The following is a 66,180-nucleotide window of genomic DNA, read 5'->3' as shown; positions in this document are numbered from 1 at the left end:
GTTACTGCCCCCCCGCCCCTGCATTTGCAAGCTCCTTAATAAAACCTTTGTGAGACAAGAATACGATATTTCTGTAGCAGTTTGTTCAGGTTGATCAGACCTTAAAGTGAAGTGTTACCAATACATTTAAGTTTATTCTGATTTAATAGAAGGCAATAGGTCTATAATTTCATAAAACACTTTGAATTTCCTCCTAACACTATACAGATTTTTGCTCAGCCCAACTCAGGATACAAACTCATTTGACCAATGTCTTCTTGAAACAGGCTTCTCTCGTTTCCAGTTCACTAACATGCGTTTCTTGGCAACTGTGCTGTCTGACAACATATAACCTCGCTTGAAGTAGAAAATACTTCGTATGTTAAATTTTCCGCATAATCCGGGAAGTGATTCAGCAGCTCTGACTGAGGTTTGGCAGCCTGATGCACGGGAAGCGGCAGCAGAGAACAAGTGTGGCGCAGTTCAGTAATCGGCAGTCTGGGGGAGTGAGCCAGAGAGAGGACTGCAGCTCGGGACAGGGGGGATACGAACGCAGGTGGAAGGTGCAACACCAGTAAAAAGGTCTTCGGGATTCTAATGGAATTTCCTACGGTTCTATATGTATTAACATGGTTATACACTCACCTAAAGGATTATTAGGAACACCTGTTCAATTTCTCATTAATGCAATTATCTAATCAACCAATCACATGGCAGTTGCTTCAATGCATTTAGGGGTGTGGTCCTGGTCAAGACAATCTCCTGAACTCCAAACTGAATGTCAGAATGGGAAAGAAAGGTGATTTAAGCAATTTTGAGCGTGGCATGGTTGTTGGTGCCAGACGGTCTGAGTATTTCACAATCTGCTCAGTTACTGGGATTTTCACGCACAACCATTTCTAGGGTTTACAAAGAATGGTGTGCAAAGGGAAAAACATCCAGTATGCGGCAGTCCTGTGGGCGAAAATGCCTTGTTGATGCTAGAGGTCAGAGGAGAATGGGCCGACTGATTCAAGCTGATAGAAGAGCAACTTTGACTGAAATAACCACTCGTTACAACCGAGGTATGCAGCAAAGCATTTGTGAAGCCACAACACACACAACCTTGAGGCGGATGGGCTACAACAGCAGAAGACCCCATCGGGTACCACTCATCTCCACTACAAATAGGAAAAAGAGGCTACAATTTGCACAAGCTCACCAAAATTGGACAGTTGAAGACTGGAAAAATGTTGCCTGGTCTGATGAGTCTCGATTTCTGTTGAGACATTCAAATGGTAGAGTCAGAATTTGGCGTAAACAGAATGAGAACATGGATCCATCATGCCTTGTTACCACTGTGCAGGCTGGTGGTGGTGGTGTAATGGTGTGGGGGATGTTTTCTTGGCACACTTTAGGCCCCTTAGTGCCAATTGGGCATCGTTTAAATGCCACGGCCTACCTGAGCATTGTTTCTGACCATGTCCATCCCTTTATGACCACCATGTACCCATCCTCTGATGGCTACTTCCAGCAGGATAATGCACCATGTCACAAAGCTCGAATCATTTCAAATTGGTTTCTTGAACATGACAATGAGTTCACTGTACTAAAATGGCCCCCACAGTCACCAGATCTCAACCCAATAGAGCATCTTTGGGATGTGGTGGAACGGGAGCTTCGTGCCCTGGATGTGCATCCCACAAATCTCCATCAACTGCAAGATGCTATCCTATCAATATGGGCCAACATTTCTAAAGAATGCTTTCAGCACCTTGTTGAATCAATGCCACGTAGAATTAAGACAGTTCTGAAGGCGAAAGGGGGTCAAACACTGTATTAGTATGGTGTTCCTAATAATCCTTTAGGTGAGTGTATATAGATAGAGATGTGTGTTGTGGGGGGATAATCATCTCTGTCTGACAGAATGTCCCCACAATGTGACTAAAACCTATTATTGTGGGGACATTTTTTGGTCCCCACAAGGGGAAGCTCAATTTTATAAAAATCTGTGAATACAATCAAAAAACTAAAAATGCCAAAAGTCTTGCATTTTGTTTAGTGACTTATGGTTAAGGTTAGGGCTGGGTTGGGGTTAAGGTTGTCCTTGCTGGGATTAGGGTTTTAAGGTTTTTCCCCATAGAAATAAATGGACGGTACCCACAAACATATGAATATAAACGTGTGTGTGTGGATTATGTTTATGTTTATATTACATTGTGGGGACCAAATGTAAACCTGTTATTTTGATGCTGTGAGGGCCATTTTCAGGTCCCCACAAAGATCAGTGAAAGCAATCAAAAGACTAGAAATGCCAAAGTCTCGTATTTTGTTGGTTACTTATGGTTAAGGTTAGGGCTGGGTGGGGATTAAGGTCGTTATGTTGGGATTAGAGTTCTCCCCATAGAAATAAATGGAGAGTCCCCACAAACATTTAATTTCAAGCCTCTCTGTGTGTGTGTGTGTGTGTGGCCAAGTTGCAGCACTGTGGTATTTGTCGTAAAATATAATTCAAGTAGTTTTATAAAGTAATATATGAAGTGTAGCACTGTTGCACAATTAAAGGATTTTGAGCAATCAGAATGTGGGTAACATGTAAGAATCATTTGTCTTATGAACTTTGATTTTGTTCCAACTCACATGAATTGTGCAAGACGCAATGATGCTTATGTGTGGGTAATTAAGCCTTGTTCATGGTCTCTGGTACTCGAACCCACAGTGTGCATTTGGAAGGCGAATCTGCTCTGGACATACAGCCTCACCCTGAGCCTGTTTGCCTGCGGAACAAGTCTGTCCTACATTCTGCTGGTCTGTGCAGAGCTGGGCTTGGCAATTCTGCCTTGTTACCATGGAGACAGCTCTCACCCTCCCCACAAAGTCTCAAGTTTTTTTTTTCCTGGAGTGTTGGCAGAAATGAATGTCTGAGCTCCACTTTACAACTGTAATAACACTGTGGATAATGAAGACGATCAAGGCAATATTATATAGTTTTACACGTTCTACAGCTTCTAGTACAGTGATTGTAGCAATGCATGCTGATAGCTTGACAGCTCATAATAATTCATAATCTTGATTTTCCAGTGATCCAAATAAGTTATTGCCCCAATCCTTTCTTTTCCAAAGCTAAAGATTCTACCCCAATAATACAGGCAAGAGCGAATGCTTTGGCAGCGCTGATCCTGACTTTGAGTTTAAATCCTGAGGACGAAACATATTTCAGTCATCTGCTTTGAATCTACTGGAAATTACGCTGGATGGATTTTTAATGACGCCCCCCCACCACATGCTGTACTGAAAAGCGCTGGCCCAGGGTACGGTTCTGATTAAAGCTTATTAAGGAAGCTGCCAGCAGTTTTCACAAACCGATTGGCTGTCAGCCCTGCCAAGTTTAAAACTAGATTCCAACGTGCATGTGTATTCTATTTACAAGTTAGATGGATGAGATTCTGCAATTCACAATTCGGTCTTCTCGAATTACACATGAAGCTGCAGGTTGTTTGGCCTGACGTTGTAAAGGTTCTATCTGTTACAAATTCCTCTAATTCATGCGTCTAACTATATGCAGTAAGAAAATTCTGGCCTACACAGGAGATAAATACACAAATATTAATCAACAACATCACAATTCGAAATCAAGAAGTCCATACAGTTATGCATTAATATTTATTGCAGGTTTAGTCGACAAAGCTATAATCAAATAACTTTTTGCTTTGTATGTTTTTGTTTTGCAGAAGGGATGGTTATAGAATCTGTACAATGAGTTTTTTTCCATATGTGTAGGTAGATCACACTTTAAGGAACAATGAAGTTTTGTATTTTCCCCTTGTGTTTCTATACATATCAATTAAAATAGTTATGGTTTTGAAATTTTCGTTCCTGTGACAGGCCACTCTGGCTCTCACCCTCATGGTTTGCCCCAAAGTGCTGAGGAAGTCAAACTGACTCTTGACTCGTTGTGGAAAGAATCCTCTTTAATCTGGAGTCCTCTGCTGCCGTGTCTGGAGGAATAGCCGAAAGACCACTTGAATTACTGGGAGGGAGCTTGGCTTTTTGTTTTTGATTATGTTGCTGGTTCACGGCATGAGTAAAGCCCAGCGGGTTGTTTCACACAACCACAGAGAGGAGAGAGACTCTCTGGCTTCATGGGTTTTTTTCCCACGGCTCAAATGTTTACCGCTGCGGACTGCTGTGACTCAGAGGATGCGTGCGATCCCGTTATCCGCGTATGACACTAGGCAAAACGGTCGTCCATTCACCGAGCTGCAGCCCCCCCCCAAGAAAGAAAAACATGCATTCAGCCCGGAATACACCCACGCAGCCTAAAAGTGCTGCAATTACTTATGGGGAAAAGTGAAATCGTTTAGATTAATAGAGACCGATGTGGCCAATGATGTGGTGGGAGAGACGTGAAGATTTAAATAATCTGTTTCCGCATTTCAGACCTCAGTCACAGATATTATGCCACTACGTGCACTGAACCATTTAAGAGTGTTTTCAGTAATTTAATGACTGAAATTAAACGGAGACAAGGATGAAAGTGACAGTTGGAGGGTGAAATGAAAAGTTCATTTGATTGAAAACAGAAATTACAAGAACAAATGACAAAGCGTATTACTGCACCACCCTCTAAAAAACTGTATCTTTAACAGTAATTGCATTTTAAATTGAGCAACTTAATGAAACATTAACTGACCTCAAACCATTCGCTAATTTATTCGAGTTTTGTAAACCCTGTAGGTCTAAACAATATATATAATGTTATTGCACGTGAAAAGTGCCATTTAACAGATTTGTGTTTGTTTGTTTTACTGTTCTTCTAAGTTCTTCATTAAAATCCTATAGAGGACAAAATATAGGAAACGAAGTCCTTCTGGGTTGAACTTAAAAGACAAAATATTTAAAAGACAAACTAACTGGCACAAGAGGCGGGAGCTTGATTGAAGGTATTTAGCCTTGTGGCCTTGATGTGACACACACCCCACGTTAGATCGGAAGGTCAAATAAACACCAAGCGCGCTGAAAGATGTTTAGCTTCATCAGCGTACTGGGTTTCACGCACTGTTTTAAACATACGTGTGACAAGGTTCCCGTGCGAACTGTGAAAATGACACCACAGCTCAGTTTGAACTGGTCTAGTTAGATTAAAAGCAAATCTGTCCACTGTCCGAAAGAGAGAGAGAAAAAAGAGTCTGAACTCCTGTTGGACTCCTGGTCTGATGAGCTGTAGGCGGTGATGTCTCAGGATGATCGTGTATGTGCAAAATAAAATTTAAAAAAAGGTTTTATGGTTTTTGACATGGAGTCCTGCGGCGATCCGGACTGAATTGTTGGGCGGTGCAGGTCAGCCGCCGAAGCCGGTTCCGAGGGGAACCGAATGGAATGCGATGCATTTCCCTTTGCAAGCACGCTGCCAGCCCGACTCCAGCCGCTAACACGTGACTCACTTTCCCGAATGAACGGAAAAATGGCAATCTGTAATTAGCCAAATAAGGGAAAATATTAACAGATCTCAGTGCTTTGAAAAAAGCATGACATTTCCAAAGCGGATTTGTAGGAGAGTGTCAGTGGTCTTAGAACCTGTCTGGCGTGTATTTAATAAAGCGCAGTAAAACATGGACAATACTGTTCGGAAGATTCAGATATAGATGATTATTGCGACAAGGCTGCAAACTGACTGCCTAACCCGGGAGGTGTTTGAATACATCATTACCGTACAGAACGCTGTTCCTCTTTGTCAAATATTTTTTGAATTTCGTTTACCATTATAATTTCGCTAATATAAGTAACATACATTATTAGTCATTTTTTATTTTATAATATAATTTTATAAACATTTATTTTCACTTGCATCACATAGTCAACTTCCGGTAGCCTACCGAAGTGAAAAATAGAATATTGACTCAAGCCACTAGGTGGCGATATAAAGTGACTAGTCGCTGGAAGGTTCGTTTGTGTAGGTTACTGGAAGACTGTTGTCATTGTAACCTTAAGCACTGCCCATACTGAGCCTTCATGAGAAGTAGTCTGTCCTCCACAAAATAATTACAAAATATTATAGTTACAAAAAATGTATCACATTTTCATTCAGAGGTAGGCTACATCTTCTGTTTCTTTGCCAGGAAAAACCTCTGTTTCCCAGCGAAAATTATTTGGTTGAACTACCAGCTTTAGTTTCTAGCTTGACACAAATGGAAGTGAACAAAGAGATTTAACATAATAAAGCAAGTGAATAAATTCACGTTTGCATATTTGAAAGATTTATAGCGAATAATCATGTTGACCAGTGACAAATAAGATAATTCTTCATGCGCAAGCGCAAATTTAATTTAGCTACTCTGGCAGCTTTTGCAGGCAACGTAACCCCTGCTAAGCTACTGTGTTGTGCATTAATTTGTACACCAGGCCAAGTCTGAATCCTTGGATGCAATGTGCAATTTTCGAAGCCAAAACGGGGAATCACCGTTTGCCGGCGGAACACGTGAGGAATCAGTCTGCATGCATAATTAACGGGAGGTGGCGGTGACAGGAGTAGCGTGCTGTATCCTTAGTTCAGCACGTGCACCATCTTCTGATTTGCTCCACAATGTCACATTTGAAAATGTGACAATGCCCACGCTCTCCTTTTCTGAAAACAAGAATGGGACCGATGGCCGAATGACTTAAATGACTGGTGATTTCGTGGGAGGTTACCCCTTAATTAACTGCCATGGACTGCGCTCCATTACAAGATCACCCCTGGAGGAGAGTAGAAAGGTAATATTCCATCGCAAGGCGCGTTAAAGATGCGTTGTGCTTTATGGTGCACTGACCGTTGCATAAAATGCTGTGGTACTCTTGTCATCCTGTTTTATTATCGACACGACGCCGATAACAGACCATGATTAGATATGGCAATACTAGTGCTGTCGTGTTTAAAGCAAGACAAAGGGGTGCTTCACACTCCCGAATATAAAACCGTAGTAACAATGTAAGCGTTCGCAACGGAAAGCTTTCTCTGTATTTAAGTGTTTGAGCCATTATTGGCATGGCTCGGGTTACAGACAATTTAAATTTTTAGATTTTAGTTCGCTATAAATGCAAACCTTTCATAATGCTACAATTTATCATTTTATTTTTGCCGATACATGTTATTGAATTCAGTTGATTGTATTTATTAAATATTTATCACTGTTTCGTCATATGTATTTGATATGTTGGTAATGTTTATAATTCAACACTTACATTTGATTTTACATAATAAACGTTTTATTCCTGTTACTATGGTTTTCTTCGCATGTCACGTGACACCACAAGGTGGACGTATTTCAATGATTTTAGGCCAATAATTCGCCATTATTGATAGGGCGCGTAAAACATAATATGAAAATACGAATTCGGTTTACTGTGGATTAAAAACTCCACCAGCATACCCCGGTGTGGCTATTTAAGCGTTTGATCCAGTGTATTACTGGGCTCGTGACACGATGTCTGTGTCAGCGCCGAGGTGGTTAGTTCAATCTAAATGACTTAAGTCATTTTTCTACATCTAATAATCACAGCTATCCCAAGAAATTTAGAGGGAAAAACACATTAAAATAGGTCAAATTCAGTATCATCACTATCATTTATTTTACTTTGCAATGTTTAATGTTCAGAGTGAGTCGGTACATCACTATCATGTATTTACTTTGTGATGTTTAAAGTGGGTTTAGTGCGTGTTGGGTTCTCATTGTTTTGTAATTGCCAAACTACAGCGATTTGTTGTATTATTCCTCATTCAAAGTCTTAAGTACAAGTACAGAGCCCTAGTCGAACATTGAATTACCGCTATTTATAGTTACGCTGAGCTACCCATTAGTGTCATTTTCGGATTAACTGTATAGATGTCAACTCCGTCATCTCTCCAGGTAAACTCCCTGGGATAGCTAGTGTGTTGACAACATGCTGCTCGTGCTGGAATCTCTTATTCTCCTGGATAGAAATCCACCAAATTTCGAGGTTTTTTTAAATTTATTATTTCGGTCAGGTGGTGCGGCGCGGCGGGACAGGGCGTGGCGCGGGGCGGGGCAGGGGGGGGGGGGTACACGAAGCCTGTCCCATGGCGCAAAGGGCAGGGGGTGCAGCCAGGGCAGATACAGAGCGTGGGCGGGATTTGTGCCCACAGCTGCCACAGTCAGGTCGCGGTGCTGCCCTCTTGTGAGGAAATGAGGAAATGTCAGAGCTAATTATGTAATTTGTGGAGAACTATAAGGAGAAGGTGACCTGCTACTAATTAGCCAATTTGTGTCGCATTTTCACCTTTTTTTCTGCACGTGGTTTTGCTGCAAGTAGAAACTGCAGTGCTACAGTTAGGAGGAGTGATTCGCTGGCTTTTATTGAGAGGAGACTGATAGTGTATTTGTTTTGTTTTATTACTTAAGGGAATCAAAACTGTTGTTATTTGGTACTGGCAGGTAAGTGTACGTGTGAAAACTGGCTTTAGATAGTGCTTCAGATTCAACTTATTTCTTTACACGCTTTGCCAAATGTAGCCCACATATTAAGTCTCCCATACATATAAAAATCCAGTACAATTTTTTTTTTTGATTTAACCAAAAATATTGGTGAAATTAACCCACAATTTTCACCAAGAAGCCTACAAAAAGCCCTAATAATGTAGGTACCATAGCAAAGCTTGAGAAGAAAAAAAAAGCGATTCACAGCGAAATCCCGCAACCAGTGGGGGAGATCCACCATGGAAATGAAGGTGTGGGCAACCAGTGGTGGAGATCCACCATGGAAATGAAGGTGTGGGCAACCAGTGGTGGAGATCCACCATGGAAATGAAGGTGTGGGCAACCAGTGGTGGAGATCCACCATGGAAATGAAGGTGTGGGCAACCAGTGGGGGAGATCCACCATGGAAATGAAGGTGTGGGCAACCAGTGGTGGAGATCCACCATGTAAATGAAGGTGTGGGCAACCAGTGGTGGAGATCCACCATGGAAATGAAGGTGTGGGCAACCAGTGGGGGAGATCCACCATGGAAATGAAGGTGTGGGCCCCACTTCTCAAAAAATAGTGAGTTGAGATTTTTGTCATTTTTTTTGGCATCAAAATAAAACATTCTTACTTATGAAATCTAACCTGGACTAAAATTAAATTTTTACCTGCCAGTACCTGTTAGTGACCTGCTGTCCAAATCAGGATGGGAAGGGTGTGGTTTCAGACAGTCAGGCAGGTCTTTTTTGTAAGTAGAGGGTTACACACGCACACACACACGCACACACACACACACACAATGTCTAACATGGAATGTGCCTACTCAGGAATATCTGAGCTAAAAGCCATAAATCATTGAAAGAAACACAGATTAATGACATAAATAGCCGCACTGCCTTTGGGGGGTTCAGGAAACTCCATAAGGTGTTTTTCTTTAACAGTTAAATCTTTCTCTTTGGTGTGTGTTCCTGTATAGTGAAGCTTTTGGATTGAGTCCAGATAAGACATTCAGTCCCCTGTTAACTTACAACCACTTATTCAATGTATAACGTACAGTATCAGTTTTGAACAAATAGCAATATATTTTCCCGCTGAAGGTTCTTTTCATAAGCTTGGCTGGAGACATAGACCTGATATAAACATTTGTTCTCAGGATGAAAAACAGCTGTATATTATTGTTGCGGGGGGGGGGAGTATGGTTTCTTATTTGCCAGAATATTCTCAGTTTACCATGATGAAAATGTGTTTATGTCTTAAAAGAAGTTTTGTTTTGCATAGTCTGTTTTGTGTAGCCGACCAAACATTGAAATGAGGTCCATGATGCCATATAACCAAGACCCAGAATTCTCACACTTTGACTGGAAACAGGGTATTTCTTTAATCTGTTGATATGTTGTAGTATTACTGGCTATGCATGAAGAATTTTAATAATCTGTTGCTGTGTTTCCTCCCTTGCTACTGACCCAGGAACGCTTTGCTTGTACTTGCTCACAAAGGTCAAAGACTGGATGACATTAAGCTGAATTTAAATCGGTTGTTAGCGACAGCCGCATTTCGGTCAGGTTTTCCTCCAGTCAGGCTTCAGAAATCCAGAAATCATATTATTGTGAAACTTGGTTTGTATGATGATCATTGCTGCCTTGGTGCTCTCCGGGGGGGTGGGTCCATGTATACAGTGCAGGTAGCAATATCATTTCACGTCATATGGTTCTAATAAGCAGTCTGGTGAAAACCAAATACCGATGTTCAGGATTTCACGAAATGCGGTACACTAATAGAAAACAGAAAGTAGCCTTAATCTAGAAAGAATGAACTTGGTTTAACAGGTATTTTGGAGAACCTCAAAGGTCTGGGGAAAGAGGCTTCAGCAAGATTGCTTTGTACCCTGAGTGCAGGTGTATGCCAGCGGATGCCAAATCTGCCCATGCAGATCCTTTATCTGGTTGATTACATCCATCCATCCATTGTCCAACCCGCTTATCCTACTGGGTCGCGGGGGGTCCGGAGCCTATCCCGGAAGCAACGGGCACGAGGCAGGGAACAACCCTGGACGGGGGGCCAGCCCATCGCAGGGCGGTTGATTACATTTAGAACCTTAATTCCACTATACTGCAGAATCCCATCATCAACTGGCAGAGGAGCCAGTCGTCAATTGTCCTGCTATTCGGCAGATGTTGAGAGAGGCCTCATTACGCTCATGCCAACTTGAGCATCTTAGCTTTCAAAAATCTATCTTCAAATGGAACTTTCATGAATCAGTGTCTCTAGAAATTTGACCAAGGAGAGAGATGCCCAGGTCCAGGTTTGGAGACGTGTGTGATATGAAATGCATGATGCTTTTTGAGCTGAAAGTGGAAGAGCAACATAGAAGCTCAGCAATCCTGAAGGTCTTGCTCCTTGGTGAACCTCCTGTCCATTATTAAATAAGTTATTTTTCCAGCTGGGAAACCTTTCTGTAGAAGGTTCCTCTTGTCCCATGCTACTGTCCAGTGTATCCATCCCTTCTTTTGTCCCAAAATGATCTTTTTCCCAGTTAAAAGAGCTGCAATTAGAAGAGTAAAGACTCACTTAGGGAAAGTGCTATTTTCCTTTGTATCTCGGTAGCAAGCATCTCCAAGTAAAACGGAATGGGCGGTCCAGGAGAAGCGTGGAAGACTATTCATCAGGGTGTAAGGCTAGAGATGAAGAACATTCCCCCCGGTGAGGTTATATGTCAGCAAAAGCCCAGGACCACAGAGTCAGCTGTGATCTGTCCACTTTTCCGCTATGTTCTGCGTTTCTGGGAATTGCTGTCTCTGGGTGTGCCCCAAAGCCAGTGACCTTGAATGAGGAAATGGCCATCTCACTAACGACTGAAAGTTAATTAGCAAAGGAGGTCATTATTTACTGCACTTTATAACACCAGCTTACATTTTACCCCCTTTCCCGATGTAATTGATTTGAATTCTTTGATAAGGGCTGTATAACGGTGGTGTTTCCGGTTGCGGTAGGGTGTCTGAGCATCAGTGTTGGGCATTTCAGGTCCAGAAGCTACAAATCCAGAGCAAGATTGTGTTTCTATCAGTTGAGCATGAAGAGTCACAGTCACAGCTGGTTAGTAGAAAGGAAATCTTGGTCTGGATTTGTAGCTTCTGGACCTGAAATGCCCAACACTGCACAATGCTTATGTCATGGAATGCAATGTATGACCAGAGACTGATGAGGCCACCTCTATCTCTCCTCTAGGGACTACATGGGGGAACGCTCCAACCTGTCCAGGAGTACAGGCCATTTGACAGGTGAGAAATTAAAAGCTATCCCTGCTCAGAAGTCCCCAAATCCTTTTTTCCCCCAGAATATAAATCCCAGGAGACATCCACTTCGTGTTTAGTATATGGTCGAGGCGTCCCTAATCAGTCTGGGTCGCCATTTTGTATTGTGCGTGCCCTTTGTGTCACCTCCGTGTTGGCAGTCATGATCACATATCGCTGTTTTTAATCACGTTTGACGAGCTTTTGGTGTACAGTTTAAGAGCTGCGAGATATTTAATCGCTGCCAGTGCAGCTATGATTGCGTCTTCTGGGACTGCCTCCGAAAAAGAATATATATAAAAAATCGGCTCCGTCATTTTATCTCGCTTGAGGTTTTTTCCTGGCATTCGGAGGCGGGGGGCGTCTGCCATTTGGCCCCAGGCAGCCCCAGCACCTCTTTCCTTCCTCCTTCTCAGAGATGGGCAGAAAAGGGGTTGATTTGCGTGCGGATCCATGCTGAGGTGTAACACAGCTCGTAAATCCGACCATGCGGCAATAAAACTCCCTGATCAATACGCGGGCACGGCTCACGCGGAGGGTCTGACAGTGACTATAATCACCACCTCTCGGCAGCCTCTGCCGCTCTGCCCAGCTTATCTGAACTCCCATAGTGCTTTTTATTATTATTAATGTTTCTATTACCTACGTGTTTGCTTTGCTGACACTGCCATTTAGGCTAACGTTCGTTGGTCCACATTTTAAATATTTATCCAGCTGGATGTTTCCAGCAGCGGTGTGGCGAGACCTGTCCTGTTCATTTAATTACTGCGTTACCTGCTCCGTACACGAGAGTTCAGTAGTAATAATAATTATCTTCATTATTTTGTTTAGCCAGCCGACATTCCACCCAGGGTGCTCCCCTGCCTTGTCTCTTGTGCTTTCTAAGATAAGCTCCAGCCTCTCTCTAACCCTGAACTGGATAAACGTTTATACACCATGAATGGACACTTCCTGTTTAACAGGAAACAACCCCAGAGCTTTAGCCGACGTTTTGTGAAGGTCTTCTCAAAATTGGCCGAGAACGTTCCTACTGTATTATTGATGGAATGTTATTTCCACTGTTTACATTTAAACAAAGGTCCGGTAAACATCAGTACCAAAACATCATGACCTGAAAATCATTTTAACACAATTAATGTAGAAAAAATTGTTTTATAATAAAATGATATTTTATAAAAGTGCTATATGGGTGCACTGCCAATGTACCATTCAGCCTCGAACCCATGACCCTGGAGGGGTAAAGTGACAGTGTTACCCGCTGTTCTATCCCACGCCTTTCATTTGCTTTTATATTATTATTGTTCTGGGAACATCAGGAAAACTTGATACTTTGAATATACACATTCCTTAATTGTCACATTTTATAAACATTCCTAAAATGAAACATTGTTAGCAGGGTTAGCTGATATTTTTACATTGCATTCTCTTAAGGTGATGATACACAATGTTGCCAGGCAATTGCCATCCAGGTGAGACAAAGGGCAACTCATCTGGATAATCGTGAAATGTCGCCCACTGCTGATTTAAAGTTTTTCAAATAGAAATGTGTTGCCCAATGTCAATGAGAAAGTGTCTGAACAAGACTGGAAAGCAATTGTCCAGCAACGTTACTCAAAAAGCTGCCCTGTGTATCATCACCTTTACAGTTTTGTATTTGATATTTCATGAAAGCAGTTCAGGTTATGAATCAATCCCAAAGGTACAACAGTAGGTACATCCTAAGATTTGAGCTAGTGATGGGTCCTTCACTTATTCCTAGCCCCTTTAATTTGCTAGCTGTTCTAAATGGCTGTCCTTAACTACTATAACCACCAACTTCCGCTCTGTCATTTTTTCATATTAATGATGTTCATCATAATGCTGTCAAATTGGCATCACGGTAATTTTGTTTTGCAGACTTTTCGAGCGACGAGACGGAAAAGGGCCCCCCGCTGCAATCTCACACCCTCAGGGATTTTGAGCAGGTACGTCACCCCTCTGTTTTTCGCATGCTTACTTATTTGAAAGCTCCACACATGACCACAATGATGTGGTTTTGTCACATAGAGGTCTGGACAGGATCAGCAAACCCCACAGTATGTTTGGGAGCTCTCAGTATGGCAGGGTTCGGGCTCTGGGACAGACTGATCCAGGGCTGGCCCAAGGCAAAAGCGAACCGAGGGGTGGTGTCAGGCCCAGTGGCCACCAGCCCCCCCCCCCCCATCTGATCAGCATGACAAAGTGGGAAGGAAGATGACAAATGACAACTAGGTTAATCAAATTTTGCTTAGGGCCCTAAAAATGTTTGGGCCAAGCCTGGACCCGCCACTGGTATTTCTTTTGCCTGTTATGGCTCATCCATTGTGATCTATGCCTAGTTGATTTGCATTGTTCCACGTGTCTAGCTACCATGACCCACAGATTCTGACATATAGGAATGGTCTGGAGAGGCGAGCGATTCTATTCTTTTTCTGGAAGTATGGCTTAAGATGGAATGCAGTCTGAGATTGGAGGTGGAGGTGGGGTATTCGTATCTGGCCGAGGTTGCCAAGCCCACCTGCGAGAAGATTCCAAACTCACAGGAAGTCATGAATCACGGCCAGTCATAATTTAGCAGGACCATTCTGCTTCTCTTGGGACACAGTTTCTGTAATCCTCTGAAGTGTTCCTGGCCCCTTACAACTAGAAAGAGGGTGACGGATTGTCCTGCAAGACACTGGATCCCTTAATGTGCACCCAAGTACTGAGAAAACATCTTTCATGTAGAAGGATGAAAGGATTGTGAGAAAATATTTGTTCTTTTAATTCACAAAATATTATCTCTTTCTTTTATGTACTTTATATTTTAATTGAATTGTTTTGTTTAAATACCCTTTATGTTAATCTTAGCAGCTGTTTACCTTAATTTTTTTCCACTGGAACAAGTTTTTGCTGTGGAAAGGCTTTGATAATATTAAAGCATATTCAGAAATGTTGAGCATCTGCTGGTACACAAGAATCAGTGTATGATCTTTGAATTTGAGGGCAGAATCTGGCATCGCTTATTACTCTTTAATTTGTTTGCTGTGCGATGGCAAGTCATTTTCAGTCTAAATAATAATTTAGCATGTTGATGTCAGTGACTACTTGGAATTTTGTAATTAAAGAATGGAAAGCAATTTTTTCCTTACCAGAGAGGAGTTGTTGGCTGTATATGAAACAAGACAGTCACATGACAAGCAAAAGTGTGAGTTGGACCTAACCTAGACCCGGCAATTATTTTCCTGTGGAGCCAAATTTGAGCTTTACCATGTCAACACGGGATACTTTTAATGATTATTTTCATGTGTCACTAAAGCAACAATAATAGAATTAAATTTTTCCCTTTTTTGAAAATGGATTGGAAAAAATCAATAGAACCAGTGCATTTTTTATATATAACTTGTATTTTCATAATTCAAAGAAAGAATTGTGTACAATTTTTAATATTTTTATGTTAATGTTTATATGGGTCAGCCGTAGGGGCGTCAGAAGCATTTTTTTTTCTCTGTTAAACACTGTAGACAGGGCAGGGCCACAAACCTCAAACTCCATTTAGTCCCCTGATTAATGAAATTTCTGTATGTGTTGTAATGTTTTACATGATGAATTTGTTTACTTTTTACCTAGAAATGCAATCTGCCAAATAACATTCATCATTCATTTCCGTTTTAAGATTTTAGTATCTAAAAATGGGAAAGATCATAATAGACTTAAAAATAGAAAGCATATGGTAATTTAGAAATTTTAGTATTTGATTTTCCTCCAATTAAGTAATTTACTATAATCTTGGTTAATAAAGGATTGTGATAAATTTCAGAAATTAATCGATTTTTGGGTTTAGATCCAATGTAACGTATGGTTTAGCGTAGTTAATTTTCTGCTACACAAATATAAATGGTTCTGTAGGACCAATTTGAAGACACGGTTGCCTGCAAGGCAGGACTGGATATCCAGAGACAACGTGGCATATGGGAGCGCTGTCAGCCGCGGGGGGGGGGGCGGCTAACAGCATCATAGAACCATCGCGCAGTCTTGTACGCCCTTGCCATATTACCGAAGACTGTGCCTGCTCACGGATAACACGCTAACCACTAGCATGTGTCTGCCATGCAGTCTGGCCTGAATTATTTTCCATTTTCTTTCATTTTGGCTAAATTTGCTTTGATTGGGTTATTACTTTCTGACCTGACAGGGATCCTCTGCGGTTTATGTAAATTGCAATCATTTCCAATACGTACTAGTGCACAGAAAGCCTCGTCTGACGCGATATCAGTCACACCCAGTACTCTTGTCCAAGATCTGTAGCCCTAGTGTTTAGCTAGGAGCGCACTAGCGCCACCACCTGGTTGATGATAAATAGCATAAATACGCCTTATTTGGATTGACAACAGGACAGAAGATGGAGTGGTTTAAAGATCAGACCCGTTTTTGAATGAGGTTTATTTTTAAAAAGGATGTCACTGGATTGAGCTTAATTGTTATGGAGGCGTCGATGACGCAGTGACCGTTTGACAGAGGCACAATCAAGATGGACCGAGGGGACGATGTCTGTGTTCTTGGACAGAGTCCATAAGTGAAGTCTGGTGGGCGACTTCTCATCTGGCTTAAGGAAAGACGGCTACATGACAGCCTCTGTCTTTACACGGATTCCCCCCCGCTCCGCATGCAGGTCTAACAAATGTGTTTCAGATCGGTTTAATCCCAGCCCCAGCCACTTGGGAATGCTTACGTTTCTCAGAGGGCAGATGTGAATTTTTATGACATATCTGCGGGCAAACACTGTTGTTCTCCATCTGTCCACGGGGTTGAACGGGAACAATTACAAACAACCAAGAATATGTTTTTTTTGTTCCCCCTTTATTTCATTGCCCGACTAAATTGTACAATTACAATGAAGTCAAGATTTTTACTGTGGTTATAAGTCCATAAAGCAAACACGTTTAATTGGTTTTGCATCGTTGTCCAAATACCTCTTAAAAAGTAGAATAAAAACGGAGAGGAAACATAAAAATTAGTAGTTTTAATGAGACATCCGTGTCGAACATAGTCATTAGAAGTACCTGATACTGAATGCTGCCTTAATGAGTCTATGTACTGTGTTGTGTATGTATTTGATTTAATTTGCAAGGGATTTCCAGCAGATGAATAACGTATGGTTCGATTAGCGCTGGCGTGTATTGACTCAGGCTGTATGCTGTCTCATGATCGCCGTGTGTTTTATCGGCTGGCCTTTTCATGCGTGAATACGCCGTAAAATTCATAGTAGCATATGCCCATCGAGAATGCAAGAAACTGGCGTACGTAATTAATATCCTCTACTCAATAACCTCAATGTTCAGTGTGACAAATATAAAATGCTGACTCATCTAACGAGTCACTTCTGAAAAGGTGATTTATCGTAAGGACGTTAATACTGGTAGGCCTACGGGAGGTATGGCTTACTGATGCTGAAATACATGGGCTTCAACGGCTTTATGAAATACACTTTGTAAAGAAAGCAGTATTTCGGGCATATTTGTAACAATATTTATATCACCATGGATATCTTCCTCTAAAACAGAATGGGACACCATGACAAAAAGGGCTAGAATCACTTATTTAATTGCGAAGTGACAAAGTTGCCATTGCACTTAAACAGCCTGCTCCTGTTTCCAATTATTAAGTAACTGCAAAGTCATAACGATGTTTACTTTGTTACAGTAACCATATGGGTAATTATTTTATTCAGTTAAGGCAGGACACATCTGCTTTGAATCCACTTTTAGTTACCCTTATGCTCTGACTCATGACTCTGCTCGTGAAAATGTCCGCTTATTAAAGATGACTGATGCAGATATTTTATTGGAATCTTAGAAAAAAAAAATGGCAGGCCATGTTTAAGGGGAATTTAAACCGCACTGCGCTGCAGTTTAGAGTACATTATTTTAGAAGCCCCAACGGAGTTTAAAACAGATATTATTAATGAAAATGTTTCTCTGGTGGTGGTAGCGGTAACTGTGCAGCTGTGATTTATGTCATTTTATTTTTATTATTTTTTTGTAATTGTAATAGTGTTGTAACTGGAGTTATTGTAATTTTAAAATAATTTAAGTTGTTTTGGGTGACATAGTAGCTGATTGTCTTGTGCTGTTGTCTAACCCCTGAACGTCATGCCATCTGACACTGGTTTTAGTTGCATGTGGACGTTCTCCCACAATCCAGTATTGGATCGCTTTAGTGTTTGGGTTCAATTGGCGATTGCGTGTAGTTGTTAGTACCCTGAAATTGATTGGCGCTTTGCCTTACGATCTCTCAAATGGGTTTGTAATAATGAAGACCGAAGTGAATAAGTGCTTATTAAAACATAATTAAATTAGTTAGGTTAGTTTTTTATGCATTTTGATTTTTTTTTTATTTAAGTACAATTGGGGCAGTGCAGCGTTACACAAAAAATGGATTGGCATGTGCATAATGATCTAAGACAAGAGCTGGTAGCTGTTTTTTTAATTGCTGGATAATACAAGCACATTTAATGTGTCTGGTTGCACTGCTTTTCTTATGGCATCTAGCAATAGTCGTATATTGTTGCGTTGTGTCTGGTACATTGTAAAAATGCTTTTGCGGCTATGTGAAATATTACAGTTCAACCATCAAAGTCCTAAACTTCTGTCGAGAATTTTATGATGCTGAAGCTTGAGTCAATTCACAAAATGAGTGAATCCTAACTATCTGGTTTAGCTGTGGTGTTTTGTAAATAATGGTCTTGCCATAGAAAATTAAGGAGAACAAGAAGCGGGTGAAGGGTCTGTATCATGTAGCAAGATTTCTTGTTTACTGGATTTATAACTTTTCAGATTTAAGATAGTCTGGCCTGAATGTAAGTAAGCAAAGATAAAGTTAGTTTAAACTGGGGTACCTTATATCCCACAAGTTATCTGGCTAAGCAAGAAATCTTGCTTCATGATGCTGTCCCTAGGTTGGATGTAATGTGATATAAGGTCAGTAAATACAACCCGCAGAAGCTTGATTTCTCGAGGTAGAAACTAGTTGCATATTAGCTTTGACTGATGCTGAAAACAGTTTCTGTTTTTATTGCGCTACTCTACCATCATGTGCTCCAATTAAAATAGTCACATTCCCAAAGAACTTCTGCCATCTTTGTCCTAACCTTCTTAAAGTCTTAATGTTCATCCTTGACTAGCATGTGCTGCTAAATGTTCTGGAGGTGTTTCTCTCCGCTTTTCTCTTCCATTCAGTGTCTTCACGTGAGCTCTATTGTCAGTCATTAGCAAATATGAGGATTCATAAACTTTCTGCACAAAAGCTTGAGAGTTACTGGTCACTGGATTGGTTTTATGTATAATATTAGATTACATAACTGTGCTTTACTTATCAATGGTATTTGAATGTCACAGCTGCTTTCTTTGTGATTTATGTAACAGCATAACTTCAGAGATGATGGAGGAAAGCTCTTCAGAGAATAAATCCCATGCTTCTGAAGGCTTTATTTAACCTTAAATGCCATAATGGAAAGCCTGAACAAAATGAGGACTGTGGTAAAACCTGTAAAGTTATACTGAGTTGTATGAGTGTAAGGCTTCAAGCCACTTTAATTTCTGGTCCCAAGATCCTGCTTTTTTGTTGTTAATACTAAGTCAAAGCTATGGAGATTTAAAGCCTATAAATTAATCTTACGATTTCGGGTGTTTTGTCGCCACCTTGAGGATATACGCCACTAAAAAAAAAAAAATCAAATCGAAAAAAATAATAATAATGTTGTGGCAAACTGAGAGACTACGAAGTCCTAAAACTTTAAATATACTATATAACATCACATTTTAATACCTAATTGTGGTTAGTTGTGTGAAATTCTCATGTATTTTACATTCTATTGCAGGGGTGGGCAATCTTATCCCCAATGGGCTGGTGTGTATGCAGGTTTTTGGGATAACCTTTAGGTCTGCTGTTCAAACCCAAGTGTGAGGACTCTTCAGCCAATCAGTTCTCTAATTAGTAATCTAATTAGGGAGTTGCAGCGAAATTCTGAATACACAGCAGCCCTTTCTGGATAAACTTGGCCACCCATGTTCTATTGAATAGCCTTCTAAAGTATTTTAATTATTTTAATACATTTAATTTTATATAACTAAAATTGCTTGCATCCTTATACAGCTTGACTTGTATGCTACAAATTAAAAAAATTACAATGTTGCTACAATTTTGGTATCATCGATGGAGGAAAAGGTCAACAATCACATCACAGCTTTTGTAGAGGCCTTCATTTGTGGTGTATTTTGCATTTGTCTTATAAGAACTGTTTATAAATATGTCCTATCAATGGCTTTTCTCCTTTACTATCTTTCATAGATGACATTCATGCTTTAATTGATATTTTAACTTCAGAGTTAAATCAATTTTTCCTCTAGAATATTTGACAGTGAAGGGTGCTGACTGCAGAGTCAGCTGATAATGTTGCATTCTTGATCTTCAGTGACGTTAGGGAGAATATGAAGCAAATTAGCCCAGTTAATTAAATTGGTAACACTTGATGGGGCACAAATACTTAGTAATAACTCAGTTACTACTGAAGTACAAATCATGAACAAATATAGTTTCTACTTAAGATGAAAGATGTTATGATTTATTAATGATGAACAAACATGAGATCAGTTTTTCAGCATTCATTTTTGTTCCCTCGGTAGTTCAAAAAGGTTTACAGAATTAAGAAATATAGTAACAAATATAGTAACTGCTTGTTATGAAATATGCATCATGATTCATTAATAATGAAGAAATATGAGATCAGTATTTAACTTGTTATTAATGACTTCAGTAGTTCACAATGATTTACAGAATTAACATATGGTAACAAATATAGTAACTATAAGAGATTAAAACATGCATCATGATTCATTAATGATGAATTAGCATGAATAGTATGTAACTAAGACTTAGTTTGTGGGTAATTAATACATAACAGCATAATACAATATTATCTGTGCCCTGTCAAGTAAAGTGTTACCATTAAGTTAAAGCCAAATATTCTTCATTGATAGATGCTGTAGGGTCCCGTTCTGTAAGCATGTTTCAGTTTTATGCATATAAATGCAAACTAAGCTACATGCCTTTTAGAAGATGTAGAGTCACGCATGATTTATGTAGGTTTCCTCCTGCCAGTGTAAAGGGAGTGTATTTTATGTAAAGTGAATGTAGACGAGAAATTGCATACAGAAGGCTGCCCAAATAAGGAGCTCTAGCTTGTATCACATCAGTTTAACGTCATTTGAATGTTGTACTTGGCCCTCAATTAGTTGGTCTAGGTAGCAATCCATCAGCACTGGGTCGGCCACAGTACTGGTGCATATTGTTTCATATGAAAATCATTATGCATCTCCCTATAGTCAAAGTCTCTACACTTATTTGTGCAGCATTTCATGAGGTCACTTCCTGTGTATGAGGTAACTTCCTTTCCACGGACCAGCAGCATCCCGTGATGCCCTCACTGCCACAGATGGTGCCTTTATTGCTAATGTTCATCTCTGGGGGCAGACAAAGTCTAAGTATGGCGCCTGTGTGGTCACTGGTTTACTGATATTTTGTCCCCCTCCCCACCCGTTTCTCGGCCTCTAATCCTGGTCAGGGCTGCTGCACCCCCATGCTTGCACTTAATGCAACCCTCTCTGTGCTCAGGTATTGAACAGATGGCAGTTATGGATGACTGTGACCCTGGCCTGACCTGAATCGTTGGCCCTGATTGCATGTACTCTGCACTTTCATCTGTAAACGGATACATCTATACAGAAACATATGTTGGGTGTTGCAAGTGCACAGTGAGTGCAGTTTGGTATCCATGGCTGGGGTTCTCTCAGCCCCTAGGGGGGTCTGTGATAATGTGACATGTGACTTCCACCCCATGGGAGGTTTGCTTGAGTTTTTTTTTTTTTTTTTTGGGGGGGGGGGGGTATTTTTGAAGAGGAAAGTGAGCCTTTGTACAGGTGGGATGATGCAATCTCCCATTGTGGGGTAGTAATTCAGTCCCTTGAAGCCATTGAGTGCATCACTGTTTAATAATTCATAAAAAGATGGAAACAGCAGGAAGTACGGAATGGGATTGCTCAAACTCTTCGCGGTTTGTGTTTTTTTTTTTTTTTTGGGGGGGGGCATCCAAGGGATTTGACTATCTCCCAATGGCGTGATGTCCTATCTGCTTCATGACCATGGTTGACGGTCATTTCTGCATATGCAGAAGTCTTTTTGTTTTTCTTCCCATGCCCCTATTGGACCAGCGCGAGCCCATCAGGAGAAGCCGGTCCTGTAGGGGATACGGAAGCAGACGTGCGGCTAAAAGCCGGGAAAGACAGTGTACGTCCGGACTGGCCTTCAGGTTGGGTGTCCCACAGTGAGGATAGTATCGATCGGGACATGGCTGCAGATGCATTAGCCTGGCTGGCTGGCCGACCCTATCCCTGGGGGGGCTGGATGTCACAGAATCAACGAGAATGTAAAAGATCTGGTGATGAGAACACTGTTAAACACTGTACTGATGGCTTTGAAAGTGAAATGTTTCTCTCATTCTTACAGTAGAGATCCTATGGCGAATCTATATCATGTGCGTTTCTTCAGTTTTATGTTTTGTGTTATTGCATCTTTCAGTGTGATTTTAATTGTGGAAGGCATGCGGTCAACATTCAGCTACCAAATGTAATTCTTTTTTCTATTTGAGCTTTGTAGCTTTTGTGGTTATATCTCCACGTGAGCCGGGTGAGTGGGGGTAGCTCTGATGATAAGCTCTCCTGTGCCGTTTGACCTGAGCGCAGATGCTGGCAGACGCTGTGGAAAAGTGGCCCGTCAGGCAGCTGGGCTGCGCAGTGCCATACTCTCACGCCATTGGCTGCCCGCGCACCACCCATCTGGAAGAATCTCATGTCGAGAGAAAGGGTGGATAGGCGACTGCCGAGCTGAAGAGAGGCAGATAGGGTACGAGAAAAAGTGTTAAGGGGCAAAATAATCAGGGTTTCCTCCTTCATTCATCACATGTGAAGTATCTTTAGACGGCTGCTGTTTTGTGTTGGTGAGATGGGTCTGGGAAATTCCCCGTTTTAGTGCCAGTAGTCTGCGCTCTGAAGGGGGTATTTGTACGCCTCTGTGGGGAAGTGGAAGATACACAGCACTGGCAGGACTGTAATCCATATGCCGTTTATGTATTTGATACCGCAGTTTATTGCCTTTAATCAACTACCGGTATCTAAGACGTCCCTTTTCACGCCAGTTGGAAAAGAAAATAAGCACCTTGAAAGAAAAGGAGGAGGAAAGACTTATATAAGGGGGAGGATAAATATGGGATGATTATCTAGATATGAAAAAGACAGATCAGCAATTCACTTGTCATAGCAGTTGGTTTCATAGTAGAATGCGCCCCTGCCCTTGCATTTCAGCTATACACTCGCCAGGTAATCATTGTATATTCTTCATAAATTTTTTTGCCAGTCTGTTTATAAATCGGGTGCTTGAGTAACTTTGCTTGTTTAAATGGCTCGGTGTTTGATATTGGATGCTTCAACCAAATGGAAGGAAATAATTGTGCTGTGATTAACACGTCCAGTAACGGGAACTAAAAATCTCTGGGAAATGTGCGTTTCATCGGAAGCATGGTCAGTCTGTATCAGAGTGATTTTTTTTTTTTTTTATGAGTCTGGGGACTCTGAGCGGCTCTGGAAAGCGGACATTCGCAGGTTTTCTGAGGATGTGCCGCAGAGCCTGGCTGCTTAACTCGGACCTCAGGTGCCAAAGCTGATCAAACCTCAGGCAGCGGCCCGTCTGGGGACCTGGCTGCGGTCTCAGCTGTACAGTAACACTTAGTCCGGGGCTCAGCTGCTCCGGCGTAGCTGAAGGCCTCTTGGGGAACATTACCCTCGCTGCTGTTGTCTTCTAAACCGAGCATCTCAGACCAAAGATTCACCACAGGAGCTCCACCCACCTTTGTGAAGAGCTTCCACTGATACAAAGACGAGAGCAGTACCGAATCGGGAGATGATGAAGAATACTACTTGGGATCGATGTCCAGTGCTGATTTGTACAGCCCTCAGTTGGGGGTCACTCAATGCCAGCACAATTATCAGAGAGTCGCCGGTGGCTATGGAAGTCCAGCAGCTGCTTGTCATCGCCCAAATGTCTGGGTATGTAGCCATGAGGACTGGTCCCTCCTACATGTATTGGGAACATAAAGCATCAGACTGGTTCATTAAAAGTCCCCAGCGGTCACAGGATGTAAACAATGATGATGATGCTGGAGGCAAACGAAGATCCACATTGATCTACATACTGTTGCTCACCGTGTGTCTTTCAGCAATGTGACTGTGTTTCACAGTCCCTGGGGCCCAGGCCAGAAAGCCTGGCTAAAGATAGCCTGGCTAAAGAAAGCCTGGCTAAAGAAAGGCTGGCTAAAGAGCCTTCTGGTTGTGTTTCTTCCGTCTCCTTAGTGCACAACCAGCCCTGTTTGTACACTCAAATGTCCTGGCCAGTGTCCCACCTAGTTTCTCCTAACAACTTTAGATCTTATGGCCCTATTTTGAGTTGTACATGGTAGGCTACACTTTCTTTAAATGAAATAATGCTTTATTCACCATTTGTAGAAGTACGAGCGCATTGGAATTCTGTAGTTTTCACACATACTATCTTGATATCTTGAAACACGCACACAGGTGACAGCAAAGCTTGGAGTGGGAGAGCAGGGTTAGGGTCAGTTATTTTCTGGCCCCCCTGTGACTTTTTGCGGGGTTAGGGGTCTTTCTGAAAGGCCCGATGATCCAATGGCAGGCGCAGAGGCGTGATGTGCTGAGCCTCACACTGCCCCCTAGTGTTTTCCTAGTGTATGTCCAGACCGTGGGTATAAGCTACTCCTAGCAAACCGCACACAGGTCTAGTTTAGCTCTGTTTCTAAAATTGCCTGCACTAACGGCGGAAATCCGTGGTACTGGTTCTATTCTGGTCTTGGTGCATTTTTATCCTTATTTGTGGCGCTTTTGTTTTTCATTCTGCTCAGTTAAATTACTGACAGCTTTCTTCCAGAACCTTAACTACACTCATGCCGGACATTAACCGACATTAACATACCACTTAGCGTATTGGTGTCTGCGGTATGGAGTCTTCCCTAATGCTCCAGATAAATGGCTTCCCCCTTTTTTTAAAATAAATACATTTACCTTGATAAATGTGGGTCCTGCTTAAATACAATGCAAATGAAATTTGAGTGATTTGTTTGAGTTGACGGCCTAGTGGGGGGATGATCGCCGATTGGTTCTACTGCACCCTGCATGTGGCTCTGGTACTGTTCTTGGAGGAAGGGGTGTGTGTGTTTGAGGGACGTGAGACACTGTAGATCCTTTAGGGGAATCTCTCCCTCTTGCATCTTTCCTGGACAGAAAAGTTTAGGAAGCGGTGGCTGTGATTCTGGGCTCTGGGAAGGGAAGAGACTAGTGGAAAAGAGAGAAGAGCAGATCAGGAGAGATTGGGAGAGTGAGAGAGAGAGAGAGAGAGAGAGAGAGAGAAGTGGTTCCAAGCAGGTTCTTGCTTGCAGTGACCACTCAGTGGCTCTGAGCACACAACTCCCCCACCCCCCCCCCCACCCCCCGGCCCAGGGGTGTGATCGCCTTACATGCCTCCTGCTCCCTGTGCTTTTTGTCCCACTGGTCAGGGATTCCACGGATACCTTTCCCGAATGAGAAAAGCGCTGTGGCCTCCCTCCCCAGGCCCAAAGCGAACCATGGAGACTGCAGAGGCAGAGCTCTGACCCAGGAGGGCCCCCTCCAGGCCTCTCCGCCACGCGTGCCCGGACAGAGCCATGCGTGCGTCTGCGATGAGTTCTCCGCAGTGTCGGAGAGCTTCGTTAGCCTAGCGTTGTTAGCATAGCGTTGTAGTGCTTTAGCGTTGTTGTTGTTGTTGTTGTTTTTTTTTTTTTTTGTTGGCTTTCGCGGGGCTTTGCTATAGGATCCCGGGGCGACGTCACCCCCACAGCCGATGGACCTACGATGTCTAACGGTTACCGTACCCTGTCACAGCACCTTAACGACCTGAAGAAGGAGAACTTCAGCCTGAAGCTTCGCATCTACTTCCTGGAAGAACATGTGCAGCAGAAGCACGAGGAGAGTGGCGAGGACGTCTACAGGCGGGTGAGTGAGTGGCGGACGTGTGGGGTCCAGATGGCATGAGCAGGGAAAAGGCGGCAGGTACCTCTGTGTGTTTGTGTGTTTTTATTATTATACGATAATACAGTACAACAATGCATCATGGTAACAACTAATGCAACATAGATACGTATATACATCTAACATGAAATAACATAAAACTGACAAGACATGTTCAGGCAGGTGTCTACTGCAAACTTAGGTGGTACAGGAAATTGTAAATATTTATAAAATTAAATGGGAAATCAAATTCATGTTAAAGGATCTCTCATTAAGTGTTCGGTGTACGTTTGCTGAAGATATTCCAGTTTAGTAGAAGGTTTGATCTAAACAGTCAGAAGTTTTTCATTTGCTGAAGACATTCCACCTTAATCGATGGCTGGATTTAGTGACTAGATATTTTTTGTTTGGTCCAAAGTGTCTTTTTTACTTTTGGGACACGTGGTCAAATTGCATGTTGTGCTGCTGCTATTTGATTTTTAGGAGAACGACACATAAGACACAAATGGCACGATAATATCCCTAAATAATATGAAATAAATACGAGGTATGCAGGTAATGTCTGACTTGGTAGGGGGATGGATCAATAGGAGATCATAAGTATGTTTTATTTCAGAGCTGCTCCTGCTGTCTTTGCGGACAATTAAATTCTTGCCTCCAACGGACAATAGCTGGAGACGTTAATAGCATTTTAAATAAAAATAAACTTGAAATACTGAATTTAGCAAGTTGTATGCGCTTTGATCATTCTTTCTGTACTGTACTGTTCCGTTCTGCCACTTCATTAGACTGAATTGCTGGGTTTCACGTTTCTTATACGGTACATTAATCCCTTAACCTTAATAATTAAGATTTTATTACATACTTCAGAAGAAGATGCACTGTCCCTGCTAAAGGTCAAATCAGTCCTGGTTTTTAATTGCAGGCGATAGTGACGTTTTGCCTGCCATAATACACGGCAGATAGTCCCTGTCCATCTCCACAGAGCGCGATCTCTCCATCCCAGTTGGATGATTAATGGATCAGCTTCGGAAACGTAAACCTGGCCGGCAAGGAGCCAGACAGATCGCAGTGCTTACAGCTGTTTTACGGCATCTCATTAAAGCAGGTGCCTTTTCTGAACCCCTCTGATCGCTAGCAGCGATGATGCCCTGCTATTTTTACTTTATTGGATTCAGCTCTCTGTGATACAGGGTTACTGTATTAAAATGTGTTGAAGAGCGATTTCATCCGATATTTAGACAGGGAGTAGCATAAAATAATTTATGTAGGCCTATGTAAATTGGAGTTTCATCATATCTCAGAAATAATCCAATATATCAAAGCCCAGATAGAACTTTAATTTATCACAAGAAGATATTAATTAGAGAAAAGAAAAATCTTTTAAAATGTATTCTTTAAAATGTTTTTAAAATCCACCTCTATTTGGTACTGCTGGCAAAATAATTTAGCAAAAGAAAAATGTTTCTGCAAACATAACCATCGATATTTTCAGTTATAATTTCTTTTAATATGTTCGAGCTGGACTAACTTGAACGTGTTCCTGTGAACACTGAGATAGATGCAAAGGCTATTTCACAGGACTTGTGTCTGTCTTTAAAATCCCACGGCGTATAGGACCCCTGTAATGGAACTTTACCTGGAAATGCATTTATCCATTTGGGATATTTTTCGACCTAATTAGATCCTAATTCTCTGTGTTGTTTTTCCTGACCTGAGCCAATGTGGAGCCCCCCCGCATCCAGCGCTACAGTGTTAAATAAGTCTCTGTTGCTGGGTCATTTGGGGGGGGGGTTGGTTGTGTACAGGGTACTGTCTGTACTTGCTCTATTTTTAGGTTAAGTCACGTGCTAGGGGTTCGCCACCTAAAATTTATGAACGTTTAGCACAGCAATTCCTGAAGTCTACACAGAGACATCGGGTGACTAGCACTGGATATATCTCTGAATTTCCCCCAAGCTACGTGGTAAAGACTCGGATTTGTCGTTGTCGTGTATCACCGAGGAGGAAAATAATGCAAAGTCTGCACCTCAGCTGTAACGGGATTCCGAACCAGTATTTAATCCCTGATAAATGGGTAAAAAATATCCATGATGGAGGACAGCAAGCGAAAGAGAGACGATGGGACCTTGCCGGCACCAGGCGGGAACATGAGTCTCAATACCGTCTTTAGAAGAAAGAAAGAAATGCTTCCCTCTGCGGCACACAAACAGCTGTCTGAGCTCGGTCAGTTAGGGGTCCCCCCATCCCTGAAATGTCTGCTTGCACAGGTAAACAACTAAACACAGTCCGTCCCTCCCCCCCACTATGTTCCTGCTGTCTAAATATAAAAGTGATGATTTGAGTGAAATAGACGCTGTGTTGGTTTTATGTGACACCAGTGCCTCCACAGCCAGACTAATCTGGGGGGGGCGGGGGTCACAGATCCCCACTATACTCACCCTACATGTATATTACTGCTAGCGGAACCCATACAGAATATATTGACTGTAAATAACATCTTCCTTCCATCTATTGGAACAAAAAGCAACAAAAATATTCCCTGACAAAATGGGCGACTTAAATATGCATATTCTTCAGCATTTCTTGAACGTATATTTATCATTTAATACTTTCTTGAGGAGTTATGCAATAGTATCTTTTTTGTACTGTAATGTGATGGATTGTTTTTTTATATATATTAATCAAGCTTTATCTGTTTTGTCCCATAATAGTATGTCCAGGGAATCACTCTTTTAAATAATATTCTGCACTTTATAAGAATGAACAAAACTGGAGTAACTCATTAATCATTAAATGCCGGCATGAAATCTTTAAACGCCACATGGTTTTATGAAATCCTGTGCCTTCAGTAGAACAATGGAGTGTTCAACCACCCTTATATTAACTAATAGTCCTCTCTCTCTCTCAATTCCAGAACATCGAGCTAAAAGTGGAAGTGGAGAGTCTTAAACGAGAGCTACAGGAGAAACAGCAACATCTCGACAAGGCTTTGTGAGTCCAACCCCATTTATAAGTCAGTCAGGGTCATATTTTCAAGGGAAATGAGCTGTTGGCGTTTGATTGAATATTTGGCACTGGTTTGACAGACAGTGAAATGTACCCCTTCGTGGGGGTAAATTTAGCAGGGTTCACCCGATAATCACTGCTGGTGTCCCTGCAGTTCCAGTCGCTGGATAAGCATCTTTATCTGGCCCTGCGCGCTCATGCTGTTCGTTCAGTAGAAGCTCAGCAGTTTGGGTAAATTGAGTGTTATTAATGGCATTACTGTAAGTTGGTAGCGTGACGGTTCAAGTTGGCCGGTAATTGGTATGGATTTCTGCTGGCCTGATCCTGAGATTCCCAGCCCTCCTGTTCTGTGGAACAGCTCCTGGGGGGGGAGCTCATTGTCAGCATTTGAAACCCTGGCAAGCTCTCAGAGAGAAACACTTTCAACCGGTGAACTGGGGGGTCTTCGAGTTACGGTGCTTAGAGAACACAGCTGTCCATGTTCGGTATGACAAAGAATCCTGACCTTTCCACCCTGGTTACCTTGGATATTTATTGGGGCGATTTTGGGTTAAGTCTCTCTCTCAAGGGTACGACAGAACTTCTCAACTTGGGATTTGAATCCAAAGCCTTGTGGTGACAACTCACAATACATGTGCAGCTTATTAGTTAAGTTCTCCCCAAACGAGCTTGATGGGCCGAATGGCCTCCTCTCGTTTGTAAATTTCTTATGTTCGTATTAAGTTGTCTGATACCACTGCTCCGGCTGTGATCAGACTGAACCTGCCTCTCTGCAAGGATCTCAAGACACCAACTGCTGCTACAGTCCGCTGTCACGCTGGATCTCCTCTTATCCCTCACCATGTTACTTCCAGAAATATTCATTTTTAAATAGCCCTTTGGCCCTTTTCCATAACCACTCATCCCAGATTGCGACATGCCTGACTTGGGACACCGGGGGGCGCCGGCGGGGGTCATTCCCCCCATACCGAGGATCATTTAATGAGAGAAATACACGCATCCAGAGTGCCCCCCCCTCTGACACTATCAGGCTGCCTCAATCAAACACAATGACAAGAGGTTGGGGTCTCTGAGACACGCCGGTCCCCACGAGCTTGTCATGTCATGGCCGACTGGAGACCTTGTGACCACATTTATAAGCCAGGCCATCCCAGTTTGGCTGACTCTGTGTGCGCCTAACGCGTCTGGCTCTGGGTCTGTTTAGAAACCGTAGAGTGGCAAGTAACAGCTGCTGAGCTAAAGGCGGTTTGTCCCGGCCCTCTTGGAAAGGTCCCGGCCCTCAGCTATGCAGCGGCCAGGGTTGGGGGGGCAGTGTCACATGGGCAGATAGGTTAGTTCCCAGGCTGCCCGAAATGGGGACTACGGAGCCTCTGGTCCAGACTGGCTCTATATTAATCAAATCTTGCCGGAATTGGGTCGCTGGAAAAGTGACGACTGATCCCGGCCCTCATGAGTCGGGCCTAAGCGGGTCTGCTGAGTGACTCCTCTGACAGACAGCCTGGTCCACAATCATCACCTCCTGGGATTCTCCCCAAGGGCACAGAACCTATACATCCGTATATATTTTTCTTATTTCAGTCCTGGCTGGATTTATTTATTATAGATCCAAATAAAATGGAGTCTAAATAAAAAGTCCTGTCCAGCTTTAAGAAGAGTGAAGTTCACCCGCTGTTTTGGATACAGTGATTATGGGCCCTTTTTATGTTTACTAGTACAAGTACTTTTAACACACAGTTCTATGGCTATAAGTAGTTACAACTATAGATGCGGTGATACTTATATCTGTCTGGTATAGGATGTCAGCTGGAGACGATGTAGCACTGGGGGCCTCAATGACTTCATCTGCCTCGTACCCAACAATGCAGGGAGGTGGGCAGGGGCTGTGAGTTAATTCTGGGGGGTCTAGTACCACAGATCCAAGGGTGTATGTATTGCGGGGGACGGGATTTCACTAATAAATAAAAAGGAGTGTTCAGGGAAGGTGGTGAGGGAGGAGGGTGTCAGTCAGCCTGTCGGAGTACCACTGCAGTTCAGTCCATTAAAGGACATTGGGTCTGATAAGATCTGCATGCAGAACTATATATGATGCATTGTCTCCTATTCATTACACCATATTCACTCATACCCTCAATTTAAGTATGGAATATCAGCCCCAAACCACTGTTACATAACACATCCTCGTGACTTTTTTACAGCTTGAATTTGACCTCTTTGTGGGCGTGGCTTGACACCGGGTCATCATCTTGTCTCTGTGTCCTGATAGGATAAAAGCAGAAAGTCTGACCAATCACAATGAGGCAGAGATGCAGCGTCGCTGTGAGGAGAGGCAGCAGGAGATGGACCGCATGCAGGAGATCCTGGAGACCAAGATCCAGCTCCTCCAGGATGTGACGGTACGAACAATTTGTACGTTCCTGTTTCTGTCACGTGATTGGCCACCCCAGCCAATGATGATGCTCTAATGCTGGAGGACTGGCCAATAGCAGGATGTCTAATGCTACCTTAGGAGGCCAAACTGGCTCATGGCGAAATGGCAAGGATGACTGCGGTCATGGAATCTGGGTCCCACTGGGACCCAGCCCTGGAGAAGATAGTCAAGGAGACCATCATGAAGAAGACACAGGAGATATCCCATCCTTTGGCTGCCAGCCACGGGTAAAACCACCAAGCACCTGGTTATGAATGGTATAATCCACCCCCTTATTAATTTGAGAAATCTTCTCCGTAACACTGACCTTCAGTTGTAAATAGAATCACCTTTGAGTAGAATCAGCATGGTAGATGGTAACATGAGTGTAATGAGTGAACTCCAGGGCCGTAAGTTGCAGATCTCTCCCTCCTTCAGCTTCCTCATTCCAAGCCACAAATTGCGGCTCATAGTTTGCTCATGAAATTCACATGTGGTGTCCATCCAGTCATTAAGAAGCAGAAGCGTTTCACTAAAGCATCGATGGCTGACGTAGATCCGAGCCAATCCCTCCTCCATGTCCGCAGTGCGGCAGCTGAGATGAGCGCAGTCCTGCGTGATAACGAGGAGCGGATCGCCGAGCTGACGGACGAGGGGGCGCTCTTGCGCGGTACGGTGGCGGACCTGGAGAACCAGGTGCAGGAGCTCTCCACCTCACTGCAGCAGAAGGAGCAGGACGCCAAGGTGAGCGCGGCCCTTCTGCACCCGCTTCTGAGCAGCTAAGCTCGTCATGATTGGGTGTCCTTACAGCAAACCTAGAAGCGACTTTCAAACATCCTATCAATGACGTCACGGCAACGGGTGGAATGCTGTATCTGTACCCCTAAGCCAAATCACCATGGCAATATCTCTGCCGTGTAAACAGGTGGGAAAATGGCTGAGCATGTGAGCGCCAGGAGTTTGTGGGAGTGCCCTTGTGACCAAGATCTTGACTTTTGGGGGATGGGATGAGGTGTTACTGTTCATTAAGGACGGTTAACGTGAAGCTGATCAGCAAATGTTAAAATTCTGAATATATGGGTCAGATTTCACACTCTATAGGTTATTTTGTCTGCTAATGTCAAGCCGCTGAAAGGTGAAAACCACTGCAAGCTTATCACCTTTCACGCTCATTCTGCATCTTTGCAGCTTTTTTGAATGACCTGTAAGGGGGTGTCTGTTTACTTCTCACTGTTGAAAGGGGATCTCGAGACCAGGTTCATGCAGTATATTTCCACAGCTCTTAGGCATTCTGGACATACTGTAGTTTCCAGGTGCTATAAACAGACAAGCACACATGTCCAGTTGAGGCATGGTAATCCCTAATCCTTGCTGGGATGTCCTTCAGAGATATTTGTGTCGGGGTTGCGGGGGCTTGGTCCTGACAAGCAGCCTATCATGTGTAGCATAGTTGCCAGAGCAGAAGGGTGGGGTCACACTCCACTGACAGCTCACGCTCCTCCATTTCAGCTTCTTCCAGACGCACCGTCAGCTCAGAGCATCTGACAGGCCGTCCCACTGTCTCCACACTAAGTCCTTAGGTGTTTGGTTCATTAAATAAACCCAAAATTAAAGTGAAAAAGTTGAAGAACATTGCAAATTCAGTCATTTGCATTAAAAAATGCATTGATATTTCCAGATTTTACTGTAGCGGTGAACATTATAATTTCCATTAAATGTGTACATTTCTCCAAGCATATTTAAACATAAACACTCTTTCTTAAGAAAGAGTGGTGGACAGTGTGGTATTTCTGCAGACTGTCACTACTCAGTACTGTCACTCTCATAGGTGCTTATTAGATATTAGATATTAGAAGCTTTATTTGTCATTGCATAAAATACGTAGTATTAAACACAACGAAATTTAGAGTTGCCACTCTTAGTCAGTGTTTTAAAACCAATATAGTTAAGAATTAACAAATCTGCCCCAAGGCAGCCTACCCACACTCACTCATACACTCCCCCCAAACCTATTCACTCCTCTCACCCAAAACATTAGTCCCCACCTTCCAACCAAAACCTGGTTACGGCAACATTGCATGCTGAGTAAATCCTCTCTTGATATCCCATCCCCTACAGTTCTTCCAGGACGAGCTGGGCCGGGAAAAGCTGCACATCCAGCAGGAAATGCAGGTATGCTCTCCGTCAGGGAACGGGCGGCTTGCCAGGCAGCTGAACTTAGGGCACTCGTGATCAGACTGTGCCACCTTGTGGTGATTTGTGGAAGTGAAGGGCTCGAGTGTCTCCTGTCAGAGAGCAGAGCCATCACAACATTATTCTGCCTGCTTACTCCAACATGCTGAGAGACACATCACTTATGTTCAGCACAATAAATATACAAATTGCTCTGTATGGTCATGTAATAACACTGACATATTGTAGTAATATGTTATCAGTGGACTACTATTGTTACAAATGGGCCCACAATATATAATTAATAATGTTTTTCTGTGTTTATTTTGGGGAAATTAAGTGATTTTGTGCTGTGGAGGATATATAATCTGAAAATCCATCATTTAAAACTAATCACATAACATTTTGGTGATGAAAACATCGATCACATTTACTTCAAAATGACTTACAGTGGAAATATTTGACACTGCATAAGCATGCCGTTCATAGATCAAAAGTGTAATTGCAATTTCTTGCTCCCCAGTCACTCTAAATACATTATATTACATCTAATACCGACCAGACTTCCCAGTTCCTGAATGCTCAGCCCAGTCTGCAAATGCTCGTTTGAACGCATTTCCTCTCTTTTGAAAAACGGCGAATTTGTCTCCGGGTCCGTTCACATTCCCTACTTTGGTTTTGATGCGTTCAGACCGTATGTGTCTTTCCGAGGCAGCTGTCTCTTAAGTCGGTGTTTTAATTTTTTGCTTTTCTCTTGCAAATGAGTCCAGTACAGTGATGCAAATGTTTCACGAGATTCAGATTTCACACACGACTGGTTCGGCTGCAGGTCTCCACCCAAAGAAGTCAGAATTATGTGGTCTTAAGGTGTTTGTACTGTGCAGACAAAAAGAGATTATATAACTGGATAAATGTCAAAGTCTTTATGTATTAGCCCTGTTTTGTCCAGATTACCAATCATGAGCATTTGTGTAATTTGTGTTGGCTATCTGTTAGTTTTCTCTGAAATTATCAGACTATCCATCCATCTATTTTCTGTAACCACTCATCCTGTTCAGGGTACGTGCGCAACGCAGGGAACAACCCAGGATGAGGCGCCAACCCCTCACAGAAAACTAGCTGACTAGTTGTTGTGATTTTTTTCATTATTTTAAAGCGAAGAAGATAATCCGTTTAACCAACATTTGTAACTGGTCTAGATTTTATTCCTTATTCTTGGAAGATTATTGACATTCAGCTGAGTTCATTTTCACCCTATCATGAATATAACTAAACACTGTTATAGCAACCGAAAGTTGACCGTTAAATGTCATCCTCAATGCCGCATTGATTTTATAGCTGTTTATGTGCCTTGGGATCCTTTCATATGTATGTGTGTGTGTGTGTGTGTCCATGTCTGTTTGTAACTGGGTTGTATTTTGACAGAGCTTTGAATATAGATGGATCAAATGCTGCTGACCTTAAAGACTTATTACTAGGTCAGAGACAAGGGTTAGTAAGAGACTCAACATGGATTATCAATAAAGTCTAAAAATGATATAACAAATCTTGCCAACCGTATTTGCTCAAAGGTACTTGAAAGGAGACCTCCCACCTGATGCACCTCAGTACTTTCTGTTCCTATTGGCTTTCCAGCAGTCATGCAGGGCTGTTTAATTACAGGGCAGTACTGGCTAGTAGTAAATCTGTCATCTCTTCCACAATAAATCATACAGAAAATGCCACATACCTGCTTGAAGGCTTAACCTTTTAGCTTAAATGAGTCCTGCTTGCTGTAGCAGCTGCGGTTTCTGTGGGTGTCAAACTGATGCGATTAAATTTTATTGCATTAAGAAATAAAAGCATTGAAAGACACGTTAACTTGGCATTAAGCTGTTTATTTTACGTTAAAGCACAAAGGTTGAGGGTGGAAAAGGCTCCCTGTCCAATTCGTCTGTCCCCTCGGTGACTGAATCTCGCTGTTTCTGGCGTCTTTGGAGGGCAGAAAAACAAACAGTGCTGTGCATGTATTGGTAATTCACACTGATTAGAATGGATAGGTTTTTAATTGTGGCCCCCATTACGGGGGACGGGCCTTTTCTCATGTGGCCCCTCAAGCAGCTGCGAGTGAAAGATTTGGACAGAGCATGGAGGGGTCTTATAAATCACCCCTAACTTTGGAAAAACAATGAAATCTCAGCATAATCAGTGTAAACAAATAGGCCACCTCATGGTCAGATAGTGGAAGTCAGGGTGGGGTTAGCTGTGGAGAAAATGACTTTGTGAAAAGGCCAGAGTACAGGCCGCTCTGAATCAATGTGCCCTGGGACATATACACACACACACATATATATATATATATACACACACACACACACACATTATGACCATGGAGGCCCTAATATATTTCACATTCTGAGCCCCGTGAATGTTGTCACCAAGCCACTGCATTCAAGACCAATCCACCAAAAGTAATATACTACCAGTGATGTGTGCACCACAGCACAATTGAATTAATGAGATTTCCTTTGTTCTCGCTTGTTAGGAGCTGAGATGGCTCCTCTGTCCCTCGCCCACCGCCTTAATGCCTCTTTGTTGCCATGGTTATTCTTCCCCGTTCCCTGCTCCTGCCTTTGTTGTGCTCATATTTGTGCCCCTGTGACCTTTCAGGGACAGTAACTTTGAGGGCCTTTGGCTGTTACTTCCAGTTTGCTTGAATAACTGTTTTCACAGAATAGACAATTTTGATTTCTATTTCAATGATGAGATAGATAGATACTTTATGAACGACTGGCTTTGTATTCAGGCTATCCCCTGCATCCTAGTATAGGATCACGATTAACTGCAACCTTACACTGGATAAGCAGTTATGAATTATGGGCAGATGGCTGGATGGCTTAATATTTACAACATAATTGTGTTTATGCTCAAAGCTCAAGCTATGAATACAATGCAACAATTCAAAGAAATGACTCATATTAATAAACTGAGATAATCTGAAAACAAGTATAATGTTGCTGCTTGTGTTTATTTGAATATTCATAGTTTACATGAACAATTAAAGTTAGTAAGATACATGCGTTCATCATAAAACCAAGATTCTTTGTAACAAATCAATATGGTTGTTGTTTGTCACAAGTAAGGGTAATGAGTTCTGTAGTTTGTATGGTATGTTTGTATTTTGTATGGTATGTTTTATTTAAAATATTCAGGAGATTGTGAAACACACAGCGTATCTTGAAAAGCTAGTGCTTAAAATTCAGTCGGTTTTAAACAGAGAGGCTGGGTCTGGCTTCAATAACTCAATTGAACATTTCACCTGCCAGTAAGAGTACAAGCTGTGCTGCTGGGTGGAATCAACTGGCAGCGTCGGGGGACCGCGGATGTGGGTGTTTTTGTCGTATTTGTTTACGCGGGTTTGCTGCGCGCGTTATTTGTGTATCAGAGTGTGTTTAATTTTAGGGTGTTTTGATATCCAGCTAGTAGTGGCACACAAATGCATTTTAAAGACCGTTTTAGAGAAGTCGTCAAGCGGAGCACCCCTGCTGCTGTAATGGTGCATTCCAAATGTGCAGTTTGCTTGCCACATCGTTACGGTGTTCAATGCTTGGAGTACCTTGGGGACCACATGAGAGCATCGCTCTTCAGCTTCGAGTCTGAAGATTTAAAGCACAATACTTGGACGTGGCAAGACAGCGGTTCAGCATATCGGTAACATCTGGAACAGCCACCTGTCCGTCAGATGCCGCGTGAGCGAGCCGCTTGCCCGCGTCCGATTGAAGATTTACTTTGCTGATTAATGCGCAGCTCTTGGCGTTCGAGCTTAACGCGACAGCGACATAAAAAGTGATCTAAGAGGGAAAAGAGTCGGATTTTTTTTTGGTAAACGAAGGATGAGACTGGAAAAAGCTGATATGTGTGTTACCAGGAAGCCTGGGTCGCACAATTGAGAACTTAAGCTGATGCATCAGGATTTCCATTACAGAAATGCATGGACCGCATCCAGTGAATCGCCTCATCAGGGAAGAGTGATTAAAGGGGGATTCAGTCCTGCTTTATGTGCACGCATCTGACTCAACAAATACTTGGCTGTGCTTAATTTTATGCTCATCTTTAAAACAAACGTTAATGTCTTTATGTAAATTTGTATTTAGCCTTTCACTGTATTCTTTTTTTTAGGTTTGTGAGGGTAATTAACAGTATTAATTCAGAGAGCCTACAGCTAAGGTTTTAAAGAAGCAGCATTTTGGTATTTGTTTGGTCTAGTTTTGGAATGTTTTATACCTCTTCGTTGAACTGGAACATCTGCATAATGGTAAATGACTTGGAAATTTGATTTTTTTGACTGTAAACTTCGCTGGAAGAATTTTAAACGGACTAAAATATGATCAAATTCAGCTGATACTGAGTATGAATCTGATCCAGCGATTCCGGATAAAGCTGCCACTTCTATGAACCTTTGCTGAATTAGTTTTTGTTTTTGAATCGAATGAGGAAGAGCTAAGGATCAGGGATGAAGGAGCAGTGCAGGATCTGCAGCGGTGACCTCTGCGGGAACCAGCGGCGTTGGATCTTCCACCCAGCGTCGCGGCCGAACCTGCAGCTGCTGCTGTCGCATGCCCTGGGCCGGGGGCTGTGCCGTGACGGCCGCGGCGAGTTTGCCTGCAGCAAGTGTGCCTTCGTGCTGGAGCGCATGTACCGCTTTGACACAGTGATCGTGCGGGTGGAGGCCCTCTCCCTGGAGCGCCTGCAGAGGCTGCTGGAGGAACGAGAGCGGCTGAGGCAGCACGTCAGCGCGCTGTACCGCAGGAGCAATGGTGCCGTGGCGGAGGAGGCGGAAGGAACAGTGGGAGCGGCCCAGCTCAGCTATGCCATCCTACTCCAGGAGGACCTGGCTAACTCCGGGTTCGAGTCCTGGGCCAAGCAAGGGATGAAGGGGAGGGGGGTGGAGGTGGCCCAGCATCACTGTGGGACGGGTGAGACTGCAGGCCAGAGGCCCCGTAAGTGCAGAGGATGCGCCACCTTACGTGTGGCCGACTCGGACTACGAGGCCGTCTGTCGGGTGCCCAGGCGGGCGGGCCGGAGCGTCTCCTGCGGGCCGGCTGCTTGTACGCTGGCGAGCGGGTGTGAGGAAGAGCCTGTGGGCATCGAGCAAACACAGGAGACCCCGCGCACAGCGTCGGGTGGACACACAACGCCGGAGGAGGGAGGGCTGAGCCAGAATTCCTCCGTGGAGTCTCTGGATGTAATTGTGGATGTGGGTCGGACCCCCTGTGGGGAGGGGAAGGGAGATCCGAAAGAGGAGTCCGAACCAGGGGACCTGGAGGCACTTCTGGCTCCGGCCAGACGCTGCCCGTACAGGCCCGTCCCGACCCGGCGTGGCAGCCGCCTTCCAGTCCTGGCCAAACCCGCCTCTCGGGAAGCCAGAGCCAAGACTCCGTACGGGGGCCCGCAGCCGAGGGAGTGGCCGGAGTTGGCGGAGCTGGAGGAGTCCTGGCAGGATGTCTATATGGAGTACACGCCCTTCCAGGAGCAGGTACCGGAGGAAAGCCGCCTCTCGGAAGGCTTTCGCTGGGGGGAAAAAAACCCGGAAGTGTGGAAAGATCGCAATCTGTATGCAAAGGCCAGCTGGGGTGTTTCAGTTTTAATGTTTGACTAGGAAAACCGGACTAGGATGAAAGACATACATCATTTCATGTCTGTCTGACTGTGCAGCCTCCATATTTAACTGCTTATCCCGGCCTGCCACCATTTACCTAGAAATATAAGTATTTCTCTATATAGATTCTTATTTGTATCTATACTTTCTAAGCTTGATGATAATATATAATTATACATGATTACAGGCTATAAAATGTAGTTTTGGTTTTTGCTTCTGGTTGAGGAAGTTGAGCTGTGTGTTTGTGTGTGTGTGTGTGTATGTGTGAGAGAGAGGTTCTGTCCATATTCACATCTTAGTTTGCTGTCGCCGCGAAGATGCTGCTCTCTTGGCATCATCTGGATCGCTATGACTACGGTTTCCACGGTGACTCGATTCAGCACAGCGTGGAGTGGTCTTGATCACCACTTCCACAGTCTTCCTCTGAATTGTAAACATATGCATGACCACGTGGCCATTAATTGTAATTCTAGTTCAAGCACTTTAAGGATTTAACATACCTTTTCCTAAGTTGTGGGTTGATAAAATAACAATTAGCTCCTAATTTTATCCACTGGAGCTTGGTTCACCCCTCAATGTGTGAATATTGTCGTTACATCTGTGACATACATGAACAGATTAATAGAAATTTTTATGTAATGAAACCAAAATCATCTGCAGATATTTGTGTTGATAGACACTTGATTGTTTGGCAGATGTTTCTTACTTGTTAGCAGTATTCTTCCTTTTAAATTTATTATTGACTTGAAGTATTCTGCCAGTATTATGCCAGTAAACTAAGAGAGAGGATCTAAAATCCCAGCAAAGATAACACAGGAAGTCATTATTACCAGTGGTTCCTCAAGAACAATCTGTCACCACACCTTGTGATATGCAGAGTAGCTTGAAGTCTTCTTCCCTGCTGAGGTCAGCAGATCCCATAATCCCATTTTGTCCAGTAAGAAAATGTAAAAGTGAGCCTTGCTAAGTCCTGACTAATCCAGTGACATGTTTGCAGGTTTGGTTTCACAAAGAGCAAGACTGTACTGTCACTCTGCAGGCTCAAGTTTTTGGAAAGTTTGCCAGGAAAGTTTGATGGGCAAAAATGGTCCGTCAAGCTTGGCAACAAAGGTGTGTCCGTGAAACCAGAATGTTCCATTAATAAGCCTCTGAAAGAATCCTACGTGGGAATTTCCATGGAAGTGGATCAAGGTGTTTATTGGGCTTGTGGCTTGTGTTGCCTGACCTGGCTACGTGGTTTGGCTGCTTTAGACATTGCATCTATGTGTGTGTGTGTCTCTCCCTCTCTGCTGCAGACCCTGATAGACCAGCAGCAGACCCAACTGAACCAGTACCAGCGCGCTGCCAGCCAGTGTGTCGACGAGCTGCAGAGGGTACAGCTGCAGGGGCAGTCGCTGCAGGCGAAAATTCAGGAAAGTGAGGCCACCAATCAGGTATGGAGGCCCTGACCACAGAGAGGGACTCAGACTGTCCTTCATGGGGGGGATAGACCTCCTCAGAGACCTAAAGTGAGGAACAGGGTGGGATGTAAACAAACAATAAATGCCACTGTCAAAGGAATGTACCATATTGTCTTGGTATCTTGCTAAAGAAAATTGACATCATGGGTGTGTCTCATTACCATGAATGGAAAGATTGTGTTTGTGGTCTTGGCGAGAGCGGTCTTGTTAACTTGCCTTCCAAGAACGAACTTGAGGTACAATGAATCATGGGATTGGTCTCCTTCGGTGAGGAGGCAACCGATGTATCCTTGATATTTGAGGCGGGGCAGAAACAACGATCCAAGGATTTTTTACCATCATCTGTACTTCTGCTCTTGAGTATTGGAACTAATCTTTGGCAATATGGATGATGTAAAACGGGTGTATGAGAACAAAAGTGCGGTTAAGTACCCATATTAATAAAATCCCCTGCTTAAGTCATGCTCCAACCGCATTTTGAAAAAGTGGGTGGAGTCACTTTTTTTTTTTGCCATCCTGATGGTTGTCTTGTGCCGGCCTGTGATTGGCTCTCCAGAGGCTGCGGGACAAGCTGAGGGATATGGAGGCGGAACTGCAGTCCTTGCGGCAGGAGCCGCAGCTGCAGGATTGTGTCATCCAGAGCCCCCGAGAGCCGCTTCATGCCATGGATGTGGAGGTGAGGCTGTTACCCCTGCATGGGGCTGATCTTTTATAGCTATGTGTCAGTGGGGGAGGGCTAGTTTAAACTTGGAAGCAGAGGTTGAGGTGGCTTTAGTCACACTGCTGAGTGTGGAGGACAAAAGAATTGCCAAAACTGTCACCACGTGAAGGAGGGTTTCCATGATGCGTCTGAGGAAGAAGGTCCATTGTAGGTGGATTCAGGAGGTAACAAGCAGCATCATCAGACCAGAGACCAGCTCCTGGAGTCACGCAATAAATGGCCATTGATAATCTGAGAGTTTCTCTTAAGTCTTCTTACTTTTCACTCCCAACTTAATGACATTCGTATCTCTTCCTGAAGCAGGACCCTGAGGGGGCGGAGCCTGGTCAGGTGTCCCAGCTGCAGGCGGAGCTTCTGACTCTCCGGAGCTCCCTGTTCTCTGTGCAGCTGGAGCTGCAAGGCACCCAGAGGGCCCACAAGCAAACCGAACAGCGGGCCGCTGACCTGGCGTCCCTTCTCGAGCACGTCCAGGTCGACCTTAAGGAGGCGCTGCGACACAGGGAGGCTGCAGAGCTGCACAACCAGGTGGGCGGCGCTCCTGTTCTCTGTGGCCGTGTGCTGCTTCAGCTGCGCAGCCGGCGCGCGTCCCTTGTCTGCATTGTCTGGGTGGAGACATAACAATCGGCCTGGCTCCTTTCCCCAGGAGCTCCGCTCTGCTCTTCAGCAGGCACGCTCAGCTGTGCAGGAGAAGGAGGCGCATCTGAAGGAGCAGGAGGCTTGGGCACAGATGGAGGTGGAGGCACGGGACAGGAGCATCCACACCCTGAGGATGTCCCTGCGCAAGAAGGCAGAGCTGCTGCAGGTCTGAAAGGGCGTTCGGTCCCATAGGTGCAGACGCACATTGCGAACGCCCCACATGGCTGTTCATCTCCCTTTCCCTTCAGGCAAATGGCACTGGGACAGTTGTTGGGGGACATAAGGTGGGCCGTAATTCTTATAGACAGACAAACCTTATTATTAGCCAATGAATTGGTGAATGATAGGGGTGGGGGCATTCCGAGGGCCAGTCAGCTTTCTGCTGGGGCAATGGCCCCGCCCCTGTATACACCCTTGCCTAGAAGCCATAAGGCTATTCAGTGGCTGCTAGGCATAAAGTATAAGCACACGCTAGACAAAGAATCCTGGTCATTTTATAGACTTTATCAACCTCATTCATTTACTGTTTGTTTCTTTATGCAACGTTTGGTTTCATTTTGTGTTCACTTTTGTTTCAATGTTATTGTTTCTGTGTCTTTGTTGCCTGATGCTGATACTGTCATTCATCAGTGTTCTATTATCAGATGTGCAAATACGCATCTCATTTCACGCAAACGTATCTGTTCAGGATATCGGGTGATGTCCGATATTGGACAGGTTACATTTTTGTTAAGCCGGGAAACTTGATAACAACCTATGGAACGAAACAACACAGGATACACACACAAGAGGAACGGCATGTGATCTGGAAAGATTAAGATGTAGTCGGGTTGTGGGCTTTTGTTCGTCCTTGAGGAAAATGCAAGGAGAGACCTACGGGAACATCTCAGATAGTAAAGGGACAAGAGGCCCTGCTGCTGTTTCTATGAGTTATAATTTCACCCTTGGGCTGTGTACCAACCCCCCAGTGTGACTCTACATACCCAGGAACCTCCCCATGCTGTGGCAGAGGCTATACATGGGAGAAATGGGTGTACAATTGGGTTAAAAGTGCAGGACGTGAGACGGAGGCTTGGCTTCCGCTGGACTCGCATCGGTCACACCCTCACCTTATTCCCAGGAGTACTCGGACCTGTTGGACGGTACGAGGGAACCCACCATTTCCCGGGATGCCCTGCTGGACAAGCTGAAGGAACGCATAAAGGAACGGGACCGAGCTCTGGAGGTAGGAGCAACGCTGCCCCCTATGGTCGCTTATGATAGCAGGCAACAAAAAACTGATACTGATATAGTTAGCCTTGCAAATTAAGATTTAGACAAAAGAAAGAAAGAAACCATGTAGAGAACCTTTATTTGTTGGATCTTGTTGGGAGTGTAGTTTAGTGAGTTGCCAGCAGGGGGCTCACATAAAGGGTCTCTCTGGAACTAGGCTGTTCTCGCCTCTTTCCTCAGCATGCCATCGATGAGAAGTTCCGCTGCCTGGAGGAGAAGGATAGAGAAGCCCAGCGGCTGCATCTGGCCCTCAGGGAGAAGGACAGGGACATGGAGAGGCTGCGCTGTGTCCTGTCAGGCAACGAGGAGACTGTCACGGTACCGATGGTCGTGCACACAGACGGAGACTGTCACGGTACCGATGGTCGTGCACACAGACGGAGTCTGTCACGGTACCGATGGTCGTGCACACAGACGGAGAGTGTCACGGTACCGATGGTCGTGCACACAGACGGAGACTGTCACGGTACCGATGGTCGTGCACACAGACGGAGTCTGTCACGGTACCGATGGTCGTGCACACAGACGGAGAGTGTCACGGTACCGATGGTCGTGCACACAGACGGAGACTGTCACGGTACCGAGGGCAGGCCGGCTTGCACCTTGACTAGCGTGACCGTCAAATTGGCCGGTGCAAAGCCTGTCAAGACAAAAGCGTGATCTCAAAATATCGCATTGTGGGGGTTTTCTCCTGGATAGCAAAGGTGAATCACAGGACATGAATTTCCTTCGTAATTACAATCATAACTGATAATAATATTATATACTATAATTGATTTGATTCCAGAGGGAAATTCTAATGCCCACAGCAGCAAGCATGTACAGTACAGACAAACTTGTATTCAGTACAAGGACGTTACTTTTTTGTTTGTACTGTTTAATGTTAACGCAAACGTATACATAAAAAAACTACAAAAACAAGCAAACACATAGGGGCTGCTATAACAGGCAAGGTTGTAATCATTAACAAGCCAACTAGAACCAAGCATTCGTCTGTTTTGACTTAAAAACAGAATACTTTCCATCCAAGGCAGTCAATTACCAAATCGAAACAAATGGGTGGTGAAAACGGGGATCCCTGCAGCCATGACTAGGATTATGGATGGATGGATGGATGGATGGATGGATAATTTGACTCTCACAGAAGCTGTGTGTTTATATGCCCGTGTGCTTGTGTGTGTCTGCCATGCAGAGTTTGGACGGCCTGCTGCGGGCGAAGCAGCTGGAGCTGGACCGTGTGACGGAGGCTTCCAGGAGCCTCCAGTGGCTGAAGCAGGAGGCGGAGAGGCGACACGGGCAGAGTCTGGCGGAGAACGAGGCTCTGATTGGTCAGCTGCAGGCCTCACTGGAGAAGCGCAGCGAGGAGGCGGAGGTACGGGAGGCATGGTCTGTGCATTTAGATCAAAGGGGAGAGGATGGGGAGCAGTGAACAGAAGAGGAGCCAGACATTGGGAGCTGCACCTCTTTGATATGAAAGGATGAGAGGGTGTCTGTGTGTTACAGGAGCTGACCAGGGCCCTCCTCGGCAAGCTCTCCACAAATCACTCCCTGGTGGTGGAGGACCTGGGCCGGCATCTACAACTGAAGGACCGCCTGTTCCGGGAGGTCCTGTCCGACCGCAACCAGCTGGCCCAGGAGCGCCAGGCCGAGGTCCAGGAGCTGCTGAACACTATCGGCACCAGGGACCAATATATCCAGGTAGCGCCTTTCTTTGTAAATTGTAGAGGAGGTGGGTCCAAGCAACTAGACAAGGCAGGACCAACCTATCAGATGTCCTGGTCCCACCTCCTCTAGTTGTTTGGTCCCGCCTCCTCTACAATCTACTTGGTTGTCTCTCTGAACAAATCATTATTCGTTCTGCCCGTAGAACTCCTTAACTCCAGTGACCATATAGGCTGGGGAGGCACAGGGTTGATCTCCCTCCCTTTGTCCTCAGGATTCGGCCGCTCGCCTGGGTCAGGTGATCGGTGAGGGAGCCGCTGAGGTACGAGAGCTGCGGTGGCAGTTGGCATCCAGCGAGAGGCGAGGCCTCGAAGCCGAGAACCTGCGGGAGCGACTGCGTGAGAAGGAGGCCGTCATTCAGGTGGGGGGGCTGCTGATGAGGGGGGCGCCTCATGTTCAGGTAAACTCCCCTTCCATGTAAGCTGAGGGACTTTTCTTCATCACAGCAACTGATGCTGAACCGTGTGGAGCCAATGGTCGCGTCCAACCAAGGAGAGGCGGTAGAAGGTGAGTATGCAGCCTTGACACTCTAGCCAAGGAGCTGTTGATTGGGATTGGCTCTTGGTTTAACCACACGTGCATGAAGAGTCTTTGGTAGCCCAGCCATCTCAGCTAGTTCTTCAGCGGATCTCCAGCTCTTCTACTGTGTTGGGTGTGCCAACAGGGTCATGTGACCATGACTCCGAGGCCCGGAATAACCTACAAGCCCTACAAGAGGAACTTCATCTTGCCCTAAAGAAGGAGGAGGAGACCCAGGTAGATCCTGGATTCGTCATCGTCTTCAGTCTTTCTGTCTTTGTTCAGCGAAGACAAACTTCTAATGTCTCTCTGCCCATTGCTTTTGAATTCCCATTTGGCTGCAGCTTGAGCTGTTGGCCCTGAGATCAGCCCTGGCTACAAGGATGGGTGAGAAGCCCCCCAAGGAAGGTGACCGGGACACCCCCACCCAGAGCGTGCGTCTCAGCAAGGTCGGCTCCTGCTTACACGGCTGAGGTCTAAGGAACTTTCCAGAGTAGGAGTGGTTATGACTGCCGACGCATCTGATCCTTACACATGTTTACACAGATTCTGTCAGAGTACGACACACTTAATGAAGCTTTAAAGGCCGAGAAGGAGATTTACCACAGTCTGATCCAGATTCAGCCTCGAAAAGCAAGGTAGGTGCTTGCTGAAGACCAGCTTAGCTGTCTTGGAGAGATATGAAACAATAGTCTAACTAGGCAAATTTTGAAAAGTAATCATAAACATTTTAAACAAATCAATGTATTATAACCTACTGTTCATCCTGCTGTTTGTCCTCTTCAGCCCAGAGAAAACACAGGCTCTAGATGTGGAACTGGAGGCAATTCAGAACCTACGAGGCCAGCTGGAGGGGGTCCTGGTGAGGACCCGAGACACTGCGCTGGCCCTGGAAGAGGCAGCCAAGATGCAGCCTGATTTTGGAGGTGGGGAACAGTGGCATGTGGAACTCTCGCAAGAACAGGCCTCCTAGGCTGCAGGGGGCACTGTTTCCAAATTACCATAGTGGAGAGCGAATTGTTTACTCTAGCCATAGTGCTCATACTAACTGAAGTAACAATGTGCAATTATATTGTAATTCCTTGTCATTTGTTTTTGGTTTGTTTGCAAACTAACTGCATTGTGATTGTCAGTGAAATTGTTTTTCCACAATTTTGTCCTGTTGTCTTTATTATTTCAAATTTAGATTTATGCTTTAGACAGTAAAGTGTAGTCATCGATCCCGTAAAAGCTTTATGTAATACTATGGAGTAGTGGTGATATCCTATGAACGTTCCCCTTTTAGTGCCTGCTTGCCACTGTTTAAACAAGCAGACACAGCAAACTAAGTGGGCTTTCAATGAAACTGTAATTCCATGTTTACATTAATCCATAGTGACATCATGCGTTCCAGTTTAAGGTTAATGCCTCCCACCTCAGTCCTGTGGTTCCACAGCTGCTTGTCGCTGTCTCAGTCTTTCCGATAATGAACTTTAGTCTTTCCGATAATGAACTTTAGTCTTTCAAAGCCCCATCAGTGGGGGTCCCTTGCTTGTGTGGCTCCTGGTTTCCATGGCAAAGCACTGTTTGCTGAACAGGAAGCATCCTTGCCACCTTGACATCATTACATGTTAATTCTCTCCCTCTTCCTTTATAGACTTTTCTCCCTTTATCTCTTGTTCTTTTCAATGTCCACTTACTTTCTGACTGCTGTTTCTGTTCGCCTTAAGGAGTTTAACGGTATCTTAGCATCATAGTGCCTGAGTTTTCCTCAGATATCTAACCTCAGTAACTGCATTTCAGTTACTTTCATCGCATTAAGAGATGAAGCCTCATCTGCAGGCTCACGCATCTTCATTCTTTGGCATAGTGACCTGTGATGTTAACAGTGTGTGGTTTTCTGCGCATGACAGTCTGCACGGTACTCCAGACCGCATGGGTATGTCTCTGTGACTAACAGAGCTTTTATTTTGCCTGGTGGTTATTAAATGATGGTCATTTTATTTGGCTTGTATTATTACGCACAAGTTTACGTAAGAACAACTGGATCAGCAGAGGATATTTTTCAATGATTAAAACAGTCAACAAATGGGTAAGACCAATTTTTTTTTTAAAATGATGAAAGAATAAAAAGATGATGAAACATATATGACAAAACATGTATGATGAAATATATAGTAATATATTGCTTGAAAATGCAATTATTGGAAAAATACAAAAGTCCAAATGGGTTGAACATTTCAAAGATTTGGATTTCCTACGAAACTATCTTTTCAATAAAATGTATACATATAAACTTATTGTTTCTAGAACCAAATATATATGCAGTTTGCAGGATCCAATTTACACAGTTGACCACAACCATGGACACACTTTGCTGAAGAAACTCACAATCTCCTCCCAGTATGTTTGAAGGACTAAATAAATTAAACTCTGAGTGAGTAATTCATCCATCGATTTTAATGTATGCCAGCCCATAGCTATGATTTTATTACTATGACCATTGTATAATACAGTACTGGTAAAAATGGACGCCGTCGGGAAATCACAGATGGAATTTAACCCCTGGCCTGACACACACAGATAATCAGCTTCCTGCATGTTTTTTAGGTCCCAGATATGTTGTGCAACCATCCTTTAAGTTTGAAATCCAAACAAAAAAAAGGTTTTATTTATTTAAAAGAGCATGTGGGGGGAAACAATCACTCAAATTCAACCTCTTGTACGAGTTACAGCAATATGTGTTTGGTAAGTGAACGCTTTGGATCCAGAAAGCTTTGCAGGGAAGTAGCTTATGAGTCTTGAATGAGCAAAGGGCTCATGGGAGTTTTACATACACAAAAATGTTCTGAGGGCAGACTGAAAAAACATGATTGGTTCAGAGGGATAACCAATCAGATTGCAGAGGAGGCGGGACCAACCAAACAAATGTCCTGCTCCCACCTCCTCTGTTGCTTGGACCACAGCAGATAAACAGTTAAACTGTACTGTGTAGTTTTAAAATGACCCTCCCTCCCTGTACCCAGTGGATTCTAAATGTGAATACAGAGAGATCACTTACATATGCGCCACAGCAAGAGCTCCAAGTTTCTTTCCTGAGCTTTGAATTACTACTTCTAACAATATCACCAAATACCTCAAGCATTAGCATTTAACTTCAATCAAATTATATTAAAGTGCAACCATAAACTGCACTCTGCAGAGCCCTCGTAATTAACCTGTAAGACTGACCCAGATCCTATATGATACCAGTACTTGCATTTAATTATTCCCATATTACACTGATTTTTGTCATTATACTGTCATTAAATATTTATATTGCTAAAAGTAGCCGTATTTAGTATCGCAGAAAAAAATAGAGCTCTCTGTTACGCCTCGGTATACTATGACTGTGCCCAGAAAACATCTCCCCCAGTGTGCAAACGTCTTCCCTTCAGTACAAAGAAGCCTTTGATGTCTTTTATGTCTGAGGGAAAAAACGAGTATTCTGTCAGTTTACTGGATCTGTACAACTTGTATGCTTAACATATTCCTGCAAAGAAATTCTGGTCTTTTTTGGGATAATATTCTTATATGGCTCAGTTAAAATGAAAGAGAGCTGTATTTATTGGCAGTGTTTGTCAGTTTTTAACAAAGCAGCCACAACCCGTCGTGCTTTGACTTTGGGTTTGGTTAATAATAATGCAGGATCGCCACTCCCTGATATTCGCGCTATCTCGGGACGCTGAGTGTTTATGTTTATGTAACTCCCATAGCCGCGTTCCGGGACCTTCCTCCATTTTAGGCGTCCTTGCTCCACGCCTGCCAGCAGGAAACGGCGCAGCCTGTCTGCTGAGACCCAGCCTCCCGGCGTTTCCCGCGAGGGGCTGGGCCCAGAGTGACTGCAGCCCAGAGTGACTGCAGCCCAGAGAGCTGCCCGGGCCGACAGTCACAAGATCTTTTCATCCTTTTATTCCCACCGATTTTACTTTTTGCCTGAGAAACAGCTCAGTAGACATCTATGACGATCTTGTGTGTTAAATCGCAAGTCCTAAGCCGTTTTGGATGATCTCTCTTTGTACTGACTAAAACAGGTCTGTGGTCATTTTTCTTTTTAGTTGTGCCCATACTAAGGACTGTGGTGTTTGGGATTATTTATTTTTGTTTCTTTGGCAGCCAAACAGAGCTCAGCTCTTTTCCAGACTTGAGTGAAAATCCTTTCAGCAAAGGGACGGTCATGTGCCCCTGTTAAAGGGGATATCTCCTTTATTTCCAGAGCTCAACACAGAGGAAGCACAGGAGGAAGATGAGAGAAGTGAATTAATAGACAGCGTTGAGGATGTGGATGACTTTGTATTGACTGCTGTGGCCCTGAGCACAACACAGGTAATCACACACACACAGACACACACACACACACACACACCACCTTTGATAGGGTTACATGAGGTCAGCATTATTATTACAGAGATTTGGCGGGTATATGCTGGTTTTAGATCGCTTGTACAGTTGATAGGGTTTGTTCCAACAGGTATTGTTTACTTCTACAAAGTTTGATGAAAATCATCGCTCTGCTATTTCTGTCCGCAGTAAATCTTCAGCTTCTCGAATGTTGTTTGGTGTTTTTCCACAAGTATGCGAGTCACATAGTCAGACAAAAATAATTTTGGAGACATAAATCCTGTTGTCATTTTACACCGTTGAGGTTTGACCTCCTCCTTTCTGGTGATTTTTTACTTGGGGCTACATCTCAGGCTGCTTCTCTCCTGTGAACAGAATGCTGTCCTCACCCATGAACTGGGTGACCAGCGTAGAGGACCGATGAACGGCATGCTATCCCAAGATTCTACAATGGGAGGGCAGGGCCTGGCGGAGTGGAGGCATGAGATGGAGCAGCTGGTGGACCAGAAGAGGACGGTGGAGAGGGAGCTGGGAGAGCTGAAGACTCAGTTGGAGAAGTGTGGCTTTACCTCCCTGTCACAGATGAGGTACAGTGTCACTGCCATCATAAAGTGTACCACTTGTATACAGTTTTCTGTATAATGCTAGTATGACACTTTGGGGAAAACAGCTTGCATTAGACTCCTAAAGGGGTTTTTCCTCCTATATCCCCCTGAGATTCAGCAATGAATGTTTTTCCTCTATAGAGCACATTGTTTTTGCTCATATCTCTCATACTATGCATGCCACTCTGTTCAATCCTGTTGTTCCTTAAAGAGGACACTTAGGGCCTTTATGATGACATCACATGTGTGGGGGTGTGAACGTGCCAACTTCCACTTCCTGTCAAATGAATATTTTAATCGATATTAAAAACATTTCTCCCCTGAATCTCAGGAGGATATCTACCACAGGAAGTACTGCTTTCCTGTCCACCATTGTTTTCCGCTGGTTGAGATGTCGTCGCTTGGTAACAGGGTTCGAGATAAAAATACATCTTAGGAAAGGTGCTTTATAAAAGCGTGGGGATGGGGAGACTGAGTGGCGCTGTGTCGCAGGGCTGCTCTGCTGGGTCTGCGGCAGGAGAATGAGGAGCTGAGGGTGCTGAGCGGGAAGGCGAAGAGGTGGAGCTCGGAGAAGTGTGCAACGGTGAGGAGGAGCTCGGAGGGACATGGGATCCGGGAAGAAGAGGACGGAGAGGAGGAGGAGGATGTGGGGGAGCAGACAAAGGGCAACCCCACACAGGGCAAACGCTGTGCCCCCAGGGTGCAGCTACGCAGGGGCCGGGGGAAGAGGCAGTGTACCCGGCCGCATTCCCTGGACCTGGGGGCGCTGCTGTCCCAGGGCCCGGTGGAGAGCACAGCCCAGGTGAGTGCGGCCAGGGTACTGCTCTGCTGGACATTATCAAAGCTGTTAATGCCACAAACACAGTCACCCCTCATCTAGCGACTACCTGCCTAGCGACCAGTCATAAATACAGCAGTGATACTGAGTATACTGAATATTGTTGAAGATGTCTACTTCATTAAGGATAAAAACATTGGTCATGGAAGGCTGGCGTTGTAGCACAGCCGTGGTCACGTCTCGGCCACCATGTTTTTCCCTGTTCGACCGTTTCGACTCGGTCGCTGGAACAGAACTTGGTCACTAAACCAGGAATGATTGTAAACTACCAGGCTTCGTTCTCAACTGTATTTACAGCTCTGGGAAAAATTAAGGGACCACTCCATATTTTTTTAAGAATCTGCATTTTTAAATCTTGGTTTAATCCTGGTTCCTCTGGCAGAGGCTATACTGTGAGGCAGGATGCTTCCAGGCTCAAAGGTTCTAAGACAGCAGTACATAAGAACAAGGTGAAGCAGGAGACACTGGAAACGACCAGAAACCAGCCAGGTAGAGGGCGGAAGCGACTTTCTAATGACCGTCAGCTTATCAGGCAGTGCCTCATAAATTGGACATTGACCTCAAGTCACCTTCAAAAAGAATGGGAAATATTAAGTGCAGGTGTGAAGATAATTGCTAGGACAGTTCATAACAGGCTCCTGAATGCAGGACTGAAGAGCCATAAAGCAAGGAAGAAGCCCTTCATTGATGAGAAGCAGAGAATATCCAGGCTGGAGGTTACAAAAAAATATATATATTTTGTATAGAAGTATACCCATAAATTGAGAAATTAGTGAAACTAAATTTTGCTGTGGTCTCTTAATTTTTTCCAGAGCTGTATGTGTGTATATCTCACAGGATAAGAGGATGGGGTCTGTGTCCAATGTACGTGTCCTTATGCAAATGGGAAAATAAAGCATTATCTCATTTCAGACCGACAGCTTTTTTTAACATGTAGCCTGATCTTGTGAACTGTAAATTATATTTCATGACATATCAGAAAATGTATGTCTCATTCTGTGTATTTCAGTTGAGTTTAGTGGCTTTGTGGAAGGCGAGATCTTTGTTTGATATGGGTTAATGGAAACAAGATATGGAGAGAGGATCTGAGGCTCTCTCCCATTTGTGTCAGGGGGCGGAGCCCGGCGTGGCTGAGGGCGGGTTCTGGCAGCACGTGGAGGCGGGGCTTCAGGAGCAGGTACAGCGGCTGCGTACGGACCTGACACTAAGCCGGCAGGAGAGCCGCGAACTGCAGGAGAGACTCATGGTGTCGGAGGCTACGGTGCTGGCGCAGTCGGAGCAGCTGAAGGAATACAGGGAGCTGCTGTGTGAGTGAGCGTGCACATGCTTGTGCACACGCTCGTGCACACGCTCGTGCACACACGGGTCAAACGAGTCCTGTCTTCGCACTAATTTTGATCCTCTCTGCCTTCAGCTGAGACCTCAGTGGAGCAGCACAGCAAACAGGTCCAGGTAGACCTGCAGGACCTGGGCTATGAGACGTCCTGCCGTAGTGAGAATGAAGCCGAAAGAGAGGACATGAGCAGCCCGGGTAAGACAGGTCGCAGTATACTTAATGACCTCTAGGGGCAGTGCTTCACATTGTATTTGCATTCAAAGAACTTTATTTTATTGGTACAAATTTTCAAAATAATGTTCTGCTCTCTCTTCAGAGTTTGACGACCTGGAGATGTGTGCTGATCCACCACCGCAGGACCACGGGGCACAGTGGTGGGCAGGGGATTGTGGGAAGTGCGAGGAAGCAGAGGAGCTGCGGATCCAGCTGTCACGCGCGCACCGCACCATCCGCAGCCTGCAGGCACGCATGCGCTCGCTCTCCACCACCAGCGACTATGCCTCCAGCCTGGAACGGCCGCGTCGCAAGGTGGACTGGGCATTCCGGGCCTCGCCTACCCCCGGCGGCCCGGACGAGGATGAGGGCTGGCAGTCGGACGGGCCGGTGCCGTTCAAGCGGGGGCCTGGAAGAGAGCTGGAGGAGCTGGGGACCCGTGTAGCTTTGCTGGAGTCACAGCTGAAGAACAAAAGCATCATGGAGGATGTCAAGTCTGCCACCTGGCCGGGGTGAGTCTCACATTCATTTTAATTTAGTCTGACCTCCAAAACGGTTTAAAAATAAGGTCCAAGATTCCCTTCACATCTGTACTGCAAAAGCTTGCTTTGCTAACATTGCCTGTGCTGCCCCCTGCAGGAAGTATGGTACCCTGATCCAGGCTCAGGCCCGCGAGCTCTCCCACCTGCGCCAGCGAATGCGCGAGGGCTGCGGCATCTGCCACGCCCTGGCCCAGCACCTGGACGACACCACCAAGGCCTTCGAGGAGCTGCTGCGAGGCAACGACGTCGACTATTACATGGGGCAGAGCTTCCGCGAGCAACTGGCGGGGAGCCAGGCGCTGGCCAGCCGCGTCAGGGCCAAGATCAGCGGCCGTGAGTCACTATGGCAACCCACTGCCCTCCCTCAGTGACACAGATGTATAAGCTTCCAATCAAAGACCTCCAAAGGACGTTGTTGCTGTTATTATTATTATTGTAGTAGTAGTAGTAGTAGTAGTAGTAGTATTTGATTTTAGAAGGCGAGGATATTAATTTTATGAGTGACAGTTTAGGCTTTCAATTTCTAATAGAAATAGCAATACAGGTAGTTAATTAAGGTTTGTGTATTAGAATATTGTATGTAATTTGTGGAGGACAAGGTGGGAAATGGCACACTATGAAACCGGCAGAAAACCAAATGAATACCTCTTGAAATCTTTCTTCCTGCCTTCCTCTGCCTACAGGGGACGACCTGGATCTCCAAGTGGACAAGATGGGGCCCGAGCTGCTGTCGCTCAGGCGAGTTTTACAGCACGCTGTCATGGAGCCTGTTAGCATGTAGCTTTAGTTAGCACTGTCTGCTAGGGGTCTGACTAAAGCTAACATCTTAGCATGTTGCGCCGCCCTGCAGCTGATTACCCTTTTTTCTCGGTTTGTCATGCACTCTTTCTGCAGACGGGCTGCTGTAGACGTGACATTAGTAGGTGGGCTATCCTGACATATCGATGTCTCATGAATGCTTGAGTCTTATTTGAGATGCTTCCATCTAGTATGGAAGCATTTCTTGCGCTCAATGACAGTTGATTTTCTTCATTCAGCTCTGTTTAGTCACAAATGAACCATGCCCTGACAAATGACCTCCAAAGCATCCCCAGGGGCTAAAACAGGCAATAACAGACCAAGATCAAAATGTATTTTTTCTCTTTTGGTTACCAGAACTTGAATGAAGCTTTACTTGGCATCATTGCGTTTAGGTTGCATTGATTCAGTTCGAAATACATATTAGCATAAGATGACAGGGACAATTATGGATGTAGAAGGTGTTTCTTTGCCAGCATTTACAGTTTTAATATGCATATTATCTATTATATAGTGAATCTGTTTGGCACGATTCAGCGTATGTAGCATAGTAACCTTACTTGGAACAGAAGTTTCTTTAAACTCGTAATCAGCTGAGGCCTCATCTGAACTTTGAGGGAGACATCAAAATGGCAGGTAAGGTTATCAGGAACCAATGGGAGCTGAGCTCATAGGTCGGAGGGTCCCCTGCCTAACCCTAACCCTAACCCTAAGAGGAAGATGGGGTAGGCGAGGCGATGAATCCCTATGTACCTGTGCTTCCTTGTGCAATGTTCAATAAAGGATTATTATTATTATTATTATTATTGTTAATGGATTACTTTTGTGATTGACTTCCCCAACACTACCTTTCACCAGCATGACCCTGTGGGTTGGCCTTGTGTCCAGTATTTACCATGTTTCTCGGTAAATATGCAGGCTGAGGAAGGAGCTCCAGCAGAATGATGACATCATAGAGTCTCTTCACTCCAAGCTGCAGCGCACCGACACGCCCTCCAGCTGCCACGCCCCCTCCGAGACCACCGACCAATCGGATGGGACCTCCTTTGCTTCGAGCGAGCGTGGCTCCACGAACGAGGAGCTTGGCTCGGACGTGGATGTGGCCAGCGAGTGTGGCCGGGAGGAGCGGGTCCGGCAGTTGCGACCTGGGACATCCAGCACAGGTAGCGAAGTGCCTTCTTGTTGCTGAGTAAAAATGGAAGTTCATATGAAAAAAGAGGTAGAAAGTGGGATCATGTAGTTAGAAAAAAGACCTGGATCAGTGTATCCTAGTTCTTGTAAGAGGCATTTCTTGACAATAGTTGCAAACACATCAATTCTTGAATAAAATTTTTAATAACAATTGGTGACATTACATTTAGATTTACATAATATATATTTAGCAGACAGTTTTATCCAATGTGACTGAGTCAGTCAGTCCCTGGAGCAGTTACAGTTAAGGGCCCTGCTCAAGGGCTCAACGGTGACATCACTCTGCCGACCACTGGGGGTGAACCGGCATTACATTTTTTTCATAGTTTGTAAGAACCAATTAGATACGTAGATGGTAGGCTGTCATAATCTGTTTGGATAAGGTGCTCTGTTATATCCGACATCAAATGAAGTCTTACCATCAAAACTAGTAGAAGCGGCTATTTCATTGTCGTGAAGGATGCGTCTCCATGCCAGTTTCACGCTCTGCTTTCAGATACCACCCCTTGTGGTGGCAGCATGACATGGCACCCATGCATCCCATCGTCCGCTTCTCCATCTCATGTGGCTCAGTCCTCCAGCTGTACCAGCATGTACATGCCTGTGGAGAGTCAGGATGAAGGTAGGCTGTGATTTCAGGTGGCACAGCCGTATTCCTCATTTTTTTGACCAGTGTTGCCTTTAAGACAATCCTTTAGGATATACATTGTATGTCTAAGGTCTACTTGAATCTAGATCTGAGATCTTATCTTGGTCTCGGAGAACTTTAGTCTGCAGAACCCTTGCCCAGCCCATTCCTTTCTCTGTTCCCTGTCTCCAGGCCGATATTGTGGCCCTATTTCCAGCTCCCTCCCCATTCCCCAGTCTCAATACTACCCAAACCCCCGAGGTCAGAGCAGAAACATGCCCTTTGACCCTCACTCACCCCTTCAGGGTGTGGGCCTGTTCTCATTGGCCGACGCCCACCAGGAGCTACAGATGCTGCAGAAGCAGCTGGGAGAAAGTGAGCTTCTGTGATGCCCACCTCTCCCCACACCCCCTCCCACCCCACACACACCTGGCATGGCAAACTGCTGCCACCTGTCAGTCAAATGGGTCATTGCATCTTACGTTATTGCCCGTTGATCGACTCTTGGATCATCTCATCACTTTGCTGTTTGCTCGGTGTTGTTGCTTCTGTCAACATAAGCATCGAAGCACTAACCTGTCATGTGATCAGAAGATGCGCATTAACCCCCCAGTCTAATACTGGGCAGTTTAACCAGTGTTGCCTTCCTCAAGACTCACTGACTGAATTTGAACGAATTTGCCCCACTAAAAGGGTGAAGTCACTCACTGCATGTTATCTGATGTAAACCATGGAAAAAATTACTGGTATTTACATATTTGCTATTTACATTTTTGGCAAATACTTTTGTCCAGATAAGTGATGCATGTCAAAATCTGATCCCATTTTATCTAAACTGCTTGCACTGAATGATGATACAAGAGTTTTGAGTAGACAAAGGTATCCGAGTTTAGTGAATTTTCTGCATTTGACACATAATTTGCTTGTTATTTCATTGCGATCTGGGTTGATTTTTCCTTTTCCATTCACAGGCTTTTCACTGTCCCAGCCAAATCCATTACCTGGCTTCCCTCCAGTCCCACAATCCCACCCGGAACCCACCACCTACATGCCCATGTCCCATAATGCCTTTCACCCAGCATCATTTGGGGTCCCCGAAGGGACTCCCACATTGAATGCATTCACTAACCTGCTGGAGAGCAGTGCTTCATGGGATACCGGTCCTGTGCAGGGGGGTGGGTGTGTAAGTGCCTCTCCAGACCCGTCGGGCCTCCTGAGGGAAGTCCAGGGTCTGAGGCAGCAGCTCGAGGACTCCATCCGCGCCAACGAGCGACTTCGCCATCAGCTGGAGGAAAGATTGGCGACAGCTTCCCGAGATGGCGGTAAGAGGGTGGTCTGGCTACCTCGGGTCAGTTGACCATTGGCTGTAATCCCTTCCGTCCATCATCGTATGACTTGTTCGCTTACAGTAGCACCTACAAACATCTACATCCAAGGACTGGAATCCCTCACCCCGTTGGCCAATGAGATCAGAGCCCTGAAAGAGGAGAACCTTGCTCTTCAGGCCCGGCTGCAGGCAAGCAGAGGTAAGAGCTTGGAAGATGAACCTCTGGTTGATAGTAAAATAAGGCAGAGATGGTCATCAAAATCACAGTCAGGTGATCTAGCCTGTGGAAATGGGGAGCATGCGCCAAGCCATCAGCCAAGCATCAGGAGTATTATGCTATACTTAGTGATGACCAAATGAAGCTTCATGAACCATTTGCTATATTTTCTAACACCACTAGATGGTGCTCTCTATTCAAAAACAGATTCAGTTCACCCCCAAAGCAAACCAAGACCACCATCCTAGTGGGGTCAAAACATAAAGGTGGTTCATGTACCTAACGTCTGTCTGGCCTCCATGTCATACAGACACCTGCCAGGAAGCAGAGAAACTGCGGCCCATGCTGAAGGAAGCAGAGTTAGAGGCGGAGCAGTGGAAGGAGGAGCTCCAGCGACTGCAGGCACACAGCTGCGATCAGGCGCTGGAGATGCAGCGGCTGCAGCTGGAGCAGGAAGTCAGCCAGGAGCGCGTTAAAAGGTGACTTTTACATGCAACTTCCTTGCATATGGTCTCATTAGTGAGATGAATAGACGTGATCGCATCTTATCGCATTACAAGCAATGTAACTGTTTCAGGGCTTTGCAGGAGTGTGCGTGTTGTTGCAGGCATCGCATTTGACCGCATGTACTGTGCCTGTTCCTTGATTTCTCTAGGCTGCAGCATGAGGCCTATCTGCTCCAGCAGCAGCTGAGCGAGACCCAGCAGATTGTGGACTCGCTGAGGTGTGAGCTGGCGTTTTACGACCGGATGTGCCGGAGCACAGTGTGGCCCCCTGCAGGTCAGCAGTCAGCAAAAAGGACAATAAGAAAAATATCATGGATAATAAGTTTGAAATACAAATTGTAATGAAAGTGACAAAAGACTGTGACCCTGCATTGGATAACATTAAGGAAAATGGATACATCCATCCATCGATCCAGTCATATTCCAACTGCTCTGGCAGGGTCACAGGGAATCTGAATCCTGAAAATGGATCTATTAATGGGTAAAGTTGCAAAAGAGAGGATATTTATTGGAAGGAATGATGGAAAATGAAATAAATGTAGAACTGGATAACCTCTGAAAGGACTGATCACAGCAAGCTCAGTGTCACATGACAGTGTCACAAGTCACATGACAGTGTAGTCTGACACCCTTTTCCCTTCCAGCCTATAGAGGCCGCGCCTGTCCAGCTGGGGTGCCTGCAGCTGCAGATCTTGCAGACCTGCTGGATGAAATGCGCAGGCTGCGTACGCAGCTAGAGAGCAGCTACAAGGAAAACAGCAAGCTGCGTGCGCAGATTTTGCAGCAGCCTGGCAGCCCGGGGGGCCACGGAGAATCCCACCTCCCTGGCTATGGGAAGCATTTCTCTCACGGTAAGAGACACCCTCAATCCCCCCACCAGCGCCCCCTGTGGACTCGTTAACTTGCCTGTTAATTCTCAGGCAGCATTTTACTCAATAAATAAACTAAGAAAATGTACAATACACACACAGTACAATTTTAACCCCTTTTAACCCAATTATTTCACTGAATTCCCTAGGAATTTTATCCCTATGTAATTTTTGTCTTTTTATTCAATATTTATTTACATGGTTGTTGGCCTAAACTGTGGTTTGTTGATAGGTTCTAATGTTGATGCTTTAAGCACCATGGGACATTTTTGAAATAGCTTAAATTCTTTATTTATATTCACAACGGTAAAATAGTGCATCTCCTTAAACAGTATGACAGCTGGCTGACACATCTAGGTCTCAAAGTATGACCCTACCTGCCTTTTATTGACTCTGCTGAGTCTGTCTTGCTTCCTGCCCCAACAGACCTCGTACTGTCACCCCCTGTCAGGGACACTGGGCCCTGTGACGCTCCCCCCCCGCCTGCCCCCGACTACACAGAAGTAGCGTCGTCTGAACTTGCCGCCTATGGTATGCTGATAACTCCTCGATTTCACCTGCCTGATCCTCATGGATTTATCAGTTACCATAGAGAACTAGTGGAAATTCCGTTTTCTAAAGTAGAATTTCAGTATTTTATATAGTCAAACAAAGCAATATGAAACGAATTAATATGATGTAGTAGTGCCATGTGCATATGAGAGTCCTGTGTAACCGTGGTGCTTGTCATGGAGAATCTGGGTCTTAAAGAAGGATCGGTAAAGGATCGTTGTTCCCAATCAGACCTAGAGCCACGATCCCTCCTGGAAGGAGACGCATCAGACGGCTCCTGTGCCAGCAAGAGCGGACACCACGCTGTGGGCCACGTCGGCGACTTCAGTGCCCTGCAGCAGCAAATCCTGGAGGGGAAGGTCCTGGTGCAGGACATAGAGGCCGTTCTGCAGCGTTCCCTCAAGTGTACCCTGTCGGGACCCGCAGGGACCCAGGTGAGTGCCGCTTCGACCTCCTGACCCCCAGACTGACCGGCAGACCGTTCTCTCTGTACCCTGCGGTCTCACCCCAGCCTTTTCACACAGGCTCTGGACCACAGCCACCTGAGAGGCCTCCTGGGCAACACCAGAACCTTGTGGCAGATCCTGGAAGAGTCCAGCTCTCTGCTTAGAATGTTCTGGAGAGCAGCACTGCCCAGCAGGGAGGACTCTGCCCAGCAGGCCAAAGAGGTCAGTGCCCCGGCCAGATGGTCCAGCCCCTCCAGCACAGAGGAGATCCGTCTGGCTGTTTCCAAATTGCTTGAATTACAAACACACGACTCGCACTGCAGCACCTTTGTTGGTGAAGTATAATTGACTTTATTTTGTTTATTGAGAACGAGTGCAAGCCTACCATTAGGAGACCTCTGTTAGGTGGGTTTTCTTACTGTGCGTCCGCTGGCACCAGGAGCAGTCCATGAGGAATGAGATTCAGCAGCTCCGCCAGAGGATTCGTGACCAGGAGGAGGCGCTGCAGGGCACCGCGGATAAGCTGCGAAGCAGTAACCGTAGCAAGGAGAGCATGGAGCACTTCATTGTGAGCCAGCGTAAGTCCAACCCCGCGTCCCTCAGGATGGCCTGTGAGGGGCTTTCCAGCCATAACTGAGTCGTCTTAGGCTAAGTATGGAAGCTCCTCCTTGCCCCCCCCCCTTTGGCCTATTAAATTCACATTTCCCCCTAGTAAAGTAGCAGGAGATATTCATAGTGGGGTGTGCTCTGACACCTTCCAAGAAGAACTCCCTAACCTGGTCCCTGAGCTCTTCCATGACCTGGTCCCTGAGCTGTTCCCTTACCTGGTCCCTGAGCTGTTCCCTTACCTGGTCCCTTAGCTCTTCCCTGACCTGGTCCCTAAGCTGTTCCCTTACCTGGTCCCTGAGCTGTTCCCTTACCTGGTCCCTTAGCTCTTCCCTGACCTGGTCCCTAAGATGTTCCCTTACCTGGCCCCTGAGCTCTTCCCTAAGCTGGTCCCTAAGCTGTTCCCTTACCTGGTTCCTGAGTCCTTCCCTGAGCTCTTCCCTGAGCTGGTCCCTAAGCTGTTCCCTTACCTGGTTCCTGAGCTCTTCCCTGACCTGGTCCCTGCGATGTGCTCTTGGTTAGTACTAGAGGGCTGCACGGGAGTGGGGAACGCAGTAGTACCACGGATATATGCCGTAATCCACTGGAGTGGGGATTAAAATAAAAGTATTCCTGCGGTAACAGTGGGAATGGAGATGATCTTTACGGTATTTCCGTGAGGATGGTAGTAAAATGTATGGTAACACCATGGTAATGGTAATGAGATTGTTCATCTGTGCATATTCTTAGATCTGCTATAAAGTCACGGATATGTTTAATTTTACACTGCACTGCTGACGTGTTGGTGCACGCAGGGAGGGGGTGTGATTTTCATGCATGCGGGGGTGGGATAGGAACGGTTTGGATGTTGGCGGGGATGGATGGGGATAGATATCATTCCATGTAACTCTCTAGTAGATTTGTATTCCTCCTGTGCAAATTCCGTCAGTCTGGTATCAGTGTAACATTACTTGTCAGATAACCTTCCCAGCTCTCCTAATCACGGAATCTGCCATGTCTCAAACTGACGTGGCGTGTGTATGTGTGTGTGAAAGAGAGAGAGATTGGGTACAGATGGCACTGTGTTGTCACCCGTAATAATGTCTGATTTCTTCCTGTACTCCACTACAGTATCGAGGACACGCAGTGTTCTGAAAAAGGCCCGGACAAACCTGGAGGTAAACTTCAATAATCAGTATATTCAAACATATTTTAGACTTAGAGCTTATACATCCCTCTGGAGGGGAAATTTTAAGGATACTGTATGATCAGTGTATGATGAAATACATTCTTTGTAATCTATATTGAAGGAGCAGTTTTTGGCTGGAAAATGAGTTTTTTTTAGACGGTCTGTATCAGAGGTGTCAAACTCTGGGGAGCTCTGCATATTGTGGTTTTCTGATTTGTGTCTCCAAAATCACCAAAATACAAGGAACCACTTGCTAGTTTGAGATGAGTGGTTGCAGCTGAAAGCAGCATATGACTGGCCCTCCATGGACTGAGTCGAGACTGTTGCCCGTTGTTCACCTCAGCCCTTTCTGTACCCTCTGACCTTTGACCCCTTTCCTGGTCTTTTTTCTCTTCCCCTCTGTTTTCCCATTGAATATATCCAGAAGAACGAGTACAAGCTTTCCACCCTATGTTCCTCCTCTTCCTCTCCCGACCCCGGTAAAGGTACGGCATGCAGGCTTCTCCTGTGCCGTAGCTAGACGTGTCACTTCCTGCCACTTGTCGCTGCTTCCCATGACAGGGATAACCGCTCGCGTCTATAAGTGGCTGCTCCGTTAGTGGTACACGCTTATGTTTAACTGGCTGCACATTGAGATCTTGTGAAGTTGTATGCTGAGTTCAGAGTTCAGGAAATAGGATTTGCTGTAAAGGCCTGTCACACTGGGACGTCAGCCTGAGTTTGTGTGGCTTATGTGTTCTCAACAGACTCCGATAAGCTGTAGGTGTCTGTCGAGGCCTGCTGATCATCAGGAAGCATGGGAATGCTAACCAAGCATGATAGCCTACAATATTCCATATTGAGATTTTTGGAAAAAATTATGAAACTGTTTATGTTTGGTGTTGCTGCTGTTTGCACCTTAACTTCTCCGCAGGGATTAATAAAGTTTGTCCGTCTGTCTTCTGATGCATTCTCCCCATTCTCTTCCTTAGCTGAAGGTCCAGGAATCCCCTGGGAAGCCCACCGCTCAGACTGTGGATCTGTGACATATCGCCCCCTGCAGGCAGTCAGTCAGCAGGTTGTCAGGAAGCGCACTGGGCAGTGTTTTCTTCCAGTGGCTGCTCACTGATGAGTTCCCAATCAAGGCCTTTTTTGATCAGAGAAAAGACCCTTTGTCTTTTGTAATCGCAGTTGGCCAAATTAATTAACGAACATTGCTTGGCAAAACAATTTTGCTTTTTTTGAGATCACAGAGACTTTTGCTGTTTGAAAAGTGTGTATTTTACACACAGATGTTGCATGTTGGTTTATATGGTTTGTATGAAATATGGATATTTTAAGTCAGCAAGTTTCCCCTTTTTGTTTAATGGCACATGATAGCTGAAGATACTGAATATATGGGATTTTTTTCTGAAAGCACCAAAACACCTTTACACTCAAGTATTGATAATATCATTTTTATGAACATTTATAAATGGGTTTCGCCACCATTTATAAATAAATGGCATGGAGAAGAGCCCCAAAATTAATTTGTAGAGTACAATACTGAAGATTAGCATGTGCAATAAGTGCTGTTTGTCAACTGGTATTACACCGGCTATGCCTGACACTGGAACTAAGTGTTATTTTAAGACCGTCAGTGCAATATAAATGAACTACAGCTCACTCTATAATCTATGTTCATTGGAATATAGTTTTTATGAGGGGGCAGTGGTACTGTGGAAAAGAAAAGCTGTTTGTATAACGAAAGCCGTACTGTTGTTTTTATTTTTGTTTACACCAAGCTTTCTCTTTCCTGTTAGCCTGTACCTCACATGCTGATGGGTATCACCATTAGCCACTGGCCTAACGTCACCTCCAACATTTTGGTGGAGAAATGTCTTTGATGAAATTTTGACTAAAAGTCTGAACGGGGAGGCGGTAACCATTAGTCGTTTGGTCCATTTATCGGGATTGACTAGGTATTGTTTAGTTTGCACTTGTCTTTATAAATGGACCAAACATTTCATTTAATGTATATAATTTACACATTTCACAAATAAGAGTATCTGGAATAACTGTACCCTACAATGCCAAACCCCAATATGGTATTTTTGCTAGAAAAATCTTTGTTCCCCTCTCACACAAAAAAAGAAATCTGAATCAAAATTTTGGATCTGAAGTGGATAATTGTCACTTTAAGTGTGATTTTTAAAAACATTGCAAACATTGGCAGGGTCCTGGTAAAACGTGTTAAAGGTTGTACGCAAACGTGTGTCGTGAGCTGCTTCTCTCCAAGCTGTATATTGCTGTATATTTTGCATTTTCCTGCTGTAAATAATCAGCTTTCTGTATATATTTTTTCCTGGTTTATGCTGGTTAGTATGTAAACCGTTTGCCGTAGATGCAAATGAAATATCCTGGGTAGCTGTGCAATAGATTTTGTTTTATTTCTCCCTCCTGATGTGACACATCATGAGTTGCAAAAATTGTTATTCTCTTTTGAGTGCCATGTTGTTTTCCACCTGATTTTGTTCTCGTCTTCTGTACAGTCAAATATCTGGCCTCTCTCTTAATTGATGGGTGGGGGGTGGTATTAAGTTTGTACCCTGATGTATTGCTGCTGTTCCAATGCTTTGAATGTCATCTGAATGGTCCTAGTTGTGAAACTCTTTTCAGTGGTGTCTTGGCGCCCCCCTGCTGGTGTATATGGAGTCTGACAGCACGGTCTGCTTTTCTCTTCCCTCTTTCCCATTACATCTGACAATCTTCAGACATTCTGGATTTTTAATACGCAAATTTCAACAAATCCTAAATTGATTTTAAAAGTTCCCATACGCATAGGTGAGGAAAAGTCGGCCATCTGCTGTTTGAGCAGTTTCGCCAACCCAGTCCTCGAGGATACATGGACGGTCCACATTTTTGCTTCCTCCCAGCTCCCAGTAACAAAAACATGGACTGTCTGCAGGTCCGCGAGGACTGGATTGGGAAATGCTAGGTTGAAAGAATCAGCGGTGTGGGTCTTGGTGATGTCCTACCTCTTAGTGTTGTATGAATTGTACATAGCAAGTGCCGATTGGTTCATACCTCTAAGGCTCCTTGCGATATTCTGCGTGTAAGCACATGTTTTTGTGAGCGTGCCACCTCAGACCCTATGGGCTCTGACTGTGAATCGATGTGTTGTGTAGGTCAGTGTTTCCCAATCCGGTCCTCTGAGACACTCAGACTGTCCACGTTTTTGCTCCCTACTCGGAACTGGGAGGGAGCAAAAACGAGGACCGTCTGTTGGTCACCAAGGACCAGGTTCTGAAACACTGGTGTAGGTGGGGAAAAAAAGATGTTTGAAAGCTTTGGCTTAGTAGGAATTAAACACTACTGCGTACTGACTTGGGTGTTGCGTGAATTAATGTGGTTCAATGACAAACCAGACATGGGGGAGGAATTTAATCATTCCTATGGAAAACCATGCTGGAATAAACATGTAAAAGCCAACATGCCCAAGTTGTGGGCATCAAGGGCTGCATCATAGTTACCTACAATTAACCTAGATCTAACTGGGGCCTGTTTCAGAAAACAGGAGTTCTTGCTTAGTCAGATATCTTGTCAGATTTAAGTTAGTCTGGGCTAAATGTAAGTGAGCGAAAATAAAGGTCTTTTAAACCGGGGAACCTTATATCCGATGTTGTCCAGATAAGAAAGAAATCCTGCTCTTTGAAACAGGTCCCTGGTATTGCTAAATGGCTTCTGACTTGATATACTAGAACGTGGTTAACTCGGGTGTGATGTCACCCGAGTTAACCGTGAATGAAATGCAGGGCCCAGAGACATGGGGCTATTCTGCTGAGACTGGCTTCAAACCAGTGTCCTTCTGATCGGTCAATCGCTCACACACGCACGCATGCACGCACACACGACATGTAATCATATCTTTATGGGGACCGTTCATTTCTATGGGGAAAATGCTAACGCTAACTATGACAACCTTAACGCCTACCCAGCCCTAACCATAAGTAACCAAACAAAATACAAGAGTTTTTACATTTTTCGTTTTTTCATTGCAATCACAGATTAAAAAAAAAAATAGTTTTCCCATATGGGGACCAGGAAACTGAAAAAACAGGTATTCATCATTCATCACTCGACCCAGAAGTAGACACTCTGAAGTCAGGGTTTTCCAAGGAGGTGCCACATGGTGTAACACCATGGGGAAAAGTAGCATTCAGCTTCTCCATTCTTTAGCAGCCACAACCTTAACAAGGTCTAGCCTCTGCTCTGGTTTTTGCTGCCTGTTCTGCTTCCCTGCAGAGGGCATGATGTTCCTACCAGAATGTATGTCTATTTTCAGAAGAGAGAGACAGTATCCCTAGTGTCTGAGTGGCGAGTACAAGTCCCTTTGCGTTTAGTCCTATTGCAAAACCACAGTCTAGCACCTACCGAGCATGGTTGAGATGGCTGTGTGTGTTAAACTGTAAGTCCTTCTGTCATGTCAAAAGTTCTTAGAGGAGCAAGAGTCATCTTGACAGCAAGATTCAGATTTGCCACAAAGAAACAATGATAATTGCCTGGACTTGGTGTAAGTCTGAGGGGCACTGGCAG

At 44.6% G+C, this 66,180-nt stretch overlaps 1 protein-coding gene across 10 annotated transcripts; it reads left to right on the top strand.

Moving 5' to 3' along the window:
- The first annotated feature begins 6,502 nt into the window (after positions 1 to 6,502).
- LOC111841034 (myomegalin-like) lies at positions 6,503 to 64,970 on the top strand. Of its 10 annotated transcripts, XM_023806474.2 has the most exons (46): positions 6,503 to 6,711; positions 11,643 to 11,695; positions 13,604 to 13,671; positions 25,744 to 25,854; positions 28,787 to 28,863; positions 31,142 to 31,271; positions 31,385 to 31,533; positions 31,873 to 32,029; positions 33,404 to 33,457; positions 40,391 to 40,528; positions 41,112 to 41,231; positions 41,577 to 41,801; positions 41,920 to 42,078; positions 43,033 to 43,137; positions 43,365 to 43,502; positions 44,377 to 44,556; positions 44,688 to 44,882; positions 45,121 to 45,267; positions 45,353 to 45,413; positions 45,571 to 45,662; positions 45,770 to 45,874; positions 45,972 to 46,063; positions 46,212 to 46,351; positions 49,660 to 49,769; positions 50,160 to 50,371; positions 50,882 to 51,191; positions 52,339 to 52,534; positions 52,642 to 52,758; positions 52,880 to 53,288; positions 53,416 to 53,651; positions 54,002 to 54,056; positions 55,035 to 55,279; positions 55,804 to 55,929; positions 56,128 to 56,310; positions 56,907 to 57,257; positions 57,345 to 57,461; positions 57,790 to 57,958; positions 58,135 to 58,259; positions 58,630 to 58,836; positions 59,281 to 59,385; positions 59,638 to 59,840; positions 59,931 to 60,074; positions 60,292 to 60,430; positions 61,569 to 61,615; positions 62,051 to 62,111; positions 62,598 to 64,970. In XM_023806474.2, exons 1-46 carry the CDS (start codon positions 6,665 to 6,667, stop codon positions 62,732 to 62,734), a joined length of 6,747 nt encoding a protein of 2,248 aa, XP_023662242.1. In that variant the 5' UTR covers positions 6,503 to 6,664; the 3' UTR covers positions 62,735 to 64,970. The 10 variants fall into 10 exon arrangements, with proteins under 10 accessions (XP_023662242.1, XP_023662247.1, XP_023662244.1 ...); XM_023806479.1 differs by lacking the exons at positions 6,503 to 6,711; positions 11,643 to 11,695; positions 13,604 to 13,671 and adding an exon at positions 23,021 to 23,136; XM_023806476.1 differs by lacking the exons at positions 6,503 to 6,711; positions 11,643 to 11,695; positions 13,604 to 13,671 and adding an exon at positions 23,728 to 23,862.
- Positions 64,971 to 66,180: the final 1,210 nt, after the last annotated feature.

The sequence above is a fragment of the Paramormyrops kingsleyae genome, chromosome 21, assembly GCF_048594095.1.
Source record: "Paramormyrops kingsleyae isolate MSU_618 chromosome 21, PKINGS_0.4, whole genome shotgun sequence".
In the NCBI taxonomy this organism is placed as follows: domain Eukaryota; kingdom Metazoa; phylum Chordata; class Actinopteri; order Osteoglossiformes; family Mormyridae; genus Paramormyrops; species Paramormyrops kingsleyae.
This window is presented reverse-complemented; position numbering and strand designations above follow the sequence as displayed.

Bases quoted from the DNA above. Each gene is read 5' to 3' on its own strand.
- LOC111841034 (XM_023806469.2), top strand. From the start codon at position 37,950: ATGAAGGAGCAGTGCAGGATCTGCAGCGGTGACCTCTGCGGGAACCAG. The intron at 38,973-40,390 runs GTACCGGAGGAA...TCTCTGCTGCAG, and splicing joins ACACGCCCTTCCAGGAGCAG to ACCCTGATAGACCAGCAGCA. The intron at 55,930-56,127 runs GTAGGCTGTGAT...CCCTGTCTCCAG, and splicing joins TGTGGAGAGTCAGGATGAAG to GCCGATATTGTGGCCCTATT.